The sequence below is a fragment of the Micromesistius poutassou genome (genome assembly GCF_964030765.1).
Source record: "Micromesistius poutassou genome assembly, chromosome: 1".
Classification (NCBI taxonomy): Eukaryota; Metazoa; Chordata; class Actinopteri; order Gadiformes; family Gadidae; genus Micromesistius; species Micromesistius poutassou.
The window spans coordinates 5247371-5309870 of NC_140271.1; the positions used below are offsets into that span (position 1 = coordinate 5247371).

The 62500-nt window shown below is 48.8% G+C and overlaps 5 protein-coding genes across 11 annotated transcripts in view; 4 read left to right on the forward strand and 1 right to left on the reverse strand.

The window, feature by feature from the left end:
- Positions 1-3866: 3866 nt before the first annotated feature.
- Positions 3867-23906, forward strand: caskin2b (CASK interacting protein 2b). 6 transcript variants are annotated; one of them, XM_084488115.1, is made up of 20 exons: positions 3867-4412; positions 4623-4768; positions 5515-5610; positions 6883-7013; positions 8058-8166; positions 8564-8672; positions 11319-11413; positions 12199-12316; positions 12924-13025; positions 13798-13959; positions 14758-14826; positions 15978-16135; positions 16286-16349; positions 16515-16612; positions 16924-17034; positions 17575-17676; positions 18433-18571; positions 19239-20996; positions 21520-22054; positions 22452-23906. In XM_084488115.1, exons 2-20 carry the CDS (start codon positions 4625-4627, stop codon positions 22546-22548), a joined length of 4197 nt encoding a protein of 1398 aa, XP_084344241.1. In that variant the 5' UTR covers positions 3867-4412; positions 4623-4624; the 3' UTR covers positions 22549-23906. The 6 variants fall into 6 exon arrangements, with proteins under 6 accessions (XP_084344241.1, XP_084344242.1, XP_084344243.1 ...); XM_084488116.1 differs by having other exon boundaries at positions 16518-16612; XM_084488117.1 differs by lacking the exon at positions 14758-14826.
- Positions 23907-25075: 1169 nt separating this feature from the next.
- Positions 25076-33238, forward strand: LOC311382088 (heat shock 70 kDa protein 1-like; the record flags this gene model as incomplete). The annotated part of the gene is made up of 4 exons (XM_084488499.1): positions 25076-26923; positions 31926-32026; positions 32541-32665; positions 33087-33238. The coding sequence occupies 4 exons, from the start codon at positions 25076-25078 to the stop codon at positions 33236-33238; spliced, it is 2226 nt and encodes a 741-aa protein (XP_084344625.1).
- Positions 33239-41149: 7911 nt separating this feature from the next.
- Positions 41150-43977, reverse strand: LOC311332136 (heat shock 70 kDa protein 1). The gene is made up of 2 exons (XM_084463383.1): positions 43850-43977; positions 41150-43460 (listed from the first exon to the last, which is right to left on the reverse strand). Exon 2 carries the CDS (start codon positions 43440-43442, stop codon positions 41523-41525), a length of 1920 nt encoding a protein of 639 aa, XP_084319509.1. The 5' UTR covers positions 43443-43460; positions 43850-43977; the 3' UTR covers positions 41150-41522.
- Positions 43978-44905: 928 nt separating this feature from the next.
- sh2b1 (SH2B adaptor protein 1) lies at positions 44906-56653 on the forward strand. 2 transcript variants are annotated; one of them, XM_084488436.1, is made up of 11 exons: positions 44906-45058; positions 45549-45573; positions 45765-47879; positions 48984-49085; positions 49325-49416; positions 49627-49709; positions 50499-50654; positions 51203-51414; positions 52726-52900; positions 54167-54257; positions 54816-54969. In XM_084488436.1, the coding sequence occupies exons 3-11, from the start codon at positions 46158-46160 to the stop codon at positions 54835-54837; spliced, it is 2655 nt and encodes an 884-aa protein (XP_084344562.1). In that variant the 5' UTR covers positions 44906-45058; positions 45549-45573; positions 45765-46157; the 3' UTR covers positions 54838-54969. The 2 variants fall into 2 exon arrangements, with proteins under 2 accessions (XP_084344562.1, XP_084344563.1); XM_084488437.1 differs by lacking the exon at positions 54167-54257 and having other exon boundaries at positions 54816-56653.
- A 667-nt stretch (positions 56654-57320) lies between these two features.
- atxn2l (ataxin 2-like) overlaps positions 57321-62500 on the forward strand; it is a 13736-nt gene continuing 8556 nt past the window's right edge. Inside the window, 7 exon segments of the mRNA XM_084488500.1 lie at positions 57321-57406; positions 58064-58109; positions 58844-58900; positions 59102-59173; positions 59562-59745; positions 60785-60906; positions 61177-61268. Of these exon segments, the coding sequence (XP_084344626.1) occupies positions 57369-57406; positions 58064-58109; positions 58844-58900; positions 59102-59173; positions 59562-59745; positions 60785-60906; positions 61177-61268 (611 nt within the window). The 5' untranslated portion in view covers positions 57321-57368.

Genomic DNA, 62500 nt, shown 5'->3' on the forward strand with positions numbered 1-62500 from the left:
TGGTCCTGTGTGTGTGTGTGTGTGTGTGTGTGTGTGTGTGTGTGTGTGTGTGTGTGTGTGTGTGTGTGTGTGTGTGTGTGTGTGTGTGTGTGTGTGTGTGTGTGTGTGTGTGTGTGTGTGTGTGTGTGTGTGCCAGCCAGCCAGGTGGTCCTCCGGGCCCTGCTCAGGTGATGACTTGTTAGAAGACAGGCTGACTAACACACACACACATTTTAGATACTTTATTCAATTACACATTACAAGTAAATTTTCATGAGGAATCAAATTTTTTGAATGATCAAACAGATCAGCACATTGTTATGTATGACAATACAATCTCAGGGGTACAGGAAACATCTCCTTTTCCAAATAAACATGCTTCCTGTAATGGCTGAAATTGAGCAGTACTTTACCAACTGTTTCGCTCTTGTTTTAAATAGTCCCCCAATGCAAAGTCCCCGGATCACCAGCCTGTGTACATGCCCTAGACAACCAAACACCAGCACAATAAGCTGCTATCTGTAGCCAAGATTTTCAATGGTGGATATAAGCGATTGGTATTTTACAGTCTTAGAAAGGTACGAGTCCTCCATAAACAGATCAAATGCACATGCTACTTCAAATAGCCTAACTGTTCTGGAATGCTGAGATATGACAGCAATATCTGGTGTATTTGGAATTCCTACAAAAGTGTTTGCAGGTGAATTAAACCAATCAGACTGTACAGTAGTGTGTTTATAGAGCTTTTCATCAGCCACACAGGGAATCTGAGCAGCAATGACACACACACACACACACACACACACACACACACACACACACACACACACACACACACACACACACACACACACACACACACACACACACACAGGGCAGGGTCAAGACAAATGGCATTGGCGTGTTTTTTTATTTATGGTCAAAACTGATTTTAGTGAAAGTACTCTTCCTCACGCCTACCAACGACGTAGCAAAGTGATGCAGTCGATACTCGGAGGCCCGCCTTGTAAAAGACGTCTGATTACACCAATTATATGGAAAGTTGCTCAAAATTCCTTACAATGCTCTTTCCCAGTACCCCAATGGGAGCCCCCCAGTGCGTTAACCTGGTGCCCCTGGATGCTGACAGTTGTAACACAGTAGGGCTAAAACACTGTAAACAATAACCAGTAAAACACTGTAAACAATAACCAGTAAAACACTGTAAACAATAACCAGAGCGGGAACAAGGAAGTGAAATACTAGAATGGAATAGAACAGAATGAAGAGTTGCGTAAAACCTCTGAGAACTTAGTAGTAGTATGGCTAATTTGAATCATGTGTCAGAGGTACAGTATGTGGGTTTCACGTGTGTGTGTGTGTGTGTGTGTGTGTGTGTGTGTGTGTGTGTGTGTGTGTGTGTGTGTGTGTGTGTGTGTGTGTGTGTGTGTGTGTGTGTGTGTGTGTGGTTTGTGCTCTGCGCTCTGCTTGTGCCAGCGTGTCTGGATCTGTCCTCATAAAGAACTTCTCGTAAACGTTCTGATTCAAGTTCTCCTGTAGACACCCCCTCCTCTTACATGGAAAAGTCCAGGAAACTCACTTCCTGTCCCCTCCTGGCACTTCCTGTTGGGTGAAGGGACAGAGAGTTCAGTGTGTGTGTCAGTCAGGTGATTCTGGTAGACTAACTGTAGAGGTGCTGTTCATTATTAAATAGTCTTGCTGTACTCACTATTGATGAACACATTATTATTAATATATAGACGTACTGTACTCACTGTTGATGAACAAATTATTATTATATAGACTTACAGTAGTCACTGTTGAATACGGTAATTATTATATTGACTCACTGTTGATGAACACATTATTATTAATATATAGAGACGTACTGTACTCACTGTTGATGAACACATTATTATCATACAGACTTACTGAAGTGGTACTGTTGAACACATTATATCAGTGTTGAAGATCATAATATCTGACAGTAACAACCTGTACTTCAAATAATCAGTGTGTGTGTGTGTGTGTGTGTGTGTGTGTGTGTGTGTGTGTGTGTGTGTGTGTGTGTGTTTGATATATTACTCCAGCACATTCCACTCTAAAGGGGATGACAAGCCCCCCCCCCATATATACCACCATAAATATATCTTCTGTCTCCACACACCACCGTCTCTCTCACTCACTCACACACTCCTTCATTGTCTCTCTCTCTGTCTGTCTTTATCTCTCTCTGTCTGTATGTTTACTTTACTGTATGTGCCCAATTCTCTCTTCCCTCATTGTAGCTTTCTCTGTGTGTGTGTGTGTGTGTGTGTGTGTGTGTGTGTGTGTGTGTGTGTTCTATATCTGCATGTCTCTTGTTCTTGGGCTCCGTCTCTTCTGATAAGAGAAGACGTCAAGGGGGAGAAGAGATCTCTCTGTCTGTCTCCTGATCTGTCTGTCTGTCTCGAGATCTGTCTGTCTGCCAGCCTTCCCGTGTGAGGCTAGGTATAAAGCATGTTTAATGAGCATGTTAACATCCTGTCCCGCTGTGTTGGGTAAGAGAAGTGATTTATACACGCCGCCCGCCGCCATGCCTTGACTTGTCTGGGAATCAGAGATCTGTCTCACAGACTGACACCCCGCAAACACCTCCACCCTCACCTCCACCCTAACCCTCTCACCTCCACCCTAACCCTCCCACCACCACCCTAACCCTCTCACCTCCACCCTAACCCTCCCACCTCCACCCTAACCCTCCCACCTCCACCCTAACCCTCACACCTCCACCCTATCCCTGTCCCCTCCACTCACACCCTCCTCTCCACCCTAACCCTCTCACCTCCACCCACACCCTCTCACCTCCACCCTTACTCCCCCTAAACTCCACCCTAACCCTCTCACCTCCACCCTTACTCCCCCTAACCTCCACCACCCCACCCTGAAGAAGTGTCTGAACTGCGGGCTGCAGCGCTGCCCTCCTTCCTGTTGTCTACAAGACCCCCGCACACATCGACAGGCACAGTCACAACCACCAACACAAACACGCACACATGCCAACACGCACAAAATACAAACTCTCAAACATACACACACTCACACAATCACTCACTAACCCACTTACTCATTCACTCAATCCCACAGGCCAGCAGACACACGCACACACACAGACACACACAAAGACACACGCACACTAAGACATAAGCATGCATACACAGCACGAAACACCACTCACCCACTCATGTACACACTTTCAGACGCACAGACACAATAACACAGATCACAGTTAGCTTCAGACCCAAACAAGCAACAAACTGCTCTGATAGCTTTAAAATCATTATGTTATAGCGACTCGTAATTAAACCCTAATAAACCTGTGTGTGTGTGTGTGTGTGTGTGTGTGTGTGTGTGTGTGTGTGTGTGTGTGTGTGTGTGTGTGTGTGTGTGTGTGTGTGTGTGTGTGTGTGTGTGTGTGTGTGTGTGTGTGTGTGTGTGGATAGTTTCCAAACAAGAGTTTTAAACGACAAACCAACCTACTGGCTGCCTGCTGCCACTCGGCATGCTGGGAGTTCTGCTCCGTCGGGGCGTCTGTCGGCGTTTGCCTCCCCTCAGCCAATCAGACTAGTGAAGACCCATCTTGGTTGTTTATGAAAAGGCCTCGCCGGCGCTCCCATTGGGCGCCCCTCCATACAGTCGTCTTATCAGCCCCGCCCCCGTATGAAATCCATGTTTGTGATTCACCGACCCGGACCAGGTCTACGGAACACTGGTCTGAACAGGAGGGGGGCCGGACCAGGGGGTCGGACCAGGAGGCTGGACCAGGGGGACGGACCAGGGGGGCGGACCAGGGGGTCGGACCAGGGGGTCGGACCAGGGGGTCGGACCAGGGGGACGGACCAGGAAGGCGGACCAGGGGGGACGGACACTTGAGCTCCCCAGGTTACCAGGCTAGGCCTGAGGGCGGCCATCTTGACTTGATTCTTCTTCAGGGAGATGTTTTTGGTTTGGCTAGCAGCAGGCTAGTGACCAGGAGCTAGCAGCAGGCTATAACCAGGAGCTAGCAGCGGGCTAGTGACCGGGGGCTAGCAGCGGGCTAGTGACAGGGAGCTAGCAGCGGGCTAGTGACAGGGAGCTAGCAGCGGGCTAGTGACCGGGGGCTAGCAGCGGGCTAGTGACCGGGGGCTAGCAGCGGGCTAGTGACAGGGAGCTAGCAGCGGGCTAGTGACAGGGAGCTAGCAGCGGGCTAGTGACCGGGGGCTAGCAGCGGGCTAGTGACAGGGAGCTAGCAGCGGGCTAGGGACCGGGGGCTAGCAGCGGGCTAGTGACCGGGAGCTAGCAGCGGGCTAGTGACTAGTGGCTGTCTGTGTGTTCCAGGTTCTCTGCTCTGCACCACGCTGCCCTGACAGGAACCTCCGAGCTGCTGTCTGCCCTGTTGGACGCCCAGGCTACCGTCGACATCAAGGACAGCAATGGTAACACACACACACACACACACACACACACACACACACACACACACACACACACACACACACACACACACACACACACGTACAGTCTCACACACACACACGTACACACGTACACACATGTACAGTCTCACACACACACACACGCACACACGTACAGTCACACGCACCCATGTGTGTGTGTGTGTGTGTGTGACTGTGTGTGTGTGTCAGGCATGCGGCCGCTGCACTACGCTGCGTGGCAGGGGAAGGCGGAGGCGGTGCTGCTGCTGCTGCGCTGCGGTGCCTCCGTCAACACGGCCTCTCAGGACGGACAGATCCCCCTGCACCTCGCCGCCCAGTATGGACACTACGACGTGGTGGGTGGCCTCTTCTACCTACTGTAACTCTATACAACTCTATACAACTCTATACAGTATGGCCACTACGACGTGGTGGGTGGCCTCTTCTACCTACTGTAACTCTATACAACTCTATACAGTACGGCCACTACGACGTGGTGGGTGGCCTCTTCTACCTACTGTAACTCTATACAACTCTATACAACTCTATACAGTACGGCCACTACGACGTGGTGGGTGGCCTCTTCTACCTACTGTAACTCTATACAACTCTATACAACTCTATACAGTACGGCCACTACGACGTGGTGGGTGGCCTCTTCTACCTACTGTAACTCTATACAACTCTATACAGTACGGCCACTATGACGTGGTGGGTGGCCTCTTCTACCTACTGTAACTCTATACAGCTCTATACAGAACGGCCACTACGACGTGATGGGTGGCCTGTTCTATGTACTGTAGCTCTATACAGCTCTATACAACTCTATACAGGACGGACACTATGACGTGGTGGGTGGCCTCTTCTATCTACTGTAACTCTATACAACTCTATACAACTCTATACAGTACGGACACTGGGTGGGTGGCCTGTTCTATGTACCATAGCTCTATACAACTCTATTGAACGTTATGCAGCACAAACATTAAGATTTGCTGGGTGGCCTCTCTATGTAACAGTGTATAACTCGATGTAGCTCTATGCAGTACTGTATTTATACTGTATATATTTTTACTGTATTTATACTCTGTATATTCTACAGTCCGAGATGTTACTGCAGCACCAGTCGAACCCGTGTCTGGTGAACAAGTCTAAGAAGACCCCGCTGGACCTGGCCTGTGAGTTTGGAAGAGTCAAGGTGAGTCAACCTGTCTGTCTGTCTGTCTGTCTGTCTGTCTGTCTGTCTGTCTGTCTGTCTGTCTGTCTGTCTGTCTGTCTGCCTGCCTGCCTGCCTGTCTGTGTGTCAGTATGTCTGTAATATTGCAGACAGAATGTGTTTGTGCGTGTCCCACATCGCTGGTTCATGGAGTCATGCTGGATGATTCTCTCTGGAGGTCCGTCCCTCTCCCTCTATCCCACCCTCTCCCAGAGGATCTCTCTAGCATGCCCTCTGATGCATCTGTCCGCTGTGTTCAGAGTACAGAACCATGGACCAACGCGGGAGCGCTAAGAACCAAGAGAGTTGAGGTTGTGACCTTAACCCTTCCCATTGGTCCTCATATTAAAAAAAATAATAATGTCATGTGACGTTCAATTAGCGATCACACAGCTCTCTCTCATCTGACGGTCAGGAGGTTAGCAACCCTGGCTAATGTTAGCTACACACTCACTGCTTCAAAGTGACCAACAGATAGAGCGTAATACTACCAGTGGATAGCGCTTTAATTTGTAACTGAAGGCTACCCTAGCTTTATCTAGTTATTGTCTAAATATCATCCTCCGTCTTGTTTAGGACAGAATGTTCTCTGTTTTCTGTACTGTTCTCGGCTGTCTGGAAGGATCCTTCTCTCTGGATTCAGGGAGTTTTGGGAAGTCCTTTTAAGGGCAGTGGGTTAGGCATTACGTGTTATATGTGGGCCTGTGAAGTGCTTTGACATTTGTAAAGGTGATTGAGAGTGATGCTATTAAAGCAGACGTGACTGCTTCGCCCTTTGACTCCCTGGCGTCCTTATGGTCCTTATGGTCTCTCAGTCTGGCTTTACACGACAGCGACCTGAACACAAACCGCAAAAGTGCTGTTGCGTTCCCACTTTTCCCACTTTCTGCGTTTAGACGAGCGTCTTTGGGTGGAAATCTGCGTGCACACGGTGACGCAAAAGTGTGTGAAATCCGACATGTTTGTTGTGGTTTGCCTGTACTACGTGAACGCGTACGGGACGAGAGCCAGCGTGAGCAGCTCAGAGCACACTTTTACGTTGTTAACCCTTTAGACGGAAACGCAACGGTGGAGCGTTTTTAAGATTTCCACTCTGGAGGGTGGGTTCATTTTTTTGCGTTTTTTAAGCCCCGAAAACGCCGTCGCCGTCTAAACGAAAGGCACGTCTGATCAAATAGATAGTCGGTTTCACCCGGAAGCGTTGTCGTGTAAAGCCAGCCTCAGTCTAACCCCCGTCCTCCGTCTTGTGTGCAGGTGGCCCAGCTGTTGCTGAGCAGCAACATGGTGGTGGCTCTGCTGGAGGGGGAGAGGAAGGAGCAGTCTGACTCCGCCTTCACCACCCCGCTCCACCTGGCCTCACGCAACGGCCACCAGGACATCATCCGGTGAGACGCCACGTTTTTTTTTTTTTTTTTTATGCTTGTGAACTGAAATCGGCACTCCGACGATAAGTGGAGATAGGTTCACTGTAGGGCTGAACGATTTGGAGAAATAATCAAAATTGCGATTATTTTGATCAATATTGCGATTGCGATTGAATGTGATTTTTAAAAATGTGTTAAGATCCTTATATTCTGTATTATTCACTAAAAAGGCTATAAATCATTCTTTAGTATGACCAACACAACATTGGTCAACGTATAAGTCAACGTATAAACTGCTCTTTCCTTTAAGCCGACGTGTTGAGATGAATTGAAATTAAAACAACTTCATTTAACTATTGAATTTTCTTCTTTTTCTTTTATCGCAGACTTTGCGATTTGCATATCACTTTCTATTACATCGCGATTTCGATTTCAATTTGATTAATCGTTCAGCCCTAGTTCACTTGGATGTTGATTGGGTTTGATGTGTGGGGAAGCAGATGCAGAGACGTAGAAGAAGAGGACAATGTGTTCAGAGGACGGATAATAGGCACCTGTTGCTTACCTGCTGGGTGGACCAATCACAGTCTAAGGGGTCATGTGATCATGTTGATGTTGAACTTGGCTGCTATACAGGTCATCAGGGGAAGGGAACGTTTCATCAGGCACTGGGAATATTCCATCAGGGAAAGGAAATATTTCGTCAGGGAAGGAATATTTCGTCATGTTGGATGCAAAAGAATCCCTAATGTTGAACGCTGTATCTCAACAGATCAGAACTCTGTACCGTGTGCTGCATTTAGTAGTGAAGGAAACTAAGGAATAAAAGCACTTACACAATGATCTGTTACACACTTTATACACACAATGATCTGTTACACACTTTACATACACAATGATCTGTTACACACTTTCCATACACAATGATCTGTTACCCACTTTACAAACACAATGATCTGTTATACACTTTACAAACACAATGATCTATTACACACTTTATAAACACAATGATCTGTTACACACTTTACAAATGTCTCTCTCTCTCTCTCTGCGTCTCTCGCCCAGGCTGCTCCTCAAGGCCGGTATAGACATCAACAGGACGACCAAGGCGGGCACGGCGCTGCACGAGGCGTCGCTCTACGGCAAGACGGAGGTGGTCAAACTGCTGCTGGACGTGAGTCCGCCGTCGTCGTAACACGTGACGCCGTCGTCGTAACACGTGACGCTAGGCCTAACTGGTGGTGACAGCCAACACACGTCGTGAAATATATGATCCAACTCTGACCCAGGTGTATTGGAGGAGCTCGTATCTTTGCGAGGACCCCAGTGTGTTAGCTAGGAGCACAGTACGTTGGGTATGACCGCTGTCTGCCAGCTATATATCCAGTTTGCTATCTTTGAATCCAGTATATAAGCTATGAACACTGTTGGCTAAGAGCAGGGTACAGGGCTTAGCTCATAGCAAACCTCGAGCCCTCCTGCTAACATACGTTAGCGGTGTGCTAACATACGTTAGCGGTGTGCTAACAAACATTAGCGCTGTGCTAACACTGTGGTTGGTGGTCCTGCAGGCCGGAGTGGACGTAAACATCCGCAACACGTACAACCAGACAGCGCTGGACATCGTCAACCAGTTCACCACCTCGCACGCCAGCAAGGACATCAAGCAGCTGCTCCGAGGTGACCAGGGTCACATGACCCACGATACTCACCTGGGACCCATCCCGCATTCCTGTTGTCAGTCCTGGCGCCTTACGAACCGAACAAAGAGAACATGTCTTTGCTTTGTCCTACAAGAATTCTCCTGTTGGTATTGTTCCTGTTGACTTGAATGGTGACGGGTCTTATTCTACAACCGCCATGAACCACCTACAGGCTATTAGAGGAGCTAATGCTAGTCTCTACCCTGAACCAGCTACAGGCTATTAGAGGAGCTAATGCTAGTCTCTACCCTGAACCACCTACAGGCTATTAGAGGAGCTAATGCTAGTCTCTACCCTGAACCACCTAAAGGCTATTAGAGGAGCTAATGCTAGTCTCTACCCTGAACCACCTAAAGGCTATTAGAGGAGCTAATGCTAGTCTCTACCCTGAACCACCTAAAGGCTATTAGAGGAAGTACATGCAGCACAATTTGAGTTTTTCAGATTTAATTAATTTTATTAGTCCCCGAGGGGCAATTCAGTTTATAGCCAACCCATCCATTAAGGGTAAAAAGTGCATTAGTATACAATGTTAAAAGTAATAAAATAGAAAGATAAATAAGTAAGTACTGCAGCAGTCATACATCACACCTGTATTAGTGTTTTAATTGTTCTGAAGTTTGATGTCATAAATACCCTGGAAATCCAGAGTTCTCGTGAGAGCATATTTTGAATTTGCTCAGCGAGTCACTCTGGGAACGAGCAATATACTCACTCCCCGATGCCCCTGGCCCAGAACATTAACCAATCACATCCGTGTATCTGATATAGACGGGCCAAAAGCGTTGCTGTTTTACCGACCGGATACGGCAAGAGTCTTATCTATTGGTTAGCTCTGCTGGTCTGAATACATCACCCCTTGTATTCTTCTGATTGGTCGTAGTGTTATCCAATTGCGTGCAGTGATATTTTAAAATGCATGCTTGGTGCCGCCCCTCGAGTTGGGCCGTTTTCATGACTCGTTGCCAGACCCTACAGCTTTCTAGATGTGGGTCTGGATTTCCAGGCGATGTCAAAAATACTTGTTGGTTGAAATGGAGGTTAAGGGCTTGAACTGACCAATCAGGGAGTCGGACGACGCACCACATCCTTCTTTAAAAAGAGAGAGAGATAAGAATAGAGAGAAACGATGGTTAGTATTATGCTACCAGGAAATGATCAGAGAGAGAGAGAGAGAGAGAGAGAGAGAGAGAGAGAGAGAGAGAGAGAGAGAGAGAGAGAGAGAGAGAGAGAGAGAGAGAGAGAGAGAGAGAGAGAGAGAGAGAGAGAGAGAGAGAGAGAGAGAGAGAGAGAGAGAGAGAGAGAGAGAGAGAGAGAGAGAGAGAGAGAGAGAGAGAGAGAGGTAATCACAGCATAACAGCTGTGTGACCTCAGGAGCCGCAGACTCCCATCTAGAACGCATTGTGTGTGTGTGTAAAGTTTCTTGTGAAGTTAGTCTCCTCTGTTTGAGTTATCTACTCTGTAATCCAGCCGGCTCGAGGCTTTCATGTCCCCGTATGGGAACCTGGACAGTGTGTGAGAGAGTGTGTGTGTGTGTGTAATGAGTACTTGTGGGGGCCGGTGCGTACCAACACCTAAACACGGGGGCTCCGGCGGACCGCCTGCTGCTCATCAGCTCGCGGAGCGATGACGAGTCTGTAAACAGGGTGACGCAGCGCCGGGTGCCCGCTGGGCGCCGTTGTGATGTGGCGTACAGTAGCCTAGCGGGATGTCACGCGGCTAGCATGACGTTAGCCCGGGCTCCAGCCGTCTGCTAGACTGGGTGGCCCCCCCACCGCCCGTTCTGCCGGCGGTTTGAGTTGGCCCTGCAGAACGGTCTGGAGAGGAGCGACACATTTCCTTCTAGTTTCGATACGTTTTTTGCGGCAGCCAATCACCAAGCTGGCTTTTCCCCCTGGCGCGCTATTGGCTGGTTTAACACAATGACGACAGGGAAGCGACGGCAAGCAGCCAATTGCGTACAGAGTCGTTTGAACTCCGCCCGTTGATCACGCCTCTGGTGCTGAAGAAAATGACAGCAGCCTTCCCAGACCAATGTGCAGTCTACCATTGAGCTTGGTCTGGCAATAGCCGGGCTAGCCGCCCGCCTCACCGGCAGCGTGCTAATGTAGCGCTAAGCGTAGCATCAGCACAGTCCTGATCCTCGCTCTCTGTTGGCCTGACAGGGAAACTTTCTGTGTTCTGTCCGTCTTTTAACTGTTTGTTTGTCGCGTACCTTTGTCTGTTTACCCACCAGTCGGCCTACTGTCTGTTTACCTGTTTGTCTGCGAACCTGGCTGGCTGGCTGGCTGGCTGGCTGGCTGGCTGGCTGGCTGGCTGGCTGGCTGGCTGGCTGGCTGGCTGGCTGGCTGGCTGGCTGCGTCCCTGGCTTATCTACCTGTCTGTCTGGTATGTGTACCGATGTGTGTCCATGTTTGTCTGTCGTCATGCCTGTCTACCCGTCTGTCTGTCGACATGTCTTTGTGTGTACCTGAGGCTACTGGTCCTGTAGGTGACTGGTGTGTGCGTGTGCGTGTGTGTGTGTGTGTGTGTGTGTGTGTGTGTGTGTGTGTGTGTGTGTGTGTGTGTGTGTGTGTGTGTGTGTGTGTGTGTGTGTGTGTGTGTGTGTGTGTGTGTGTCCCAGATGCTACAGGTGTTCTACAGGTGAGGGCTCTGAAGGACTACTGGAACCTCCACGACCCCACCGCACTCAACATCCGCGCCGGGGACGTCATCATGGTGAGACGGTTCACGCACACACATCTAGAGACTCAACATCTAGAGACTCAACATCTAGAGACTCAACATCTAGAGACTCACCTAGAGACTCAACATCTAGAGACTCAACATCTAGAGACTCACCTAGAGACTCAACACCTAGAGACTCAACACTTAGAGACTCAACACCTAGAGACTCAACACTTAGAGACTCAACATCTAGAGACTCAACACTTAGAGACTCAACATCTAGAGACTCACCTAGAGACTCAACACCTAGAGACTCAACACTTAGAGACTCAACATCTAGAGACTCAACATGTAGAGAGGAAGTACCCAGAGAGATTTAGTTTCTCTACTCGTAAACATTCCAACATTTGTAATGGAAATAGATGAAGTATGGAAGGCGTCATTTCCATAGGAAGATGGAAACCTCTACCATCGCCCTCACTGTTGACCGGTTCCTTCAACCAGTCAGGGCGTTAGGGTCTGATAGGATCTGGGTTACCTGCTCCTTAATGACCTGTCTCTGTACTGTCTAACCCCTACCTGCTCCTTAATGACCTGTCTCTGTACTGTCTAACCCCCACCTGCTCCTTAATGACCTGTCTCTGTACTGTCTAACCCCTACCTGCTCCTTAATGACCTGTCTCTGTACTGTCTAACCCCTACCTGCTCCTTAATGACCTGTCTCTGTACTGTCTAACCCCTACCTGCTGTGATTGGTGGGTGACGGCAGGGGCGTGTTCTGTTCTCTGCTGTGATTGGTGGCTGACGGCGGGCGTGTGTTCCTCATTGGTCTCCAGGTGCTGGAGCAACATCTGGACGGGCGCTGGAAGGGCCACATCCACGACGCCCAGCGGGGGACAGACCGCGTGGGCTTCTTCCCCCCCTCCATAGTGGAGGTCATCAGCCGCAGATCTGGTACGCACACACGCACACGCACACACAGACACAGACACACACACGCGCGCACACAGACGCGCGCGCACACACACATGCATAAACACACACACATGCACGTGCACACACACACGTGCACGCACACATACACACACACGCATAAACACACACACATGCATAAACACACACATACATGCATAAACACACACATACATGCATAAACACACACACACATGCACACACACACACGCGCACACACATGTGCACACACACACATACATACATACATAAACACACAGGCACGCACGTGTTTGTACGTACGTGTACACGCACACACATACATGCATAAACACACACACACACACGTTCGCACAAACATACACGCGTACACACATTAACACACACCTATCTTACTCACTGACATGAACAGACAGTGTGTCATCACTGCTGCCGTCTGACTTGAGATGGTGTGTGTGTGTGTGTGTGTGTGTGTGTGTGTGTGTGTGTGTGTGTGTGTGTGTGTGTGTGTGTGTGTGTGTGTGTGTGTGTGTGTGTGTGTGTGTGTGTGTGTGTGTGTGTGTGTGTGTGTGTGTTTCGCTGGTTGAACTTTGTCTTAATCTACTTCTAGCAGCTGCCGACTCACAACTTTATAAAGACAAATACACGTACACTCTCTCACAGTCCAGTGACCCGCTACATGTGTCAGAGCGCCCCCTAGAGGAGTACCCATGTAAGTGCGGTGTTATTCACACACACACACACACACACACACACACACACACACACACACCTGGTCTAGGATTACATAACAGCAGCATGGCTCCTGTGGTTTCGTAAACTAACCGTAACTAACGTCCAACTACGGGTAACTCACGGCACCATCGCTCAGTAACTCCCGCTGGTCTCTCTGTGTGTCCGCTGGTCTCTCTGTGTGTCCGCTGGTCTCTCTGCGTGTCCGCTGGTCTGACAGTGTTTAGGTTCTTAACACACCTAGCAGAATGAAAGGTTTCTACTGAGAAAAGGAGGGTTTGAATTCTGACTTTAGGGTTCTTGCAGACACACTGTTTCGCTCTCTCTCTGTCTCTCCCTCTGTCTCTCTCTCTTTGTCTGTCTCTCTGTCTCTCTCGCTCTCTCTCTCTCTGTCTCTCTCTCTCTCTGTCTCTCTCTCTCTCTCTGTCTCTGTATCTCTGTCTTTCTCTCTCTCTCTCTGTGTGTGTGTGTGTGTGTGTGTGTGTGTGTGTGTGTGTGTGTGTGTGTGTGTGTGTGTGTGTGTGTGTGTGTGTGTGTGTGTGTGTGTGTGTGTGTGTGTGTGTGTGTGTGTGTGTGTGTGTGTGTGTGTGTGTGTGTCTCTCTCTCTCCCTCCCTCCCTCTCTCTCTCATGCCTCCATCCCTCCATTATTCCAGGTAACCACTGACATTACTCCATCCCTCCATCGGCTTCCTAACCTCTCCCTCCCTCCCTCTCCTCACCTCCTCCTCCCTCCCTCCCTCCCTCCCTTCAGGGGGTACTCTCTCCCGCCACGCCTCCCTGCCAGCGCAGCGGCAGCAGCTCCTCCCCCGACCCCCTCTCACCTCCAGCCTGAGCTCCGCCCCCCAGACCGACGACTCCTACACGCTCTATGCACCTGTGCATGTGCACGTCAACGGTCTCCGCGACAACGCAGGTATTAACCCTAGTACTAACTCACACACACACACACACTGGTCCACGTCCGATTGGTCCTCTGCCCGTGGACCAGGTGCTCCCTGGTCTGGTGTCCCGGGCGGCGGTGAGACCAGGTGAACGACTGAGGCCCCGTCCACACAGCGCAAACGATCCGTTGTCCTTTGATGCATTTCAGGAATGTCTCTGTAAAGACGGACTCGTTGCGAAAACGCATCAAGCTGTAGAAACGCTGTAGTACATATTCAAGACCACTGTGTGGCGCTGGTGCTCCACAAAAAAAAGTGGAGCGCGTCAAACCTGCGAGCATGAAGCCTGCGGCTGTATACAAACATACAGTCGAGGAGGAGAAAGCAGCTGTTAAACCTTTTAGATTGAGCAGAAATACTTTTTAATGTACAGTTAGTAATTCCATTTACCAACGGACTGTATTTAAAAAATAATACAAAAAAAAGAAATCAACGCAACTCTAACGTCCCCAGGTGGTGGTGGGTGGGGGGGGGGGGCGATGACGTTTCAGGCGTCCACACGAATCCGAACATGAAACCGCATAGGTCCTGTTTTTTTCTGAATCCACGCTGGGACCTGCTTTCAGAAAAGTGTGTTTTCGGGCACCGGCTCCGTCTGGACGCTCGTCCCTAAACGCACCCCAGACTTATGCGGTTTCACCCCCAAAAAAATGGTCTCCGTGTGGACGGGGCCTGAGCGTCTGTTGTGGGTCCACCCGCCCTGTTGTGAACGCCTGTACCCCCCGGCCCGGCGTTACCTTAGCGACCATGCTAGTGTTTGTGTGTGCTAGGTACCCCCGCGAGGCCCCCGTCCGCCTGCTCCCTGCAGGACGTCTGGGTGCTCAGGGACCCGTGTGTCGGTAAGCCCCCCCCCCCCCCCCCACGCCGACCCCCGACCCCCGCCGTCTGCGTCCTAATACCCCTGATACCCCCCCACCCTAACCCCGCCCTGCTGCCCCTGCCCCGTGACAGGACGCTACCGAGGCTGTTTGCGTAGCTGCTTTAGCTTAGCTGCTTTAGCTTAGCTGCTTTAGCCTAGCTGCGTTGGCAGAGCTGCATTAGTGTAGCATAGCTGTGTTAGCGACATCAAAGGCCTCCACTGCATCGCTTCAACAGCAGCTAGCCAGGCACCCCCAGACCCCCCCCCCCCGCTGGAGGCTAGAGGCTGAAGCTTCCTGTAGCGTCATGCACAGCCTCCTCCACAGCAGGAGAGACCAGCACAGCCTCCTCTACAGCAGGAGAGACCAGCACAGCCTCCTCCACAGCAGGAGAGACCAGCACAGCCTCCTCCACAGCAAGAGAGACCAGCACAGCCTCCTCTACAGCAGGAGAGACCAGCACAGCCTCCTCCACAGCAAGAGAGACCAGCACAGCCTCCTCCACAGCAGGGGAGACCAGCACAGCCTCCTCCACAGCAGGAGAGACCAGCACAGCCTCCTCCACAGCAGGAGAGACCAGCACAGCCTCCTCCACAGCAGGAGAGACCAGCACAGCCTCCTCTACAGCAGGAGAGACCAGCACAAGATCTGATACATTAGGAGATACCAGCACAACACCCTCTAAAGTGGGAGAGACCAGCACAGCATCCTCCACAGCAGGAGAGACCAGCACAAGATCTGCTACATTAGGAGATACCAGCACAACGCCCTCTAAAGTGGGAGAGACCAGCACAGCATCCTCATCAGTAGGAGATACCAGCACGTCCTCTACAACAGAAGAGACCAGCAAAAGATCTGTTACATTAGGAGATACCAGCACAATGTCCTCTATAGTAGGAGATACCAGCACAGCATCCTCTACAGAAGGAGATACCAACACAACCTCATCTACAGGAGAGACCAGCACAACATCCTCTACAACTGGAGGGACCCGCAGAAGATCCTCTACAGTAACAGAGTGCAGCACGGCTAAAGTACCTAGTAGTAGACCAGTGTTGTGATCTCTCTCTCTCTCTCTCTCTTTCTCTCTTTCTCTTTCTCTTTCTCTTTCTCTCTCTCCCCCTCCCCCCCAGCGGGCGATCGTAACAGTGTAGGCAGCACCGGCAGTGTCGGCAGCATCCGCAGCGCGGGCAGTGGTCAGAGCACCGAGAGCACCGCCGCCGCCGCCCCCCCCAACGGCCTGCACCACCCCCCCGCCGCGCCCGGGACGCCCGACCGCCACGCCGCCAAGGTACACCCCCCCCCCCCTCCTCCTCCACCGGTCCACAACGACACGTTGATATAAATGGACCCGACCCGGACCCAAATGCATTCATAAATCGTCCACCTTTACCTTTTCTCGAGTTTCATTAACTGTGTTTTAAACGTTTTTTCTGCCCAGTCGGCGCCGCATCCCGGAGACTCTGGACCCCTTGATCCCAACAAACAGCCGGACAGACCATCTGGTACCGACCTCTCTCTGTCTCCGTGCATATCCTATATCTGTATATTGGAATGACCTGGTTATTTGTCACACGTCTTTTCTGGAGCCTTCTGCTCCAGTCCTCTAATGCTCGTGTGACTAATAATCAAATCAAAACCTGAATCAAACGGATTGTGGCGTGTTGCAGCAGGAACGCCGCGCCGGCAGCCTGTGAACCACCAGAGGGCGCCGGAGCAGGGCTTCACCCCGCAGTTCGTCCACCCTCAGCAGCTGCTGGAGGGCAAGGTGGGGCCACCGCTATGTGACTGTTACCGCCCCACGGAGCATGCCTAAAAGTAATAAGGTGTATAGAATAATAGTGTGGACATTGTTGTTTATTAATTAAATGCGTATACATGGATCCCACTGTCTGTCTGTCTGTCTGCCTCTCAATCTGTCTGTCTGTCTGCCTCTCAATCTGCATGTCTGTCTGTCTGTATGCCTCTCCGTCCGTCCGTCCGTCTGTCTGTCCGTCCGCCCGCCTGCCTTTCCGTCTGTCATCTGTCCATCTGCATGTCGTCCTGCCTGTCTTCCTCTCAACCTGTCTCTCTCCCCAGGATGCAGAGGCTATCTACCTGTGGCTGAGGGAGTTCCAGCTGGAGCAGTACACCGGGAACTTCATCAACTCTGGCTACGACGTTCCCACCATCAGCAGGATGACTCCTGAGGTCAAAAAAGAAATAAAATACAATTTTGAAAAAATCGGCCGATGCAGATACATGTAAAAACAAATATCTGCCAATAATATTGGCCGATATATCGGTCCATTACTAGACCAAAGTCTTCACACATAGTACAGTAGTAGTAGTTCCATAGTGTGAGAGTAGCCTACAAATAAGGTGGCGTGAACATGGCGCAAAGCTTTGATTAAACTGAAAACAACCACACAACTAACCCAACGCGGTCCACAGAGTTCAGATTTGGGCCACTTTTGCTCGCAGTGTGAACGAGGCCTTTCTGCATCTTCATAAGTGTATATGTCTGTTGAGTTTCCTCTCAACTTCGTATCGTTGTATTTCATTTCTAGTGATGTGGAACTTCCTGTCTCTGTGTGTTGACTTCCTGTCAGGGTGTGTTGAACATCCTGTCTGGTGTTCTGTACTTCCTGACCAGTAGTCTTCATACCCATTCGGGGGGGACGTTGAACTTCCTGTCTGGCGCGTTGAACTTCCTGTCTTGGGTGTCAAACTTCCTATGCGGTGTTGCAGGACCTGACGGCCATCGGCGTCACCAAGCCAGGCCACCGGAAGAAGATCTCTATGGAGATCGGCAACCTCAACATCCCTGATTGGCTGCCGGAGTACATCCCAGTGAGTCCGGTTCTATCTCACTAACGAGGTGTAACGAGGCGTTCCAGACGCCTCGGACACCGGCCCTCCGAGGTCCAAGTGGGGACATCTCCCAGCTTTCTTGCGGCATTTCTCGGAGACACGCCCCCTTTTAGGTCACGCCCCCTTTTGGGTCGTGCCCCCTTTTGGGTCGCGCCCCCTCGGAATTCTGAGAGTAGACCGAGTCCACGTGAACGCTCCAAAAATAAACAAGATAACACTTTTTGCCGGGATTAATTTTTTTATTATTTTTTTATTTATGTTTTTATTAGCGGCGTATTTGTTTTTATTAGCGTGATTTTGCGACGAAAACAATATCCCGAGTTTGAGATCTCAATCATGGGATATTGCCCAATATCCCGAGATAGCGAACCAATCAAATCGCATCTCAGGAGATTCACGTGTAGCCTATACTAAATGGATACAGAGAGAGAGAGATACAGAGAGGGAGAGGGATACAGAGATACAGAGAGAGGGATACAGAGAGGGATAGGGAGAGACAGAGAGAAGGATACAGAGAGAGAGGGATACAGAGAGGGATAGGGAGAGACAGAGAGAAGGATACAGAGAGAGAGGGATACAGAGATACAGAGAGAGGGATACAGAGAGAGAGGGATACAGGGATACAGAGATACAGAGAGAGGGGTACAGAGAGAGAGAGAGATACAGAGAGGGATAGGGAGAGACAGAGAGAGGGATACAGATAGTTTTTCTGAGCGGACTCTCTTTGTGCTGCAGGCGGACCTCGGGGAGTGGCTCAGTGCCATCGCTCTGCCTCAGTACCACAAGAAGCTGGCGGAAAATGGCTATGACTCCATCACCATCGTCAGGGACCTGACCTGGGAGGACCTGCAGGAGATCGGCATCACCAAGCTGGGTGAGGACATGACATCACCGCCTCATGATATCACCGCCTCATGACATCACCACCAGTGTTGTGCGTGAACTAGTTCAAAAGAACTAGTTCATTGAACAAGTTCATTTTTCTATTAACTTTGAACTGAACGTAACATATTTTTAACTAAAGAACTTGAACTAGAACTAGGTCCGATTTTGTGACATTCTGAATTGATGCTTAGGTCCAGATGACATGATTATTAAATAGAGTTACTGCCTGAGTTGTGATGAATGAAACAGGTGTACAAATAATATCCACAACAATCTGAGATTGTAGTGATGGGCAGCAGGTAATGGAGAGGATTCATTTTAAAAGATAAGCACAGAATACTCACTCCCACAGTTTTTCTTCGGTTTCTAAAAAAACTGTTAATGAACTGAACATTACTAGTTCAAAACTGAATTGGTGAACTATGAACATGAATTTATTCATTTTCTTTAGTATGAACTGAACTTTGAACTAGTTCATGTGAAGGGTGAACTTGCACAACACTGATCACCACCTCATGACATCACCACCTCATGACATCATACCCTCAGGACCCCATGACATCATCACATCTCGCTACGCTAGCGCCTAATAAAGGGTTTATTGTTTGACGTTTCCGTGGTAACCGTCGAGGCTGACTCCTCCCCCCCCCCCCCAGGTCACCAGAAGAAGCTGATGCTGGCGGTGAGGAGGCTGTGCGACGTCCACCGCTGCGGCCTGCAGGCGCAGTCCTCCGCCGCCCAGGGGACGCTGCAGCGCCGCAAGACCCCCGGGGCCCTCCAGCTGGTGGCCATCGACCCCCCCGGGGAGGGGCCCGCCCCCCACACCCCCTCCCTGCTCAGCTTCCAGGACAGCGAGCTGAGCGCCGAGCTGCAGAGCGCCATGTGCGGCCGCTATGCCGCCGCCGCCGCCGGCGAGCGGCTGGCCCTCAGGGGCCTCTCCCAGAGCCAGGAGAGCCTGGACGCCCGCTCCCGGGGCTCCGGCCGCTCCCAGGGGCCGCCCTCGGCCTCTGCCCACCCCCACAGCCTCTCCCAGGAGAGCCTCGGGGGGGGCGGCGGCGGCTCCAGCCTGGAGGGCAGCCCGGTCCGCGAGAGGAACGTCCCGGAGGGCTGGGACCCCCGGCCCAAGCAGGGGGTCCCCCAGGGCACGGCCACCGTCTTCAAGTACCCCCCCGTGCCGGCCAAGCCCGCCCCCCACGGCCCCGCCCCCCACGGCTCCCCGGTCCAGAGGGGCTTCAGCTACCTGCACGCCGCCGCTGGCGGCGGGACCACCCAGCTGGGCTCTCGATCGCCCGCCAAGCCCCGGGACCCCTCGCTCTCCCTGAGCCGGCCGCGGCGGCGGCGCTACGCGCTGTCGGACGGCGAGCCCGACGACGACGACGACGACGAGGACGGGGAGGGCAGGGGCGGCGGCGGCGGCGGGGGGGGCGGGTCCTCGCCGCGGCACTCGGGGCACCTGGGCTCCTACGCCACGCTGACCCGCCGGCCCGGCCGCAGCCAGCTGGCCCGTTGCCACGGCAGCCCAGAGAAGGAGGGCGGCCCCGTGGGGCGGAGCCAGTCGTTCGCCGTGCGCGCCCGCAAGAAGGGCCCGCCCCCGCCGCCGCCCAAGAGGCTGAGCTCCGTCAGCAGCGCCCACGGCGTGGAGGAGGAGGAGGGGGGGGGCGGCGGCGTGGTGACGGACAGCCCCGGCAGTGTCAGGAGCATCACCGCCTGCATGGAGAGCACCTCCTGCTCCTCCTCCTGCTCCTCCTCCTGCTCCTCCTCCCCGGGGAGGCGGAGGCCCGCCCCCCCGGTCCCCAGACCGGACCCCCACCCCCCCCACCCCCCCCACCAGCAGCAGCAGCAGGAGGAGCAGGAGGAGCAGGAGGAGGAGCCGCCACGGCGCCGCGCCCAGAGCCAGTACCTCCCGGAGCAGAGCGCCGGCGGGGGGGCGGAGCCAGAGCGCGGGGTCAAGTCGGACTCTGAGGAGGAGGAGGAGCCGGGGGCGGGGTCGTCCAGGGGGCGGGGCCAGGACGGCTCCCCGCAGAACAGCTCCAGCGAGTGCCTCCCCTTCGCCGAGGAGGGGAACCTCACCATCAAGCAGCGGCCCAAGCTGGGGGGCCCGCCGCGGCCAGGGGCCGGGGCCGCGCCGGAGCCCCCCGACCCCCCCGAGTTCAACCTGAAGGAGTCGGACACGGTGAAGCGCCGGCACAAGCCCAAGGGAGGGGAGGGGGGCGGCGAGGGGGAGGGCGGACCCTCCTCCTCCCAAAGCCAGCAGGAGCAGCAGCAGCAGCAGGAGCAGCAGGAGCAGGAGGAGGAGGAGGCCTGGAGGATCTGCGAGACGAGGCTGGAGACCCCCGTTTTCCGACCCCCTCTGTCCCCGAAGCCCCCCGCCACCGCCCCCAAGCCCATCAGACACAGCCTGCTGGCCGCCCAGGGTACTGCACACACACACACACACACACACACACACACACACACACACACGTACACGCGCACACGCACACACGCGCGCACGCCCAAACTCATACACTCACAGATTCACATAACAGTCATACACGTTACACACAGTCTTGATATTAGGTTTATATCGTAATACCAGGTCATTGTGTAGCTTCTTATCCTAGCCATCTTTGTTGTGTGCGGGGAATGGGTTAACCTAGTCATGGTTAGTGCTTGGCTCTTGGTTCTATGAACATCTTTACTGTACCGACGGAAATATATGGTTGTTTGTTTCTTCTGACAAATGTATTTATTGTGAGTTGCTTTGGATGAAAGCGTTGACAATAGATTGTTATTTTGCGATATTTGCTTTTTATATTGTAATATGAGGTTGTTATATTGTGATAATATGCTGTTATATTGGGATATGAGCTATGAGGTTGTTATATGGTGATATGAGGTTGTTATATGGTGAATTGAGGTCTTATTTCATGGTATTGTTTGTCATTACTTTAACAGCTGCAGCCGGCGCCCCGCTGGGCGTCACCCTCAACGCTGTCCAGAGTGTGGCCTTCACCCACCTGACCCCCAGCCACGCCTCCCCTGGCCACGCCTCCCCAAGCCACACCTCCCCAGGCCGCGCCTCCCCAAGCCACGCCTCCCCAAGCCACACCTCCCCAGGCCACGCCTCCCCAAGCCACGCCTCCCCAAGCCACACCTCCCCAGGCCGCGCCTCCCCAAGCCACGCCTCCCCAAGCCACGCCTCCCCAAGTCACGCCTCCCCAAGCCACGGCTCCCCAAGCCACGCCTCCCCCAGGCACTCCTCCCCAAACCACGCCTCCCCCAGCCACGCCTCCCCCGGCCGCGCCTCCCCCAGCACCCTCTACCCGGGCCAGCCCCCAGCGCCAGGCCGGCTCCAGGTGTGCGTGGTGGGCCCCGGCGCGGGCCCCGGCCCCCTGGTGGTCCAGCAGAGGTTGGACCAGACCAGCTCCTCGCTGGAGGCGGCGCTGCAGGCGGTGGAGAGGAAGCTGACCCAGGAGGACGTCTCCGACGGGTAGGAGGGGAGCACAACGCGCCACAGAGCCTGAACCCGTTGTGTTTCTGTAGCACTGGAGCAGGATGAAAATGACTCAAAGCTGAATCAAAAATAAACAATTAAATGAGATGAGGACCCTTCCAGAGTTCAAAGGGCGTAGGAGAAACTAATATATATCAGAGGACAAGCTCCTCAGTGAAAAGGAATGGCTTAGCCAATCACTGAGTTACACCAGATAAACATTCTGCAGAGATATTGATTTTATTTGTATTGATCTGTGTGTGTGTGTGTGTGTGTGTGTGTGTGTGTGTGTGTGTGTGTGTGTGTGTGTGTGTGTGTGTGTGTGTGTGTGTGTGTGTGTGTGTGTGTGTGTGTGTGTGTGTGTGTGTGTGTGTGTTCGTTCTCCCTCCACCAGCGGCGCCAACACGGTGAAGTCTGCCGGGACAATTCTGGACGACATCGGAAACATGTTCGACGACCTCGCTGACCAACTCGACGCCATGTTGGACTGAGTCAGGAACCCAACGCACGAGGTCACGAGGTCATCGGGGCCCGGCGACTAGAACCGACCACGTCCTCAGGGCTGGGGCCAGAGGTCCAGACGAGGTCATGATGTCTTGCTGTGGCCCCGCCCCTGCTCTGCTGGCGCTCTCCTACACCCTCGCTGGCAGTTCTGCCTAATGAACACTAGAGGGCGCACACTAGTTTAAGTTAAATTTGTATTTGTCACAGAGTTGTACTAAACACTTTTTCCCTGACAGTTCGACTCTGCCCACACTGGAGAACTGAATAGCACAATATCCCTGGCAGTACCACTCTGTCACCACTAGAGGACGGAATAGCACAATATCTCTGGCAGTACCACTCGGTCACCACTAGAGGGCACTGTATCCCTGGTCGTCGATGCGTCGGAGTGCCTTGTTGCTGCTCGTTCCTCGTCGAACTCCGATCGGGATGCCTAGACGGCAACGTGTTTCAGCCACGCCTACCTACAGTCCACGTGATTCACGTCACTTGTTGATTAGCGGTCATCACCACACGTGTAGAAGATACGCTGTTGAAGACCATCTGGTTGTTGGACCGTTATGGAACCGACTCACTGTGCCACAGCATCCCTCTGCCGATCTTGACGCGTGTGTGTCACGGGGTGTGTGCCATATTTTGATACTCTGCACATCTTCAACTTTTGTAGTATTGTCTGTTGCGAAAGAAATGAAATATCCGTTGCATACGAAGTGATGTCTGCCCTATCAAGCCATTGAATTCCGTGGGATTCGATGTTGCGTTATTAAAAGATTATTTGATATTAATCTATGTAGGCCTATGACGCTTTGTAAAACATGTAAAAGTATGTCGTTTATACAAAGGGAAGATTAACTAAGCTTAGACTGCATGTTAACTTTAAGTTGAACACCAGAGTTTTACATTCTGGTTACAGCTGTAAAACGCTGTAAAATATCAAATAATATGCATACTATTTTTGGGAACGTATTCATTTTAATGTAGTCTGACTCTATTATTTAAATTAATCTAAATATGTATATTTTATACTAGAGGTATAAACAGGAGAAAATTTATATTCAACCAAAGTCTCCTATTTTCTTGTATTATCTCTTTTTCCCAAGAACATGTAAACTGAAGATATTGTGTGTTTAATATGTATAAATGTACAATGAAATCCTACGTGTAACCAGAAGAGGTTATTGTTGACGTTCTGACTTGTAAGGAGTAGTACTTAACGCATTACTGCTGTGTGTGCATAAAGTACTTCCTACATGGCATGCTACAGTGATACTTGTATGTTTATGAAAGGCATCTATGCGGTGTCTCTCCTGCCAACGTTTTGTACTAAATAACTTCACCATCTAGACCGGTTTGTCGTCTGGATGCTTGACTATTACGGGGGATACTCTACAGTGTAGTTTCCCTACCGCTCGGGAAATCCGCTGCTCCAACCTGGCGGATCTCAAGGGCGTGAAGACAGGCCAAACTCGACAGCCACACAACCTCCATCTTTCCTCTGTGTTCTAGATTGTTCTACCAGGAGTGTGTCTGTGTGTCTGTCTGTTTGTCTGTGGTGTTGCTGCTGTCATTTGTTGACAATTTATCCATAAAATATTTTCCTTATAGCCTACCTGCCGACTGTAGGCCTAAATGAGGTAGGCCTATGTACATTTATTTTACACAAAAAACGGTTTGGTTAGGCTGTTACCACTCCTATCTGACTTTTGGCCTATCACACCTGTACCTAAAATATAAATTGCAATCTAGGTAATTAGAAACTATATTATAAATGTAAATATAATTTTCTTTTGTTAAATGATCATGTAGACGAAAAAAAAAGTTTTTATTCGTTCATACTTAATGGCCTCGCACTTCAGCAATAGTTAACGAACAATAATGGAACTGAATAAGGTAATTGAAAGAATCATTTATATAAATACGTATCCTAATATAGTCAGGGACTGAATGAATGGGAATGTTTGCGAAAAACGGTCTCGTTCCGGAAGCTTCACAAATGCTCCCAGACGCCACTCCAACCTTTGAGAACTTTCTTCAGAGCGAGCTCCTGCATACGTCACCAAGAAGAGGGCGCTGATAGGTCGGAATGCTCCAGAACCATCAGGAGGACCAATGGTAAGTATAAAGCCGCCGGCAGTGGGGACAGTTGAAATAGCCAGACGCGCTTTACAGAGGAGGCTGAGACTCATAGACGGTACTTTACGATTACTGTTCATCGCTCACTAACCGTAAGTAAACCATTATTTCAATTAATTTACTATCAGATTTACATTACATTCACCGATTATTATTTTTTGAATACATGATATAAGAGGTATTCTTTTTGCTATGCCATTTGTTTCAGCAAAGGTGTTATTCTACATGTAACATATGTCGAAATACAGTTAATAATCTAAATAGATATAAAATCGATTCTCCCTATATATTATAACATCCCATTTTAATTTTTTTTACCACAATCATAATTCTAAGTCTTGTCTTTAAACTGTTAACTCCCAGACAGCTATCCTCAGCAAGATGTCTGCGGCTAAGGGTGTAGCGGTCGGTATCGACCTGGGCACCACCTACTCCTGCGTGGGGGTGTTCCAGCACGGCAAGGTGGAGATCATCGCCAACGACCAGGGCAACCGGACCACCCCCAGCTACGTGGCGTTCACAGACACGGAGAGACTCACCGGAGACGCGGCCAAGAACCAGGTGGCCATGAACCCCAGCAACACCGTGTTCGACGCCAAGCGCCTGATTGGCCGAAAGTTTGACGATGCGGTGGTGCAGGCTGACATGAAGCACTGGCCGTTCACGGTGATGAGCGACGCGGGGAAGCCCAAAATCCAGGTGGAGCACAAGGGGGAGAACAAGTCCTTCTACCCCGAGGAGGTGTCCTCCATGGTCCTGGTGAAGATGAAGGAGGTCGCCGAAGCCTACCTGGGCCAGAAGGTGTCCAACGCCGTCATCACGGTTCCAGCTTACTTCAACGACTCCCAGCGTCAGGCCACCAAGGATGCAGGAGTGATCGCCGGCCTCAACGTCCTGCGGATCATCAACGAGCCCACGGCGGCCGCCATCGCCTACGGTCTGGACAAAGGCAAGAGCGGTGAGCGCAACGTCCTGATCTTTGACCTGGGCGGGGGCACCTTCGACGTCTCCATCCTGACCATCGAAGACGGCGTCTTTGAGGTGAAGTCCACGGCCGGAGACACCCACCTGGGCGGAGAGGACTTTGACAACCGCTTGGTCGACCACTTTGTGGAGGAGTTCAAGCGGAAGTTCAAGAAGGACATCAGCCGGAACAAGAGGGCTTTGAGGAGGCTGCGCACGGCTTGTGAGCGAGCCAAGAGGACCCTGTCGTCTAGCTCCCAGGCCAGCATCGAGATTGACTCTCTGCATGAGGGCACCGACTTCTACACCTCCGTCACCAGGGCACGCTTCGAGGAGTTGTGCTCAGACCTCTTCAGGGGAACCCTGGAACCCGTGGAGAAAGCCCTGAGGGACGCCAAGATGGACAAGAGCCAGGTCCACGACATCGTCCTGGTGGGAGGCTCCACGCGAATCCCCAAGATCCAGAAGCTCCTGCAGGACTTATTCAACGGCAGGGAGCTCAACAAGAGCATCAACCCAGACGAGGCGGTGGCTTACGGCGCCGCCGTGCAGGCCGCCATTCTCAGCGGCGACACGTCGGCCAACGTCCAGGACCTGCTGCTCCTGGACGTGGCGCCCCTTTCCCTGGGCATCGAGACGGCTGGAGGAGTCATGACGCCCCTGATCAAACGGAACACCACCATCCCCACCAAACAGACTCAGACCTTCAGCACCTACGCCGACAACCAGCCCGGGGTCCTGGTCCAGGTCTTTGAAGGAGAGAGAGCCATGACCAAGGACAACAACCTGCTGGGCAAGTTCGAGCTGTCGGGAATCCCGCCCGCTCCGAGAGGGGTACCTCAGATCGAGGTCACCTTTGACATCGACGCAAACGGCATTCTGAACGTGTCTGCTGTGGACAAGAGCACAGGAAAACGGAACAAGATCACCATCACCAACGACAAGGGGCGCCTGAGCAAGGAAGACATCGAGAGGATGGTGCAGGAAGCAGACCGATACAGAGTAGAAGACGAGCAACAGAGGGAGAAGATAGCGGCCAAGAACGCCCTGGAGTCTTACGCCTTCAACATGAAGAGCAGCCTGCGGGAGGACAACCTGAAGGACAGAGTGAGTGAGGAGGACAGGAAGGAGGTGGAGGAGAAGTGTGAGCAGGCCATCCTCTGGCTGGAGAACAACCAGCTAGCAGAGAAAGAGGAGTACCAACACCAGCTGAAGGAGTTGGAGAAGCTGTGTAAGCCCATCATCTCCAGGCTGTACCAGGGGGGAGTGCCAGCAGGCAGCTGTGGAGAGCAGGCCAGAGCTGGCTCCCAGGGGCCCACCGTTGAGGAGGTGGACTAAAGCACCCTGTTGGACTCAATGGAATGTGATCACTATGACTGTTATGGATTAAAAGGGTATTTCTTTACAATGCTTTATGTTCACATGTGATGTAAATATGTTCATGCAAGGCCAAAACAATTACTGTATCATGTTTTCCATATTAGTGTTGCTTTTTTACATTATTTGAGTTATTACACGGAATCAAAAACATGTATATATAACACATTGTTAATGTCTCTTGAGTTATCTGATAGTAAAGTATTTTCAGATGCTTGCAGAAATAGGTCTTATATGTATCTAGAAACTGAGGGTGGTTTTGAATCTGCCGAGATCATTGGGAAGAAGAAATGTAAATGTAATGTTTTGAACTGAAATAAAATACAATCTTGTAAATTAATATTTGATATTTTGTTTGTGTGGCCAAGGTTCTGCTTCAACAAAATGGGAATGGATGAAATGTACAAACCTTACCACATTAACACGTTCAAAATCACTATAAATCACACACACATTTGTAAACTAAAATATGTTGAGCGGCCTTGAGACCTGATATTAATATAATATGACGATATAGCCTCACTAAGTCCCCCACCCTCACACAAGTGTGTATGTAGGACTAAATTAAGAATTATATTTCCATGATCTGGGTATGGGTAGTGTATGTGAATGTAGGGCAATGTGGAGGATCACGTTTTATTTTTGTTTCCACTTTCTGGCAATAGTGGATGGTGTCTATAAGGTTTAACAATAGTGGATGGTGTCTATAAGGTTTGGCACAGTCTTAGTTTTTCGTTTGTTTTTCAGTTTACTGCGGAAAATCCTGCTGAGAATCCATGTGGCAGTTATGGTATGAAAACTGGTATGGGACCAGCATACTCACTATGGTAGGCCTATTACTACTAACTATGGGACCCGGCGATACAACGGCGGTACGGAGAGAACGGTGGTGGAAAGCATACAAACGGGACTAACTGTTGGACCCATTGGACCCGGTCATGAGCCGCACCGAGCCGCAGAAGCAGCCAACTGACAGAGCGACGCGTGGTGGTCGAGGAGAGGCGGACAAAGCGCTGCTTTTTGGACAAGCGGAGGACGGAGTACGTCACCGACCGAGGCCCGCGGAGTTGTGGAGGTGATAATAACCTATTTACTTTAAGGGCCGTTGTGGACTCATTTTACACTTCGTATTTTAGTTAGTGCAAACTTTTTAATGTCCTTATTGCTATTAATAAACGGGTTAAACGTGCCAGTGGTGTCTGGCTCCTCCTTCGTTATTCTGTGTGGCTTTCCACCCTATCAGAAAGAATCCTGTAGGTTTTCTTGATCCCCTTTCCCCCCGTCCTCCTATGTTTCTCAGATCTACTCAAAGGGAGTTAGTAAATGGGAGAACCCTGCAGAAGGGTGTCGGGGAAATCCCGACGGAACAGCGCCTCCCCGAGGACCCCCGAGGTAATGACCCCCTCATGTGTGAGAGGTTATTCTTCATGCTCAGTGTGTACGGTCATGGCAAGCTGCATATTTATAGGAATAAGGAATAGAGAAGATCAATAGTTGTTTAATTTCTAAAGATTGAATGTGGAATCAACTATCAACTATCAATTATCAACCACATTGAGTGTGTGAGCAGACGGAAGTGTATTCTCTTAAAGTGTGTTGTAGGTTGGTTCGAAGTATGAAAATCTGAATTTCTTTTGAGTTATGGTAAAAGATGCGTACAAAACGTATTCAATTTAAAAATATTTATTTTTGATAGAACAAACAAAATTTGGTCACAACAAACTTACGACAAAACATATGAGTATATGTTCTGATAAACGCCAGCACCCACCAACACGTGGTGGGCTGTGGGCTGTGTGTACTCTTTATTCTGAGCTGCTGGCCAGGCCCGACTTTCATGTTAAAAGTAGTTTATATTTATTTACATTTAGGGCATTAGCAGACGCTTTTATTCAAAGCGACTTACAATATGTACATTTGTCAGAAGAAAAGTGTGACTGTTTGCTTTTCCTTCATCGTCTCGGCTTCCATAAAACCCTTTTACAATCCTAATTCTTGGATACGGCCAGGAAGGTCATCTTCTGATGGTGGTGAATGGAGGGAGGGAGGGAGGGTATTTGGATTGGTAGTAAAACAGATACAATAATGATCAGAAAAACTGCAATGTCAATGGATGAAATTCTTACATAAATCCCCCTAGTAAAAACTAAATCCAGTGTATTTCCTAGCTCGTGGGTGGGCTCTGTCACATGCTGAAGAAAATTGTGATCATTAAAAAGCTTCAGGAAATCTTCACAACGTTTCTTGTTGACATGAAAATTAAAATCCCCAACTATAATGATTTTATCATAGTTGGAACATATCTCGGACAACATTTCTCCAAACTGAGTATAGAAGTCTATTTTAGAACCACTGGGCGACCGATAGACTGTCACAATAAGTAGCTCTTCAGGCTGGTTGATCCTCACTTTTAAACACTCAAACGATGAATAATCATCGGGGGACAGATTAATCAATTCGGAATAACTCTCTGAATAAATAACGGCGACCCCACGCCGTTCTCCCAGTGGTGTAGTTTAGTAGGTGAAACCACTTGGAAAAGAGGGCCCTGACAACGTATCAACAGCATTGTGTTCGGTAAGCCGGGTTTCAGTTAAAAATATAAAGCTAAGATCATTTTTAGAAATCAATTTTCCCAATTCAGAAATATTTATTGTGAGGGATCTAATATTTAAAAGTGCAAAGTTTATCGTCTCTGGTCTATCTCCCCCCTGGTGCATCCTGGGGATGATGGGGTTACACAGCTCCTTCAACTCCTTCAGCTGGTGTTGGTACTCCTCTTTCTCTGCTTGCTGGTTGTTCTCTAGCCAGCGGATGGCCTGCTTACACTTCTTCTTCACCTTCCTCCTGTCCTCCTTACTCACATCATCCTTCAGGCTGCTCTTCATATTGAAGGCGTAAGACTCCAGGACGTCCTTGGCCATTATCTTCTCCCTCTGTTGCTCGTCTTCTTCTTTGTATGGGTCTGCTTTCTGCAACTTGATGGTTTTCTTGTTCTGTTTTCCCGTGCTCTTGTCCACAGCAGACACGTTCAGAATGCCGTCTGAGTCGATGTCGAAGGTGACCTCGATCTGAGGAACCCCTCTCGGAGCGGGCGGGATTCCTGACAGCTCCAACTCGCCCAGCAGCTTGTTGTCCTCAGTCATGGGTCTCTCTCCTTCAAAGACCCGGATCAGGACCCCGGGCTGGTTGTCGGTGTAGGTGCTGAAGGTCTGAGTCTGTTTGGTGGGGATGGGGGTGTTCCGTTTGATCAGGGGCGTCATGACTCCTCCGGACTTCATGATGCCCAGGGATAGGGCTGTCCTGCCACGGCTGCAGGCAGCCTGCATGGTGGCACCGTAAGCCTCGGATGAGTATGGGAGTATGGGGATAGCTGTATGGGAGTTTACAGTTAAAATTGTGTTACAAATTGTCTTCATAATAGCAACATTTATTAAGAAATTAAAATAATGTTAACAGTTCCAATAGTAGCAACATTTAAATAATAATGTAATCTGTAAAAAAGTATGTTATAATCTATAGAGTCAATCTTATAATACAGTTTATATATGTTAAATATTTTATATTAAATAGTATTATTATACATCTATATTATTATATAGATTAACTGACTTTTTAAATAATAATTGAGGTTTTTTAACATATTTGACATGTTTCATTAAACAAATCAACTTGTACTGTTGTTTAAGTTTTAAGTTATTTAAGTTTATTAAATGGGCAGCATGCTCATGAGGTAGAGCGGGTTGGCTGGTAACCGCAAGGTTGCTAGGTCCTGAGCAAGACGCCTCACTAACTGCTCCCGACGAGCTGGCTGTCGCCCTGCGTGGTTGACGTCGCTGTCGGTGTGTGAATGTGTGCATGAATTGGTCAATATCAGGCAATTTTGTAAAGCGCTTTGAGTGGTGAGAAAAGCACTAAATAAATGCAGTCCATTTACCATTTTATTTTGGCACAATCAAAATCAGCATAATAAAACTTAATAATAAAACAATGAATTTGTATGCATATTAACAGCTACAAGAAAAATTAACATTCGACAACAAAAATGATTTTTTTATTATTGTTTCTGCAATGTGAATAAATTCCAGTTTCTAAGGAAAAATTTGAAAATGTAGTATTTACATAGATTTTTTTGTTGCAATCATATTCCATTCAGTCCAACTTTATACAACTTTATTTTGTGGCCTTGCATGAATGTATTTACATCACATGTGAACATGTGGTCATTATACAGCATTTGAAAGAAATAAGCTATATATTTTTTTTTTCTGAAGGTTTTATCCTTTTCGTTGTACAGTGAGATAGACAGGAAGGTATTGTAACATATTTCAGCCGTAATACCCTCACATAGCCACAGGGAGCAGCACCGAGCACATACAATAGTTAAGGGGTAATATCCTCACATAGCCACAGGGAGCAGCACCGAGCGCATATAATAGTTAAGAGGTAATAACCTCACATAGTCACAAGGGGGCAGCACCGAGCACATGCAGTAAAGCTGCAACACTTGCACATAGTCAAGAGTGAGCAACAACAGACACACAGATGAAGTGAGCAGGTTTAAACATTGTAGAAGAAGCCTACCTCCACCTATCTATATAAGCATGACTTGGACTTTTGGAAGGCAGAATCTCTTGGGCGGCGTATCATAGATATAAAGCTTAGAGACGCTCCGCGCGTGTTATATACTATTCCTCTCCTTTTGTTTCATAGACAATAGACAATAGACCAAAACCTTTACCAAATAAAGTGAGTTAAAAGCTCTCCACAGCTGCCTGCTGGCACTCCCCCCTGGTACAGCCTGGAGATGATGGGGTTACACAGCTTCTCCAACTCCTTCAGCTGGTGTTGGTACTCCTCTTTCTCCTATAGCTGGTTGTTCTCCGGCCAGAGGATGGCCTGCTCACACTTCTCCTCCACCTCCTTCCTGTCCTCCTCACTCACTCTGTCCTTCAGGTTGTCCTCCCGCAGGCTGCTCTTCATGTTGAAGGCGTAAGACTCCAGGATGTCCTTGGCCTCTATCTTCTCCCTCTGTTGCTCGGCTTCTACTTTGTATAGGTCTGCTTCCTGCACCATCCTCTCGATGTCTTCCTTGCTCAGGCGCCCCTTGTTGGTGATGGTGATTTGTTCACCCCTGCTCTTGTCCACAGCAGACACGTTCAGAATGCCATCTGCGTCGATGTCGAAGGTGACCTCGATCTGATGAACCCCTCTCGGAGTGGGCGGGATTCCCGACAGCTCGAACTTGCCCAGCAGGTTGTTGTCCTTGGTCATGGCTCTCTCTCCTTCAAAGGATCAGGACCCCGGGCTGGATGTCGATGTAGGGGCCGAAGGTCTGAGTCTCTTTGGTGGGGATGGTGGTGTTCCGTTTGATCAGGGGCATCAAATCCCCGGCTGAGCGCCGCTGTGTTGGAGTTCACCCCGGTGGACGAGAGGGTCGCCTGCCTACGCCTAAGGGTGGGGGGTGGGAAAATTCTGACTGTTGTTTGTGTGTACCAAACAACAGTTCAGAATATTTGGCCTTCTTGGAGACCCTGAGAGGAGTCCTGCGTGAGGTTCCAGAAGAGGACTCTGTAGTTCTGCTGGGAGACTTCAACGCCCACGTGGGCAACGATGAACCCACCTGGAGAGGTGTGATTGGGAGGCACGGCCCCCCTGATCAAAACACAAGCGGTCGTCGGTTGTTAAAGTTCTGTGAGAGTCATGAATTGTCTATAACAAACACCATGTTGAAACATGTGGATGCTCGCAAGTATACCTGGTACCATCGAACCCGAAAAATACAAAAAACGATGAACAATTTCGTGATCGTATCATCCGCTCTGATGCCGCATGTTGTGGACACTGGAGACAGGGGCGGAACTGTCCACCGATCACCGTCTGGTGGTGAGTTGGATCAGGGAATGGGGGACTCTGGACGAACCTGGTAAGCCCAAACTGTTGTTATTGGAACTATTGGAACGGTCAACATTATTTTAATTTCTTTATAAATGTTGCTATTATGAAGACATAACTCTAATTTCTTATATTTTAACTGTAAACTCCTATACAGCCACCATGCAGGCTGCCTACCCCAGCCGTGGCAAGACAGCCCTTTCCCTGGGCATCGAGACGGCCGGAGGAGTCATGACGCCCCTGATCAAACGGAACACCCCCATCCCCATCAAACAGACTCAGACCTTCAGCACCAACACTGACAACTAGCCCAGGGTCCTGGTCCAGGTCTTTGAAGGAGAGAGAGCCATGACCAAGGACAACAAGCTCCGAGAGGGGTACCTCAGATTGAGGTCACCTTCGACATCGAAGAAGGAGGCATTCTGAACGTGTCTGCTGTGGACAAGAGCAGGGGAAAACAGTACAAGATCACCAACAAGGGCTGGCTGAGCAAGAGCCGCCTGAGCTAGGAAGACATGGAGAGGATGGTGCAGGAAGCAGACCAATAGAAAGTAAAAGACGAGCAACAGATGGTGAAGATAGCGGCCAAAAACACAGCTTTACAGCCCTGCATTCGAGACATAGGGCTGCTAAAACAATACAGGCCACTGCATGTTTGTTCCTGCTTCTGCTAATGCAGTTACTTAATGAGTAGCAGTATACATTTCCACTATGTATTTTTTCCCTTCTTATTCACTATTCTCTCTGTTCCAGCGTGTAGCGGTGACTGCGACTGGATGCCTGGATTCTCCTCATGGTTAACCGGCCAGGACCCCATCCTCAATTTTTAATGTCTTGCCTGTATTTATGTATGTCAATTGTGGCACCCATTGCACTCCTGACCGTCCCTGGAAGGAGGGATCCCCCACTCTGCGTTTCTTCCCAAGATTTCTTCCTTGCTGATTAAGGGAGTTTTTTCTTGCCCATGTGGGGGCTTGGGTCAGGGTGGTGTCTTAAATATTTGGCCTGTAAAGCCCTTTGAGACTGTAATGGTGATTAAGGGCTATACAAATAAAATTTAATTAGTAAAAGTATCAAAGTTGGCCTACAGAAACAGTGAATATCGTGCTGCCCAGGCCTGGGGTCCAGAGCAGGAGGTCCTGGATTTCAGTGGAGGTGGTGCTGTGGAGGGGGTGGGTTGGTGGATGATGACCGGGTTTGTCTGGGTGAGGATGTTGTTGGTACTCTGCCAAAGTGCTTGATGCTGTTCTGATGAGATGTGATGAGGGGGCGGTTCCAATGGTGCGGTGTTTCACTCATTCCATGACTGTTTTCAGACTGACAGTGTCATTCTGTCGGGAGGTCATATGATGTGGTGAACCTGTTCTGCTGGTTTGTCATCCTTTGATGCGCTCTGTTTGATTTGATCCTTTGTTTTGATTAAGGTTATTCTGGTTATGTCTCGGCCAGATTGGTCCGTGAAGCCAAATCACTCATTATCGAAATATGATTATTAATGCAGACTTAAACAGCTCTAACATTGCGTCAAAACACATAGGCTCGGCTGTCGAATATGGCTACAAATAGTATATTCCATAGTATACCAATGACAAATTTCAAGGCTATATCTGAAAATAGAAATTGGATGCATTTGTTTGAAGCTGCCTTTCTGAACCGGGGCCTCTCTCCAACGCCGGCTGGGCCTTAAAACGGTACACACGTCATTTTGCAAACGTCCATTTGACAGTGGATTTGGACCCAGTATGATTTAGAAACATGGTTGGCGATTGTTTAGATATCGTTTTTAAGGCATACCAATGCCGTGTTACCATACCGACCAAACTCTCCATACCTACGCTGAGGAAGACTTCTATTCCTCAAAATATACTCTAATCTGCCTGTGGCAGTCTACATGTCCATGTAGTGTAGTGGTCGCTGGTTCAAGTCCAACCTCAACCAACCAATCTGGGAGACGTGTCATTACATCAAATAATGTTTACCATCATGAATTCATTACGCTGTGTTCACACCAAAAGCGACAGGGCGGCGCGACTCCATACAAAGTCAACGTAAATACGCGTCCCAGGCGAATTTTGTCGCGAGAAAAACCTGCAACGCAACTTGATGAATGGTGCGGCATGATCGCCCTGGTACGGGCGAGCACGCTCACGCAGAATTACTTGTGCGACACGTCGCTTGAGTTTAAATATTTTAACTTTGCAGCGACATTCACGTGATGACAGCCAATCAGCGTTCACTCCCTGAGTGACGTAAAATAACAGCCAATGAGCGTTCACTCCCTGAGGCCTGGGGTCCAGAGCATGAGGTCCTGGATTTCAGTGGAGGTGGTGCTGTGGAGGGGGTGGGTTGGTGGATGATGACCGGGTTTGTCTGGGTGAGGATGTTGTTGGTACTCTGCCAGAGTGCTTGATGCTGTTCTGATGAGATGTGATGAGAGGGCGGTTCCAATGGTCCGGTGTTTCACTCATTCCATGACTGTTTTCAGACTGACAATGTCGCTCTGTCGGGAGGTCAGGTGATGTGGTGAACCTGTTCTGCTGGTTTGTCATCCTTTGATGCTCTCCTCTGTTGGTTTGATTTTATCCTTTGTTTTGATTAAGGTTATTCTGGTTATGTCTCGGCCAGATTGGTCCATGAAGCTAAATCACTCATTATCAAAATATGATCACTATTGCAGACTTTAAAAACAAATGGATAACTGCAGGATATCTATGATAAGTTTCTCACACAGGAGAAACTTATCACACAGGATTACACATCATTAAATGACGGCTACGCCTTATGGCCTACGTCACCGTAATGTGGCCGCTAATCAGGATGTTCCAGAACAATCTAAGAGACCAAGGTTTAGTATAAAAGAACCAACCAACCAGGTCAGTTACCATAAGAAGCCCGAAACGATCAACAAGACTGAGAAGACCAACAAATGTAAGTACATATTTCTATATTCCATGTTTCATTAAACAGGCCTATTTCCATAGTTGGTTATTCATTCACTTGAGACTGGAGCTATGCAATTTTGATTACATTCACTGAACTTACATTTAATTAAGAATATTGGAGGTATTTGTTTTCCTATAGCCCCTGTTATGCACGGTATCTGTCCTCTGATGTGGCTGAATTCTCTGGTTATGGTCTTTGTAGGCAAAGCCACAAGCTCAGGAATCAATGTGACATAAGGCAGTATTACCCAGAAAGATTCAAAGTGTATTAGATACAAAAAGGCAAGCATATATAGAGTTTGTTCAAGGGAAGATCCTGCCCCTGGCATGAAGACTTAACAGTTATCGTCCACAGCTTAAGAACAGGCACTGAGAGTTTCAGTGCCAACAGATAAGAGTGAAGTAAAATGGATATGTACACAGAAGAGAGGAAATTTACTAGCACACACGATCATGAAAGAGATATGAAAAGAGATAAATATGAGAGTGACGTGTCTGGTACAGAAGTTGAGAATATCCGGACAAGGACATTGATAAGTTACATGAGGAATTTCTTCAAGAAAATTAATTTGTACTATTGTTTTGTATCTTATGTTGTATCTTATTTGACATTTTGTGCTTTGGCAATGTGAATGTAGACCTAATATGTCAATGCCAATAAAGTCCTTTGAATGTTTAGAGAATCTTGAAAGATTATTAGGCTTAAAGGTAAAGAAACGTTTGATTTTTAATTAAAAGTACATTTTGAATGACTCGCCATAGAAAGACTTGTCTTTAATCATCTCCATAATATTATTAACAGTATGACACTGCATCTCTATCTCCCTCTAGAGTAGATTTTTCTCCTTGTTTTCTCTCTACTTTGATTCTACTCTCATTAACTCAAAATGTGTGTTTAATGAAACATGTCAAATATGTTAAAAACCTCAATAATTATTTAAAAAGTCAGTTAATCTATATAATAATATAGATGTATAATAATACTATTTAATATAAAATATTTAACATATATAAACTGTATTATTAGATTGACTCTATAGATTATAACATACTTTTTTACAGATTACATTATTATTTAAATGTTGCTACTATTGGAACCGTTAACATTATTTTAATTTCTTTATAAATGTTGCTATTATGAAAACTATTTCTAACACTTATATTTTAACTGTAAACTCCCATACAGCTATCCCCATACTCCCATACTCATCCGAGGCTTACGGTGCCACCATGCAGGCTGCCTGCAGCCGTGGCAGGACAGCCCTATCCCTGGGCATCATGAAGTCTGGAGGAGTCATGACACCCCTGATCAAACGGAACACCCCCATCCCCACCAAACAGACTCAGACCTTCAGCACCTACACCGACAACCAGCCCGGGGTCCTGGTCCAGGTCTTTGAAGGAGAGAGAGCCATGACCAAGGACAACAACCTGCTGGGCGAGTTGGAGCTGTCAGGAATCCCGCCCGCTCCGGGAGGGGTACCTCAGATAGAGGTCACCTTCGACATCGACGCAGACGGCATTCTGAACGTGTCTGCTGTGGACAAGAGCACGGGAAAACAGAACAAGAAAACCATCAAGTTGCAGAAAGCAGACCCATACAAAGAAGAAGACGAGCAACAGAGGGAGAAGATAACGGCCAAGGACATCCTGGAGTCTTACGCCTTCAATATGAAGAGCAGCCTGAAGGATGATGTGAGTAAGGAGGACAGGAAGAAGGTGAAGAAGAAGTGTAAGCAGGCCATCCGCTGGCTAGAGAACAACCAGCAAGCAGAGAAAGAGGAGTACCAAGACCGGCTGAAGGAGTTGAAGGAGCTGTGTAACCCCATCATCCCCAGGATGCACCAGGGGGGAGATAGACCAGAGCCGATAAACTTTGCACTTTTGAATATTAGATCCCTCACAAAAAAAATTTCTAAAGTGGGAGAATTGATATCTAAAAATGATCTTAGCTTTATATTTTTAACTGAAACCAAGCTTACCATACGCAATGCTGATAAGTTGTCAGGGCCCTCTTTTCCAAGAGGTTTCACCTACGTAACTACACCACTGGGAACACGGCATGGGGTCGCCGTTATTTATTCCAAGAGTTATTCCGAATTGCTATATACGTTCTGTATTTTTCCAACGTTTGAGTGTTTAACAGTGACGATCAAACAGCCTGACGACCTACTTATTGTGACGGTCTATCGGCCACCCCGTGGTTCTAAAAAAGACTTATATTCTCAGTTTGGAGAAATGTTGTCCAAGATATGTTCTAATTATGATAAAATAATTATAGTTGGGGATTTTAATTTTCATGTCAACAAGAAACCTTGTAAAGCTTTCCTGAAGCTTTTTAAGGATCAAAAGTTTGTTCAGCATGTTAAAGATCCCACCCACAAGCTAGGAAATACACTGGATTTAGTTTTTACTAGGGGGATTTATGTAAGAATTTCATCCATTGACCGCCTCGATTTTTCTGATCATTATTGTATCCGTTTTACTACCAATCCAAATACCCTCCCTCCATTCACCACCATCAGAAGATGACCTTCCTGGCCGTATCCAAGAGCTAAGATTGTAAAAGGGTTTAAGGAAGCCGAGAGGCGATGAAGGAAAAGCAAACAGTCACACTTTTCTTCTGACAAATGTACATATTGTAAGACAAGGGTGACCAGACAGTCCCCGTTTTCAGTGACCTGTCCCCCCCCCGTCAACAATTCCGTCCGTAATGGCTGGTTCAGATTACACGATTATCAGATATTCCACCACGATTTAACATGTCACACTATGCGATCACAGCACCAGGAAATCGGGCTTTGTCTCGTCGGAAGACTGGTGAGGGTGCGATGCTCTAGATAATCTTTACTTTGTATCGTTCACAACACATGCAGCAACAAAGTGTCAATAACAATGGATCCCGAGCTCCCTCTATAGAGTTTTCTCCTCGTTTTCTCTCTATGATTTCTAAAATATTTCTAAAATAGATTTCTAAAAATAATCTTAGCTTTATATTTTTAACTGAAACCCAGCTTACCAAACACAATGCTTATAAGTTGTCAGAGCCCTCTTTACCAAGTGGTTTCACCTACGTAAATACACCACTGGGAACACCGCATGGGGTCGCCGTTATTTATTCCAAGAGTTATTCCGAATTGCTTAATAAGGCCTATATTTATTCAACGTTTGAGTGTTTAATAGTGAGTATCAAACAGCCTGAGAAACTACTTATTGTGATGGTCTATCGGCCGCCCAGTGGTTCTAAATTAGACTTCTATATTGAGTTTGGAAAAATGTTGTCCACGGTATGTTCTTTATATGATAAAATCATTATAGTTGGGGATTTTAATTTTCATGTCAACAAGGATCATTGTGAAGCTTTCCTGAAGCTTTTTAATGATCAAAAGTTTGTTCAGCATGTTAAAGATCCCACCCACAAGGAAGGAAATACACTGGATTTAGTTTTTACTAGGGGGATTTATGTAAGAATTTCATCCATTGACCGCAGTTTTTCTGATCATTATTGTGTCAGTTTTACCACCAATCCAAATACCCTCCCTCCATTCACCACCATCAGAAGATGACCTTCCTGGCCGTATCCAAGAGTTAGGATTGTAAAAGGAAGCCGAGAGACGATGAAGGAAAAGCAAACAGTCACACTTTTCTTCTGACAAATGTACATATTGTAAGTCGCTTTGAATAAAAGCGTCTGCTAATGCCCTAAATGTAAATAAATATAAACTACATGTTCATCTACTTTTAACATGTAAAGTCGGGCCTGGCCAGCAGCTCAGAATAAAGAGTACACACAGCCCACAGCCCACCACGTGTTGGTGGGTGCTGGCGTTAATCAGAACATACACGCATATGTTTTGTCTGTTTGTTGTAACCAAATTTTGTTTGTTCTATCAAAAATAAATATTTTTAAATTGAATACGTTTTGTACACATCTATTACCATAACTCAAAAACATTTCTAGTTTTTATCCCACACACCTACAACACACTTAAGAGAATACACTTCAGTCTGCTCACACACTCAATGTGGTTGATAATTGATAGTTGATAGTTGATTCCACATTCAATCTTTAGAAATTAATAGATCTTCTCTATTCCTTATTCCTATAACTATGCAGCTTGCCATGACCGTACACACTGAGCATGAAGAATAACCTCTCACACATGTCATTGCCTCGGGGGCTCTCGGGGAGGCGCTGTTCCGTCGGGATTTCCCCGACACCCTTCTGCAGGGTTCTCCCATTTAATAACATAGCATAGAAGCATAGGAGGACGGGGGGCAAGGGGATCAAGAAAACCTACAGGATTCTTTCTGATCGGGTGGAAAGCCACACAGAATAACGAAGGAGGAGCCAGACACCACTGCACGTTTAAACCGTTTATTAATAGCAATAAGGACATTACAAAGTTTGCACTAACTAAAATACGAAGTGTAAAATGAGTCCACAACGTCCCTTAAAGGAAATAGTCTATAGGGTTATTATCCTCACCTCCACAACTCCGCGGGCCTCGGTCGGTGACGTACTCCGTCCTCCGCTTGTCCAAAAAGCAGCGATTTGTCCGCCTCTCCTCGACCACCACGCGTCGCAGTGTCAGTTGGCTACTGCTGCGGCTCGGTGCGGTTCGGTGCGGTTCGGTGCGGCTCGGTGCGGCTCGTGACCGGGTCCAATGGGTCCAACAGTTAGTAGTTAGTAGTAATACCATAGTGAGTATGCTGGTCCCATACCAGTTTCCATACCATAACTGCCACATGGATTCTCAGCAGGATTTTCTGCAATAAACTGAAAAACAAACGAAAAACTAAGACTGTGCCAAACCTTATAGACACCATCCACTATTGTTAAACCTTATACACACCATCCACTATTGTTAAACCTTATAGACACCATCCACTATTGTTAAACCTTATACACACCATCCACTATTGTTAAACCTTATACACACCATCCACTATTGCCAAAAAGTGGAAACAAAAATAAAACGTGATCCTCCACGTTGCCCTACATACACATACACTACCCATACCCAGATCATGGAAATATAATTCTTAATTTAGTCCTACATACACACTTGTGTGAGGGTGGGGGACTTAGTGGGGCTATATCGTCACATTATATTAATATCAGGTCTCAAGGCTGCTCAACATATTTTAGTTTACAAATGTGTGTGTGATTTATATTGTGTTTTAATGTTAATGCAGTAAGGTTTGTACATTTCATCCATTCCCATTTTGTTGAAGCAGAACCTTGGCCACACAAACAAAATATCAAATATTCATTTACAAGATTGTATTTTATTTCAGTTCAAAACATTACATTTACATTTCTTCTTCCCAACGATCTCAGCAGATTCAAAACCACCCTCAGTTTCCAGATACATATAAGACCTATTTCTGCAAGCATCTGAAAATACTTTACTATCAGATAACTCAAGAGACATTAACAATGTGTTATATATAAAAAAATTTGATTCCATGTAATAACTCAGATAATGTAAAAAAGCAACACTAATATGGAAAACATGATACAGTAATTGTTTTGGCCTTGCATGAACATATTTACATCACATGTGAACATAAAGCATTGTAAAGAAATACCCTTTTAATCCATAACAGTCATAGTGATCACATTCCATTGAGTCCAACAGGGTGCTTTAGTCCACCTCCTCGACGGTGGGCCCCTGGGAGCCAGCTCTGGCCTGCTCTCCACAGCTGCCTGCTGACACTCCCCCCTGGTACAGCCTGGAGATGATGGGCTTACACAGCTTCTCCAACTCCTTCAGCTGGTGTTGGTACTCCTCTTTCTCTGCTAGCTGGTTGTTCTCCAGCCAGAGGATGGCCTGCTCACACTTCTCCTCCACCTCCTTCCTGTCCTCCTCACTCACTCTGTCCTTCAGGTTGTCCTCCCGCAGGCTGCTCTTCATGTTGAAGGCGTAAGACTCCAGGGCGTTCTTGGCCGCTATCTTCTCCATCTGTTGCTCATCTTCTACTTTGTATCGGTCTGCTTCCTGCACCATCCTCTCGATGTCTTCCTTGCTCAGGCGCCCCTTGTCGTTGGTGATGGTGATCTTGTTCTGTTTTCCCGTGCTCTTGTCCACGGCAGACACGTTCAGAATGCCGTTTGCGTCGATGTCGAAGGTGACCTCGATCTGAGGTACCCCTCTCGGAGCGGGCGCGATTCCCGACAGCTCGAACTTGCCCAGCAGGTTGTTGTCCTTGGTCATGGCTCTCTCTCCTTCAAAGACCTGGATCAGGACCCCGGGCTGGTTGTCGGCGTAGGTGCTGAAGGTCTGAGTCTGTTTGGTGGGGATGGTGGTGTTCCGTTTGATCAGGGGCGTCATGACTCCTCCAGCCGTCTCGATGCCCAGGGAAAGGGGCGCCACGTCCAGGAGCAGCAGGTCCTGGACGTTGGCCGACGTGTCGCCACTGAGAATGGCGGCCTGCACGGCGGCGCCGTAAGCCACCGCCTCGTCTGGGTTGATGCTCTTGTTGAGCTCCCTGCCGTTGAATAAGTCCTGCAGGAGCTTCTGGATCTTGGGGATTCGCGTGGAGCCTCCCACCAGGACGATGTCGTGGACCTGGCTCTTGTCCATCTTGGCGTCCCTCAGGGCTTTCTCCACGGGTTCCAGGGTTCCCCTGAAGAGGTCTGAGCACAACTCCTCGAAGCGTGCCCTGGTGACGGAGGTGTAGAAGTCGGTGCCCTCGTGCAGAGAGTCGATCTCGATGCTGGCCTGGGAGCTGGACGACAGGGTCCTCTTGGCTCGCTCACAAGCCGTGCGCAGCCTCCTCAAAGCCCTCTTGTTCCGGCTGATGTCCTTCTTGAACTTCCGCTTGAACTCCTCCACAAAGTGGTCGACCAAGCGGTTGTCAAAGTCCTCTCCGCCCAGGTGGGTGTCTCCGGCCGTGGACTTCACCTCAAAGACGCCGTCTTCGATGGTCAGGATGGAGACGTCGAAGGTGCCCCCGCCCAGGTCAAAGATCAGGACATTGCGCTCGCTGCTCTTGCCTTTGTCCAGACCGTAGGCGATGGCGGCCGCCGTGGGCTCATTGATGATCCTCAGGACGTTGAGGCCGGCGATCACTCCTGCGTCCTTGGTGGCCTGACGCTGGGAGTCGTTGAAGTAAGCTGGAACCGTGATGACGGCGTTGGACACCTTCTGGCCCAGGTAGGCTTCGGCGATCTCCTTCATCTTCACCAGGACCATGGAGGACACCTCCTCGGGGTAGAAGGACTTGTTCTCCCCCTTGTGCTCCACCTGGATTTTGGGCTTCCCTGCGTCGCTCATCACCGTGAACGGCCAGTGCTTCATGTCAGCCTGCACCACCGCATCGTCAAACTTTCGGCCAATCAGGCGCTTGGCGTCGAACACGGTGTTGCTGGGGTTCATGGCCACCTGGTTCTTGGCCGCGTCTCCGATGAGTCTCTCTGTGTCTGTGAACGCCACGTAGCTGGGGGTGGTCCGGTTGCCCTGGTCGTTGGCGATGATCTCCACCTTGCCGTGCTGGAACACCCCCACGCAGGAGTAGGTGGTGCCCAGGTCGATACCGACCGCTACACCCTTAGCCGCAGACATCTTGCTGAGGATAGCTGTCTGGGAGTTAACAGTTTAAAGACAAGACTTAGAATTATGTTTTCCAAAAATCAACACAGTGTACACTTGTAAAGAAATTAAACTTACGTTGACAGTTCAAGGATAAATAATTATGTAATCGGCAAAGAAGTATGTCGGGCCGATAAGATCTCAGATATTTGTAGCCATTATAACTAGGTTTTAACAATACAATTGAGCATCAATTGAGAATGTGTTTAGTTTGGCCTCACAATAAAGACTAACATTTCATTCAAATACTTACTTGTGAAGTGTCTATTTTAATGCAAGGGAATCTTTAAAAATAGTAAAATCGGTCGGCATAAATCATAATGTAGGCAGACGGCAGAGCTTTTCCCCTTTGCGTAATCAGAAGGTCGTAGCGTACTTACTTGTTGTTGTTGTTGTTGTTGTTGTTGTTGTTAAGTGTTCCGTGTGGAAAAGAGCCCTTGCTCTGTCTCTTCGCCCGTCTTGGTTCGCTGTTGGGATTAGACCTTTGCTTTGGATGTCCGACTTCTCCTCCCTCTAACTTTATATGTGCGTCTCTCCGCCTTCTGGACGCTTCTCGACGCTTCATTCCTTCTGGCCAATGGGAGCGGCGAGCGACGTTTTGGTTTCCGGTTTTCTGAAGTCATCATCGCCCTCGAGTGGCTACAGAATGTTCCAGATTCGTCCCGAATGTTCCTGATTCGTCCTGAATCTTGGAACAAACATAAATGCTATAATCACAAACTGCGGAAAACTAGACGTGTTTTATGTTATTTACTTATTTAGCTTCTGACCTTTCTCATTGTTTGACCCAGTTTTAATATAAGTATACAACATGTCCGTTATATTAAGTTTTCCTGGCAAATTGAACTTCAAGAATATTCTCTTTCTATATCGAACAATCTAGAAATCTGTGTGTGTGTGTGTGTGTGTGTGTGTGTGTGTGCGTGTGCGTGTGCGTGTGCGCGGGAGTTGTTTTGTGAGTCGTGGGCTTGGAGTTAAAGATAATTTATGCTTTCACTTCTCAAGCTGTTAAACTGAAGAACCCTTTCAACTTAAAGGACTGTTTGTAATTGAATACACTTTCGTGTAAAATCCCCTCGTAGTGTATGTTATAAGTACAGCGCATTCAACATACGGCGAGTGGAGTGTGATTGTTTAGTGGTTAGGGTGTTTGACTCCCAGGCGAAAGGTTCTTGGTTCAAACCCCAATGTCAACCAATGTACGTGTAGCCATCACGATCCCCAACTTGCTACTTAATTACTTGTATCTGAAAAGACAGTGTCTGAAAATGACTGAGAATGAAAAGTGTCCACTAAATAAATGGTTAATAAATGATGTCTGCAAAAAATGAATCTCAGGTCCTCTCTGACGTCATCTGTCAGCGGCCGTAACGCGAGAATAACAAGCCCCTCTCACTGTACTCTCGCGATAGGAGGAGGACGAGCACGAGAAAAAACGGACACAGGCAAGGCACAGCAATATTCATATTTAGCAACAACAACAAGCATTATTAATTGATTATTTGCGTTAACTATGACGAAGACGGAGAAAATAGTGTTGAAATCTCACTGAAACAACACATTGGAGTTACGGGAAATACGATACACAGGTAAAGATTGCGGAGAAATGCATTGTTGTGGGAGTAAATCTTGCTGGTTTATTAATAGCAAGCTAGCGGGTTAGCTAGCGTCTCATTAGCGCATCTCGCAAATAATCTTTTCCTTTTTTGATTTCAAATGTGGATGTTGTTGGTTGGACTCGAGTCCACTGTTCCCTGACGGCGGCCGCTGTTTGCGTTGGTCAGCGCACAGCAGTGCGTTCGGATGTGCGCTATAACGGCAGGGTAACGCTGTGTAGCTGTTATTAGCTAGCTAGCGCTACACGTCCTGCAGAAAGCTGATAAAATCACAGAGATTGGATTACACACACACACACACACACACACACACACACACACACACACACACACACACACACACACTGGCCGCGACCCACCGATCTTAAAGTATCATCTGCTATAACCTGACCTAACCTCTGCTGTGTGTTCAACATGTAACCCGCTGCCTCATCTCAACAATCCTCCTCCTTTCTCCTTCCAGCGGCGTCCCACCACCACTCACGATGGTGAGCAAGAAGTCATAATCATGGTTGAAAATGACCCGTTTCATACAATAAATGCTGGGATATCATAGCAACAAAGTGTGATTTGACGTTTAATTCAATTACATAGATGAACCTATTTGTTCGCACCCTGAAGCACTAACGGAATTGATTGAGTATGTGTCTATCTAATATATTCTCTGTTTACTCCACAGGCTGTGTCTGTACTGCGCGTGTGTGGTCGTCTGTGAAGACAGTGTCTGCCGTGGTATCCCATCTCACGCACCTCTCGTCCACTCCCTTACTCCCTAACAACAGACAACTATTCATGTTAAAACTGTACTCCTGTTTTAGAAGATAATGTAGCACGGAGCACCGTGTCCTGTCCAAACGCCTGTCTTGGGGCTGTGTGTTGCGGTGCATTCTAACAATTCAACTTTAAATGGAAATGAAGGCAACACTAGAGATCACACCCACGTGCAAATTACTAGACGGATGTGCAGTGTTTACCCCCGTTCCCCTCGCCCTGCTGCCCTCTGCACGCTCCTCGCCGGTCTGAAGTGATTGGATCCTTCCTTGTTCAATCACAGACCCCGGCCAATCGGAGCATGAACGGCTCACTCCTGACCCCGCCCAGCCCTAGGGCAGCCAGCTCCTCCTCCCTGCCTCCTTCCCCATCCCCTTCCCCTCCCTCCCCCTCTCTCCTCCCCCTCTCCTCCAGACCTCCTCCTCTGCCCCCCCTCATCAGCCCGCCCCCCCAGGGTCCCACTTCCTCACTGTCCGACACCCCCACCCCCTCCCCCTCCCCTTGTCTTAGCTGGACCGAGTTCTGTGAGCTTCACGCCCGCGTCGCCGCCGGTGACTTCGCCCGCCACTTCCGGGCGTTCCTCCAGGAGAACCCCCACTACTCCCCCGACGCGGCGGGGGCCTTCTGCCGCCACTTCACGGACCGCTTCGTTAGCCACTTCCAGAGCGAGTTGGAGGGGACCGGCCCGCCCAACTGCGTCTCTGGCAGGGAGGACATGGGGAGCTGGGCTCCCCAGATAGACCCCCCCTCCCTGGAGGAGGAGGTCGTCTGCCTGCTTCCCCCGCCCGGGGGCCTGCCGCGGCCCGGGGCCCCCGGGGGCCTGCCGCGGCCCGGGGCCAAGCAACCCCCGGCCCGGCTGGTGCTGGAGCACCGCGGAGGTGACCGCTTCCAGGACTCATATGCCCACACCCAGATGCTCCCTCCCTCCTCCTCCTCCTCCTGCTCCTCCTCCGTGGGCGGGAACAACGGGCGACGGGAGGAGAGGGGAGGCGTGGCGGCCGGGAGCGAGGAGGCCCCGGTGGAGGAGGAGGAGGAGGAGGAGGAAGAGGAGGACAGCTGGCTGGGCGGGGTGCCCGTCGGCGAGGACGGAGAACACCCGGAGGAGAGGGAGGCGGAGTCTGCGGAGGACAACGCTGACTCCTCCCTCTCCTCTCAGATCCCTCCCCCCTTCTCCTCGACCACGCCCCCTCCGGGCTCCAAGGGCAATGGCACGCAGAGCGTGTCCAAGAGCAAGCTGAAGAAGCGCTTCTCGCTGCGCAGCGTGGGGCGCAGCGTGCGCGGCAGCGTCCGGGGCATCCTCCACTGGCGGAGCTCCTCCAGCGACGCGCCGCAGAGCCCCCTCCCCTCCAGCTACAGCTACACCATGGGGGTCCACGACGTCGCCTCCTCCTCCACCAAACGGACCTCCGGCACGCAGCCGCCCACCCCGACCTCCTCCATGCCGGTCTCCCTCTCCCTGCCGCTGTCCCTGCCCCACTCCTCCTCCTCCTCGCTGCCCCCCTCCTCCTCCAGCAGCGCCACCTCCCTCTCCCTCTCCGAGGCCGCCCGTGACCGCCGCCGCAGCAACGGCGAAGGCGGGGAGAAGGAGAAGTGGAGCCACAGGCTGGACAAGCTGAGGCTGTCCCGCTCGCCACCGCCCTCTGTGGGCCTCCCCGGCTCAGCGTCCCTGCCCCCCAGCAGCGCGGGGGCCTCCTCCCTGGGGGCCTCTGCCCTGGGCCCCGCCCGGCGGGCCGGCCGCCTGGTGAGGGAGGGCGGGGTTAGCGTCAGCACCACCAGCGACGAGTTGTTGGGGAGCCACGGCTTCCCGGGCTTCTCCTTCGGCCTGCTGCACCACTCCGCTGCCGTTACCGATGGCAACGGGGCGTCGGGCCAGGCCACACCTGCGCCGGCGCTGACCAGCGGCGGGGGTGTGCCCTGGAGGGGCGGGCGCTGGCACAAGTGTCGGCTGGTCCTGAAGGAGAGGGAGAAGGAGGGGGCCGAGCGGGGGGAGGAGTACTACCTGGAGTTTTTCATCCCGCCCAAGGTCGGTCTCCTGATGACACACAGAACCCTCACCGCAGAACCCATCCCTTAGAACCCTCCAGAACACTCCTATAGAACCCAACCCCTTGGCTTAGAACCCCCAGACCTTAACCCCTAGAACCCTAGAGCCTAGACCCAATACTGCTGTACTAGTTATATCACTATAGTGATACAACGCCCATAACTACCTTACAATTATTTTATTTATTTATTGATCAGGATGCGATAACCTTTGTAGAGTCATTTAATGGTCCATCTCTCAGAACCTTTTAATTTTAAGTGCAGGAAATTGGATCACCTCACAGCAATGACTCCCTTTTAGCTGTGTCATGCTCCTTAATATATTGTGACAGACAGTATTCCAGATATTTAGCATAATGTATGATATAGTCATAGATAAATTATATTATGTCATCTGGATAATTGTCATCTGGATAGCCTTCTTTAAACTTCCTCTAAATAAATAAGTATAAATGAGACTATTGAATGAGCTGAAGGCTAATTGTCTCCCTGCTGTATTCCAGTATCAGGAATGTTTCTGTAGGGACAGCATGCTGAAGCCTCTTGTTCCTCTTGTTGTTTATAACCCGTTCCAAAGTCTCCCTCCTTTATGTATCGTTGACAAGGTTTTGGTTTGACCAAGGAAAACCTGATTCAAATTCTGTTAGTCTTGCTTGCTTAAACTGTGTTACTCTAGCTTGATTTCAAATTGATTTGAACTTTATTTCAACTGTTTTTCTAACTATGTTAGCCACATTCACTATATTAACTCATTAACTATAGCCTTATTTAACTCTTAATTTAATGTAAACTGTGTTGCAGGCCTCTAATTTCATTTAAGAACTAAACTCAGTTTATTTAAACGTTGTTCCTCCAAACATCTAACTTTATTTAAAATGTGTTCCTCCATGTGTCTAACTTTATTTAAACAATGTTCTTCCATATACGTTCATTTAAACTGAGTTCCTCCTGGCCTCCAACTTCATTCAAACGTTGTTCCTCCAAGCTTTTCACTTTAAATTTAAAATATGTCTCCCAGGCCTATACATTTATTTAAAGCGCGTTCCTCCAGGCCTCTAACGTTGTTTAAACTGTGTTCCTCCAGGCCTCTAAGCCCAGAGTGACAGTGGCCTGCTGTTCCATCGTGGACGTGAGGAGCACCACCGCCCTGGAGGTCCCCGACAAGGAGAACACCTTCCTCCTGCAGGTACCCTCCTCCTCCTCTCCTCCTCAACACACTTCTCACCTAGCGTCTGTTCTTTAAGCCACCTAGTTACCTTAGAAACGTATCTTAACATTCTGATAGACCTTAAATCTTTCCCCTGGTTCCATCTCTGTCTCTCTCTCTTGCTCTGTCTGTCTGTCTGTCTGTCTCTTCCTGGCTCTCTGTCTGTCTGTCTGTCTGTCTGTCTGTCTGTGTGCGCGTGTGTGTGTGTGTGTGTCCAGCTGGAAGGGGCGGTGCAGTACGTGATCGAGACGCGGGATGCCGTGCAGATGAGGGCGTGGCTTAGTGACATCAGGAACGGCATCTGTCTGAGGTAGTCATGGTGACGCCAAACCTCTGTCTCATCCCCTACGAGGGACTCTAGTTATTGATAACGAAGTCTCTTATTTTCTCATATATTGTAAAGTTTTATTTGAAAGGGTGTGTGTTTGTAAAGTGATGCATGTGTAAGGTAGTCACAGATATATAGGGCCAGTGTGGCTCTATGTGAGGTAGTGTGTAAGGTTGTGTGTGTTGGGTCTAGTGAGCAGGAGGAGGGCGAGGGCCGGTGCGGCGCCCATCTGGACATCAGTGGAACGCCCGAGTTCAACGACCGCCTCTCCCAAGGTCAGTCCGCCTGCTGCCTCCAGCATCCAATCACAGCGCTGCTCTGCCTGCCTACGCCCACAGGCCGGATGTGATTGGTTTCTTTATGATGACTGGTCTGCCCATTTTACCGCCAGGTGTGATTAGACATTAGCCTGGAAACCCAGAGCCACATCTAGAACGCTGTAGGGTCTGGCAACGAGTCATGAGAACAGCCCGACTCGAGGGGCTGCGCCAAGCATGCATCTGAAAATATCACTGCACACCATTGGATAACACTACGACCAATCAGAAGAATACAAGGGGTGACGTATCCAGACCAGCGGAGCTAACCAATAGATAAGACTCTTGCCGTATCTGGTCGCTAAAATGCTTTTTGCCCACCTATATCAGATACACGGATGTGATTAGTTAATGTTCTGGGCCAGGGGCATCGGAGAGTGAGTATATTTCTCGTTCCCAGAGTGACTCGCTGAGCAAATTCAAATTGTGCTCTCGCGAGAACTCTGGATTTCCAGGGTGATTAGACATTACAAACTGTTTAAAAATGGACTCTACAGTTAGGGTCTTCATGGTCTAATGTATGAGCGAGGGGTGGACCAGCGTTACCCAGTGGACGGTACAGACTAGTGATCTGTTCAGCACACATCTGGGTGGGCACTCCCCATTGTGATTTCACAAATGGTTGGTCTCTGGCTCATCAACATCACACCTGGCGGTGAACTAGTGAAGTGTAGCTTGTCCTGTAGCGATGACGTCCAATCTCTCACGCCGTCAGCCGTGATCAGTAACCAATCAAACTGTCTGCAGTGTGTTATGGAGGGATTGGCGGCTCCTCCCCTTTAATGGAGCCCCTCCCACCAGAGCTGCCTCCCCGAGCTCCCCTCGACGAACCAGACGGCCGGCTCCTCGGAGGGGGCGGGGCTAGTCTTGGCACGCCCTTCGCAGAGACTCCCGATGCTACAGGTAAACGGCTGCATTTAACTGTCCAGTACTCTACTGTACTCACAATGCAGGTGAACATCTGCACTGTACTCACCTGTGCTGTACTCTACTGTACTGTACTGTTCTCTACAGTACAGGTTAGGTTAGGTTAGGTTTGTCCGCAAGAGTATCGATTATTAAAACAATATATATATTTTTACAGTGAATAGGCTAATTGCCGTATTAGACCTGCACAGTAAGCACTAAAGTGTGTATAGAATACTGTTTCTGTATTCTTAATAAAAGGTAAATTCTGAAGTATTGAATCGTATCGAATCGTTGGCTTAAGAAATCGATATCGTATCGAATCGTCATGAAGGCTCAGATTTACACCCCTAGTACAGGTCAACACCTGTTAGTACAGGACAACACCTGCACTGTACGGTCTGTAGACTCACCACCTTGGGTTCACTCAAGATTAACGGTCAACCAATAACCCCTCTCTCACCTCCTCCCTCCCTCTCTCACCTCCTCCCTCCCTCTCTCTCACCTCTTCCCTCCCTCTCTCCCCCCCCCCCGCCCCTCTGCAGGCTCCTTCCTGTTCTCCGAGGTCACTTCCTCTGAGACGGTGGAGCACCCTCTGAGTGAGTGCCAGTGGTTCCACGGGACCCTGTCCCGTCTGAAGGCGGCCCAGCTGGTGCTGGCGGGGGGGCTGGCCAGCCACGGGGTCTTCCTGGTGCGCCAGAGCGAGACGCGCCGCGGGGAGTACGTCCTCACCTTCAACTTCCAGGGCAAGGCCAAGGTGAGCCTTTGACCTTTGACCTGGTGTGTGTTGAAGGTCCCTGAAGGGTTAGCGGTCGCTGTCTGTGGGACAGTTGGAATGCCGTATGTTGGTAATGTGTCGTTCTGAGAGTTCTGAAGATCGTTGTGTGTATTGTAAAGTTGTGTGCTTTAGAACTCAAGGCCAAGCCCCGACCAGGTGAGGTTTGACCTTTGGCCTGGTGTGGTAACCGGTAGGCTAATGATGCTGCTATCCATTTTTACGGTACATTGGTACGTCCGACCTGCTCTAGCGAGAACGTGACGTCATTTCCTGGCTTGCAGCACTTAAAGCGTTCCCGTTTCTCATTGGCTGGTTGTTGTTATTGTTAGCTACATTAGCCTCTTCAGCAAACCAGAAACCACAACTCTACATTGTATTGCACGCACAGCAAGACCGTGCAATGCGTACATTGGTGACCGGAATAAAGTAGCAACGTAATCAAGTGTGTGAGAGCATTTAAAATCGACATTAAAATTACCAACGTGGTACAAATACAAAGCAAATAAATCTCTTTACGGGCGCAGACATGTTTGTTGTGGAGTCGTGCGGTCGGCCTCACTGGACTTAACTCGCTCTACTCTCAGAATCCCGAGTGGGACCGACCTAAAGGGGGCGCTCCTCCGTAAAATACCGCAAGAAAGCTGGGAGATTTAAGGCCAAAGTATTCTACTCTGTATCCGTAATCCAAGACCCCTCAAGCCTTCGCAGTTCTCCGTCGGGATGTCGGATACGCGATGCAATTCGCCGCACGATCGATCTTATATGTTGACTACTAACCATGTAAATAGTGTTGAAAGTACCATACAACTGGATAGCACCATGAGCAGTAGGGGTGGAACGATACACTCATTCGTACCAAAATTTTTCGGTACGGGTCTAACGGTTCACGTTCACATGCACGTTTCATTTCGGTACACACCGAAAAAAATAAAATAATAATAATAATATTTTTATATATTTTTTGATTATCACACTCTGTGAGTGTCTCGTCTTGTCCTGATGTTTTGTGTCGAGGACCACAATGGAAATAAGTCCTGGACTTTATTGTGTTTTTATCCTCAATTGTATTTGATGTCTTTTGTGTTAGGCATTTGTTTGATACAATTTTAATAAATCAAATCAAAATCCAATTGTTTAATAAAAATAAAATAATAAAAACTGCTGTACCGAAAAACGTACCGAAAAACATACCGAACCGTGACTTAAAAACCGAGGTACGTACAGAATCGTGACTTCAGTGTACCGTTACACCCCTAATGAGCGTGCTGTGCCCCCGCCCCCCCCCCCCAGCACCTGCGTCTGTCCCTGAACGAGGATGGCCAGTGCCGGGTGCAGCACCTCTGGTTCCAGTCCATCTTCGACATGCTGGAGCACTTCCGGGTTCACCCCATCCCCCTGGAGTCCGGCGGCGCCTCCGACGTCACGCTCATCAGCTTCGTAGGAGCTACCGCCGTCAGACAGCCAGGTACACACACACACACACACACACACACACACACACACACACACACACACACACACACACACACACACACACACACACACACACACACACACACACACAGAGAGGGGGTAAGAGACAGACAGGGTAGGTGACAGCCAGGTAAACACAGACAGGTGCAGATAGACAGATAAAACAGACAGACAGATATACCGCTTTTCCACCGCCAGTACCAGCTCGACTCGACTCGACTCGCCACGCCTTTTTTGCATTTCCATTGGCAAAAAAAGTACCTGGTACCTTTTTTTTTAGTACTACCTCCGTCGAGGTTCCAAGCGAGCGGAGTAGGTACTTTTGTGTGACGTAAACAGGCTGCTGGTAACTGATTGGCCAGCGGCTGTAAATGGGAATAATCATTCAAAGTTAAGTTGTGTCCGGCGTGGTTGTAGTCCACGAACCCGCTCCTGAGGGGGACACTGATCAGTGTTTCGCCGTGTGTGTCGCTCCTTTCCCGGGGCTAGAGTAAGGCTGTGCGTGGTTGTGTGTGTCCGGCGTGGTTGTGTGTGTCCGGCGTGGCTGGAGTCCACGGACCGGCTCCGGAGGATCAGCGTTTCGCTGTTTCGTTTTAGTGTCGTTCCTTTCCCAAGACTCGAGTTTTGCCTCCATCAACGTTACCGTATGACAACAATAGACGCGCAGTCATTGCGCTTTTTATTTTATTTTATTTCCCATCATAACCTTTCCCGGGAATCAGGAAATAGTCTTGATCAGATTCAGATTTCCCGGGAATCGCGTCTCCCGTGATTAAAACCTAATGACGACCCGCCCATGTTGGAGAGGTTCTTTTATACGACACGCCCACATTGAAGAGGTACTTTTTTAGATGGAAACAAGCCTGGAACCAAGTCGAGTCGAGGCGAGTTGAGTCGAGTCGAGCTGATACTGTCGGTGGAAAAGCGGCAATAGATAGGTAGTAGCAGAAAAACACAGACAGGTAGTGGCAGAAAAACACAGACTGAGACACTACAAAGAGAGACAGGCAGATGGAAAGAGACAGACGGGTACACAGTGAAATGATTTATTGTATTCAATGTAAGCTGTATTGCTGAACACCTGTGTGTGTGTGTGTGTGTGTGTGTGTGTGTGTGTGTGTGTCAGTCACATGATGGCTGCATGATGACATCAGGACCAGCAGAAAGACATTCTAACGTGATGCCCCCCCACCCCCGCCACGCCTATGACCTCACTGTTGATGTTGTTGTTGTGTATCCGTCCCATCATCCTTTGCAGGCCGGGACAGGGCTGGCAGCCGGCCAACAGTTTGTGAGGTCATCAGCACTCGTCATCCTGACTCTCCATCCACCCCCATCTCTGACTGTGTGTAAGTGAGAGAGGGACCCAGGCCAGGAGAGAGAGACACCTTTTTAGAAAGAGTGTGTGTGTGTGTGTGTGTGTGTGTGTGTGTGTGTGTGTGTGTGTGTGTGTGTGTGTGTGTGTGTGTGTGTGTGTGTGTGTGTGTGTGTGTGTGTGTGTGTGTGTGAGAGAAGTCTGGACTGATTCCATGACTCTCAAGACTCATGACTGCTGACTCCGGCCGACACAGGCGCACCTGCTCTCATTTGCTTTATCTCTCTCTCTCTCTCTCTCTCTCTCTCTCTCTCTCTCTCTCTCTCTCTCTCTCTCTCTATAATCCATCACTAACTCTCTTGCTCTCTATCACTCTCTAACTTTCTTTTTCAATCCGTGACTATCACTCTTCCCCTTTTCTCCCTCATTTATTCTTTCTCTCCATCTGTATATCTTGCGCTCTCTCTCTCTCTCTCTCTCTTTCTCTTTCTCTTCTCTTCCCTTTTCCTATATCTTTTTATATTACTTATGATGGCTCTCTTTCCCTCTCCCTCCCTCTCCCCCCCCCTCTCTCTCGGGGCGTGCAAGGTAGACTTGACCAGCAGACCCCGTAGCCCCCCCCAGCCCCCCCCTCCCCCGCTGCCCCCCGGTCGGCCCCCGCCCCCCACCCCCCCGCAGGAGCGCGGGGGTGAAGGAGAGCAGGCAGGAGGTGTGGGACCAGGAGGTCCAGGAGCAGCAGCAGCCGCCGGAGGAGGAGGAGGCGCAGGAGGAGGAGGCGCAGGAGGAGGAGGCGCAGGAGGAGGAGCTGCCGCAGTAGCAGCAGCAGCAGGAGTAGGAGGAGTGGGCGTAGCTCCGGGGCCGGCAGCAGGAGGAGCAGGAGGAGCAGGGAGCAGCGATGGAGGAGCAGAGGACTGGGAGGAGCGGGATGCTGCTCTGCTGCAGCTGGAGGGGGGAGGAGGAGGAGGAGGAGGCGGCGGAGGTGGAGGCGGAGGCGGAGGTGGAGGTGGAGGAGGAGGAGGCGGCGAGGGGGAGGAGAGGGAGGCCGCCGCCGCCAGAGCTCCCCGGGCCGTGGATAACCAGTACTCCTTCTTCTGAAGGGGGCGGGGTAACTGTGAGGGTGGGCGGAGCTAGTGTGGAGGAGGCGTGTTTTGTTTTAGACTGACGGAGGAGCAGGAGGTACTAACCCTATTAAACAACCCAAGACTTTAGCCCGCTACAGACAGGGGGAGGGAGAGAGAGAGAGAGAGACTATGACCTAACACTACATAACGGTACACTAATTTAAACCTTTAGTTTAGACTGATGGGCTTCTTACCCTTTTTGTTCAGCTGCTGGTCCTCTCATAGTGGAAACCTTTAAGATACCTCATGTAGCTAGCAGGTACCCTAGCTGCTAACCTTAGCTAGCAGGTACCCTAGCTGCTAACACAAGCTAGCGGCTTATCCGGGATAGCGGGTATCTCAGCAGCTAGCGGTTAACCCCAGCTAGCAGGTACCATAGCGGCTAGTGCTCAACTCCTAGCTAGTTAACAGGCAAAACTGTATGCTAGCCAGCGGCTAATCAGGCATTAGCTAGCATGCTAACCTGAGAGCGGAGCCAGGAAGCGGGCTTTACCTCGGGTACAGATCACCGTGGCAACTCTCTCCCTGTCTCCATCTCCAGCTCTCGCCACGTCTCTCTCGGTCTCTCTCTGCAGTCCTGATTTCACTACGCCCGGTCAAACCTGGGAGAGATTTGCTTTCTTTCAGTGACAAACTGTTAGCCATGACGACGAAGGCGGCGGTGGTAAAACAGATAACGATAATATTGTTAAAAGATAATGGTATTAATTTTATTTTTGTTTTTATGAACCCTTTTTATTTAGTATGTAAATGTGAACATCTGTTCAAATGACGCCCTGTTTCAGTTCTCACTTCTCTGTGCCTTTTTAAAAAAAGAAACGAAAAAAAATCCTTTGTTCCCTGGGGGAGAAGACGGCCGCGTTACGACGTCGCGTCCTCCTGTTCAGTTAAAAAAAACACTAGATCGGAAGAAAATGGCTATAATAATATTAATAATTAATAATAATCACGGAAAATACTTTTTCTACTCGTGCCTTTCTGTATCTATCCCTCTTGCGTCTGTAAATCTGCTCCTGTCGTTCTGTTTCGCTCCCACCCTTCCAGACCATAACCTGTTGACATTTCTCTTTGTCTCTCTTACGTTATCCGGTCTCGTATTTGTTCCCTATATGCACCTTTCTCTCCGTTTCTTCCCGCTCTCTGTGTTTTTGTTCTCAGTTTGAAAACTGTTCGTGCCTTTCTCTGTCTTTTCTCTCCTTGCTGGGACCGTGTGTTGAGGGTGGGGCGCTGTTGTCCCCCTCGTGTGGTTAGTTTCAGGTACTACATTGAATTTAATGATAATGATATAATATAAATATAGTGAAACACATTCGTCTTCTGCGTCTTGTCTTTTGTCCGCACCTGGATTCTGATTTTTCAGCGTAGAACATTGGATTCAAAATGTCCTTTTATGTTTTCACCATACGAAGACATGAACGTCATATAAGACTCGAATTGCAATACTTTCACCCACTGCCGAGAACCAAGCACCAGGCATGACATTCAAGGCCATTAAACAAAGGGTCCACACTATTAGGTCTATTTCCTCAATAAAGGCTATTTATTTTTAGTATTTATATAATATATACTGTATATATTTTATATTTATATATATTATATATTATTATTTCGTGATCCTGTTTACGAGCGACAGGTTTAGCGAGCCAATTGGATTTAAGTAAATAAAGAGTGATGGAAGAATTGTTCATTCACCTTTCATCGCAGATGAGGGCGTGGCTTAAGAGTGGTGCGCTTGTTATTGTACATCCACTGATGCACTTATCACGTGGGATTGAAAACCGGTAATTATAAAGGTTTTTCTTAATTTTTTTGATTTTAAAGCTACATTTCTTTTTAACAGAATACTAATCTCGGTTACTTGCAATACCATAACATACAGGATTATATTTCGAAGACTAAAGATGTGGTTAGAAAACCGATTTTAACCCCACCCGGGTACCACGCGTCACTTGTTCACCGGATGCCGGCTTAGAAATAAACGAGCGCACCCCAGAGCGGTGTTTTGTTTTTGTTTTCGACGGTTTATGAAGCCTGGAAACACAGGGATGCACATGACTAAAAAGTATGTATTTATCACCAACCCTCCCCCGCCACTATGAGAACCTTAGGGTCCGATCGAGCGGAAGATGTCAGTGTTGGTGTTGAGGAGCATCGCTAACGAGGCTAACTGCGGCAGGACAATGTAACTGAAGCTAACCCGGGCTAGCTGACAGCAACAACAACGACAATGATACGGATCGTGTAAACCACTAAACCGTGTTTACACGATCAGAAGTACAATATCCGAGGCGATCCCAGCTTTTTAAGATGTTGCCAAACACGACCGACGTCAGCTCTTATGCAGGCTTCCAAAGGTGCAACTCGCTAGCTTACATGCTAATCCAGAAAGCTATCGGTCGGGCTGCCGCCGGGTTTAACGTGAGCTCATGTTGTTTACGTCTTAAAACCGGAGACACCTCCGTTAGGAACCCGAGGGCACTCATATACTCCTACAGCCATTCAGCTGACGCTGCTCCCAAAGCGGCTTACGATCATCGAGAGGTCAGGTAGGGCTGGTAGGGCTGAGGGTAAGGATCCTACAGGTAGACTGAGGACACTGGGATTCGAACCCGACACCTTTCGTCTAGAGTTTGAACCCCCCCCCCCCCCATAAACACTAGACTGTACTGACGTCTCGACAGTGCTGTCAGTAACCCCGTGTTGACCTTTGAACTTTCAGGACAAGAAACACAATGAAGCCTCCGTCACAGTCACAGTCCTCGCCAGTAAGTAGGCCAGCTGGCTTCTGTTATGTATTACTTTATTATACACCAACATTATCAAGGCCTACTGTGTTATATATAACTTTATTAAACACCAGCAGTAAGTATGCCTATTGTATCATATATATGACTTTATTAAACACCAACTGAGAATAACATTTAACACAGTAGACCTACCTTCTATTATTACTGTAGGTCTACTGCGTGAAATATTATTTGATGTTTTTATAATTTATATTTCCCTCAGATTATAGCAATATGTGTATTTAAACTGTTATACTATCAATTTAAATGAGCTAATGTAACAAATGTTTGTCTACTCTCTTCGTGTCTTTCCAAAAGAAGCATAAATTGCTGATGCCTAATATTTAATAATCAGCAATGAGCAACACTATGCCCAACTTCCTTCGGGTATCCGTGTTTTATTGAGTTACCTGGCAGCGTGAACGTAAGGATGGCGAAAGTGGAAATCCAAGGGCTGAAACCTCGGGGTTCAGAGTTGTCTTGAACATAGTATTAATAAATATATGCTAATCAATATTTCTCCTAGTTTAAAGGTCCCATGACATGACACCAGGTGTGAGTGTGATTAGCCGTTACAAGCCGTTTTGAAAATCTGCCTCTTATGACATCACAAGTGGGCGTGTCCACCTAGACGTCATGGGACCTTTAACCCTGTTCATGTGACCATACCAGCTCTCCAGTGGTCTTCTACTGTACGTGTGTTTTGCCCCTAGGTGTTTGAAGGTGTGTACAACAATGCCGGGATGCTCCATATCCTGACCTCTGTGGTGGTGAGTGCTGCTCCTGTCTGTCTCCTTCCTCCTCTCTGTCTCCTCCTCCTCTCTGTCTCCTCCTCCTCCTCCTCTCTGTCTCCTGCTCTCTGTCTCCTCCTCCTCCTCCTCCTCTCTGTCTCCTGCTCCTCCTCTGTGTTGTGTTGGAGGGTCTCTAGGGGCTCTGAAGCCCAGCTCTAAGCGCTCTTGGTTTGTGTCCAGGGAGCCACGTGTGACGTGAGAGTGAAGAACGGGGCCGTGTATGAAGGGATCTTCAAGACACTCAGCTCCCAGGTAAACACTCTGCAGCCCGGGACGCTGGAACACGTCTGTCCTTCTCTCCTTCTTTCCTTCTTTGTTTCTATTAACTTTAAGTCAACTTTACTTGTATAGCCATTAATCACATGATCCCCTGTCTCTCTCTCTCTTCCTCCCTGTCTGTCTCTATGTCTCTCTCCTCATTGGTGTCTCCCTCCCTCCCTGTCTCTGTCTGTCTGTCTTGTCTGTCTCTGTCTCTCCCTCTCCCTGTCTGTCTCTCTCTCTCTCCCTCCCTGTCTGTCTCTCTCCCTGTCTGTCTGTCTGTATCTCTCTCTCTCCCTGTCTGTCTCTCTCTCTCCCTGTCTGTCTCTCTCTCTCTCTCTCCCTGTCTGTCTCTCTCTCTCCCTGTCTGTCTCTCTCCCAGTGTGAGCTTGCGGTGGATGCGGTCCATAAGAGGGGTGAGGGGGGTCCAGGGGATGACGGTGGGGGAGGGGGTGATGGGGGGGGGGGGCCCAGGATCGAGGACATCACAGACACCATGATCTTCAGCCCCTCCGACCTGGTCACCATGACCTGCCGCAACGTGGACCTCAGCTTCGCCATCAGAGGTAGCTCCACCCACTCGCCACAGACCCCTCCCATCACGCCATAATACCTCCCAGACTGTCGGGTCATCGCAGGTCCACCGCGTGTGGACGGTGTCATAGGGGGGTCACGACCTCTGACCTAGGCCTGGGCGATACGGCTGAAAGACATATCACGATATAACTCGATCATATTGATCAATATCGATAACTATTGATCATTTTAATGACCTAAAAAGACTAGGAATTACCACGCTGGATGTAAACACTTCTGTTTAATGACCTCCCACTGTTCTTCTTCATTGATAAATACTCCAATGTCGATTGTGGCAACCTGGCTCGGGGAGTGAACCACCTTACTCCATTCAGCACACGATTGTCTCAGGTGTAGCCACAAAGGCACTTTTAATCAAAAAAAAGGTACCTTTCTTAAAAGTACAAAAGGATAATGGGCGGAACCACCACAGCCACAACGACTGGACTCTCCTTGCACCCACGCCAAGAGAGCCCTGAATGCATTTTGGAGCAGGCTTTTCAAGGTCTGCTCTGCATCACGTTGATTGTCAGAGCTGGGTTGCCACACGACACAACAATGAAAAACACTCAAATATTGTAAATAAGTATGGAGCCGTGTTTGTGTAACAAACCCAGCTGCTAGATTTGGTGGTCCAGTCTCTTATCGATATATATTGAACATGTTTCATATATTATATATATTATATTATGTATATTATATATACATATTGATCAAGAGTCTATCACGATACCATCATTTATTGTTTCATTGCCCAGGCCTGTACCTGACCTTATTAGCCTGGTATAACCCGGTTCACCTTATCTTAACCTTTGTGTTAACCTCTTCATCAAAAAAGATGAAGGTTTTTTTTTCCAGTACAGATGAACACGTTGACATGGTCACTATGGTAACCAGGTTTTGGAATTGAGTTCAGTTGCACACTTAATCCAAACGTGTGTGTGTGTGTGTGTGTGTGTGTGTGTGTGTGTGTGTGTGTGTGTGTGTGTGTGTGTGTGTGTGTGTGTGTGTGTGTGTGTGTGTGTGTAGATGCGTTCACAGACTCGGCCATCAGCAGTGGTCGTGTGAATGGGGAGCAGAGGGAGAAGGTTCTGCTGCGATGGGACGGAGGAGACCCCAACGGAGAGGGGCTGGACCTGGAGACAGACTCTGTACGCACACACGCGCACACTCACTCACTCACTCACTCACTCACTCACTCACTCACTCACACAGCTGGAGACACACTCTACACACACACACACACACACACACACCTGGAGACAGACTCTGTAAACACACTCACTGTGTGTGTGTGTGTGTGTGTGTGTGTGTGTGTGTGTGTGTGTGTGTGTGTGTGTGTGTGTGTGTGTGTGTGTGTGTGTGTGTGTGTGTGTGTGTGTGTGTGTGTGTGTGTGTGTGTGTGTGTGTGTGTGGTGCAGTCTAATGGCTGGGACGCTAACGAGATGTTCAAGTTCAACGAAGAGACGTACGGAATCAAGTCCACCTACGACTCCAACCTGTCCATGTACACGTAAGACACACACACACACACACACTCCTATATATCTAGTATTATGAGCTATATATTTACTGTGTTTATATTTAAGCAATAGATCACGACAGGCTGTAGTATACGGTCATTATAATGATGAATGTATACCACTGACTGAAGTGATCTATTGCTTTTATAAAATGGTTACGTAAGTATGGCGAAATTAAAGTCAAAGACACCCTCAATTTTGAAAAAGCTAGAAAGTCTGAAAAGCATTTTTTTAACGAATACAAAAAAGTAGTCCCTCCTGGCTGCCTGCAGTGTGCGGCGGTTGCTATGCAACACACTGTAGCGTCCTTCAGAGCGAAGGCTAGAGACGGTAGCTCGGTTCGCCGGCAATTTAGCCTTCTATCGAGTTCACTCACTGTGTGCCTATTGCTTTACAACATTTCCACCCTCTTCATCAATCAACATGTTTTTAGGCTTCAGTGAACTATGCTATTGCTTTTATATATAAATAAACAACAGTTGAAGTTAGGCGCAGAGTGATACTGAACTCCGTAAACTGAACGGGCGTCATAGCTGTGTGTATACGCTCAATATACAACAGTTGGGAACCAATCAGATTGCTTGATTTAAGCCACCCGTTTTATAAATATATATATATATCCTTTTCAGACATAGACACTACATTTATCTTATAAATATTGTTTATGACACTGAGACGTATAGATCTATGTGTATAGCTCTAGATGTATAGATCTATGTGTATAGCTCTAGATGTATAGATCTGTGTATAGCTCTAGACGTATAGATCTATGTGTATAGCTCTAGATGTATAGATCTATGTGTATAGCTCTAGATGTATAGATCTATATGTGTAGCTCTAGATGTATAGATCTATATGTGTAGCTCTAGATGTATAGATCTATATGTGTAGCTCTAGATGTATAGATCTATATGTGTAGCTCTAGATCAGGGGTTCTCAAAGTTTTGACAGCTGAGGGCCAATTTAGGAACCCAAAATTTGACTGAGGGCCGCAGAGAAAAATCTGAAAAAAATCCCATTTGTAATAATTTTAATGACCAGGTTGCATCTCTACAGTTACATGTATTGGTCTGCATCCAGTATAAACACATTTTAAATAACAAATTAGGCAAAACCTGGCACAACTTTAGAAAACCTTGAGAAACATTTTAACTAACACACAATCCCTGGGGTTCTCTGCCCTATACAGTCGAATTTGGGATATAACAGTCCTGTGTGCATT

Bases quoted from the DNA above. Each gene is read 5' to 3' on its own strand.
- caskin2b (XM_084488115.1), top strand. From the start codon at position 4,625: ATGCGGCCGCTGCACTACGCTGCGTGGCAGGGGAAGGCGGAGGCGGTG. The intron at 13,026-13,797 runs GTAAGTGCGGTG...CCCTCCCTTCAG, and splicing joins CCCCCTAGAGGAGTACCCAT to GGGGTACTCTCTCCCGCCAC. The intron at 17,677-18,432 runs GTGAGTCCGGTT...TTTGTGCTGCAG, and splicing joins GGCTGCCGGAGTACATCCCA to GCGGACCTCGGGGAGTGGCT.
- LOC311332136 (XM_084463383.1), bottom strand. From the start codon at position 43,442: ATGTCTGCGGCTAAGGGTGTAGCGGTCGGTATCGACCTGGGCACCACC.
- sh2b1 (XM_084488437.1), top strand. From the start codon at position 46,158: ATGAACGGCTCACTCCTGACCCCGCCCAGCCCTAGGGCAGCCAGCTCC. The intron at 47,880-48,983 runs GTCGGTCTCCTG...GTGTTCCTCCAG, and splicing joins AGTTTTTCATCCCGCCCAAG to GCCTCTAAGCCCAGAGTGAC. The intron at 49,710-50,498 runs GTCAGTCCGCCT...AACTGTCTGCAG, and splicing joins CAACGACCGCCTCTCCCAAG to TGTGTTATGGAGGGATTGGC.